This window comes from Saccostrea echinata, unplaced genomic scaffold, assembly GCF_033153115.1.
Source record: "Saccostrea echinata isolate AGI-Se365-2 ecotype Australia unplaced genomic scaffold, CSIRO_AGI_Sech_v1 ptg000018l, whole genome shotgun sequence".
Lineage (NCBI taxonomy): Eukaryota > Metazoa > Mollusca > Bivalvia > Ostreida > Ostreidae > Saccostrea > Saccostrea echinata.
In genome coordinates, this window is record NW_026889767.1 from 5,788,728 (window position 1) to 5,860,816 (window position 72,089).

The 72,089-nt window shown below is 32.6% G+C and overlaps 2 protein-coding genes and 1 long non-coding RNA gene across 3 annotated transcripts in view; 2 read left to right on the forward strand and 1 right to left on the reverse strand.

Annotated features, from left to right (window-relative positions):
- The first annotated feature begins 2,174 nt into the window (after positions 1-2,174).
- On the forward strand, positions 2,175-39,674 carry LOC133189469 (chitin synthase chs-2-like). The gene is made up of 31 exons (XM_061324838.1): positions 2,175-2,237; positions 2,550-2,783; positions 2,872-2,983; positions 3,204-3,357; positions 4,388-4,490; positions 6,585-6,705; positions 6,922-6,990; positions 9,160-9,244; positions 9,474-9,705; positions 9,871-10,038; positions 12,520-12,575; positions 13,020-13,169; positions 13,782-13,899; positions 15,427-15,588; positions 16,653-16,736; positions 25,364-26,100; positions 26,221-26,450; positions 27,289-27,421; positions 27,779-27,837; positions 28,686-28,773; positions 30,708-30,861; positions 31,371-31,478; positions 31,667-31,802; positions 32,190-32,390; positions 33,228-33,455; positions 33,767-34,464; positions 34,640-34,776; positions 36,268-36,439; positions 36,592-36,692; positions 37,098-37,249; positions 38,941-39,674. Exons 1-31 carry the CDS (start codon positions 2,175-2,177, stop codon positions 39,048-39,050), a joined length of 5,355 nt encoding a protein of 1,784 aa, XP_061180822.1. The 3' UTR covers positions 39,051-39,674.
- LOC133189412 (IgGFc-binding protein-like) lies at positions 38,764-51,250 on the reverse strand. Its single transcript, XM_061324789.1, has 3 exons — positions 51,006-51,250; positions 42,145-42,300; positions 38,764-41,643 (listed from the first exon to the last, which is right to left on the reverse strand). Exons 1-3 carry the CDS (start codon positions 51,226-51,228, stop codon positions 40,397-40,399), a joined length of 1,626 nt encoding a protein of 541 aa, XP_061180773.1. The 5' UTR covers positions 51,229-51,250; the 3' UTR covers positions 38,764-40,396.
- A 19,704-nt stretch (positions 51,251-70,954) lies between these two features.
- Positions 70,955-72,089, forward strand: part of LOC133189514 (uncharacterized) — a 3,756-nt gene continuing 2,621 nt past the window's right edge. The window contains exon 1 of the long non-coding RNA XR_009721494.1: positions 70,955-71,033. This is a non-coding gene — a long non-coding RNA (uncharacterized LOC133189514). The remainder of the gene's footprint in view (positions 71,034-72,089) is intronic.

Genomic DNA, 72,089 nt, shown 5'->3' on the forward strand with positions numbered 1-72,089 from the left:
AAGCTCGCGGATTTTTACTGAACGTCATATTATATCCAAATTTGTAGAAATGTTTTAACAATACATTCGAATGATGTTTTTGAACATTTTAAAATATTGTGATTTATTTCAAATTTATCCAGAATTAAAAGCTGCAAAAATCGGACAGCAGAACATGTCAAAATTAAGTAATTAACAAACAATACACTGAATGATGTCTGTAGTCAATAATCCCCTGTCAACCGGAAAAAAACACACCGTAAGCCTTATGTATTCATCAGGTAGACGGAATATTCCTTAGTAAAATTTAGTTTAAAATCAAAGGCCGTACAATTGGTATGAAACACGAAACGACCCAGTGATAGGTTATATTTTCTAACAAGGTCTGTGTGAATATTTTTTTTTGTCTCTCCCTATTTCTTTTGATATTGGCTTAATTCCTGCCAAGTATCTCAAATATAATTGAAGTGGCAAAGAGTGATGCCCAAAAATAATGCTAAAAATTTCAGGAGTGCTAAACTTTTTTTAAAGCATTTTGACAATTTCTATTTCTTTAATATCCATTCAATCAATTTTAATAGTTCATGTTGGAAAGGAAATGAGGACTCTTTTGATAAAATTCAATATATTGAGCTTTGAATGTAGACTATAGTAGCTTTGTTTAAACAAAGATTTGGCCAAAATTAGTGCTGAAAAAATGCAATACCATGTCAGGAGACTCAGAGTAACAGAAAAATGCAAAAATTATAGTGCCAAGAAAACATTTATTTTTAAGAGCGATGAAGTCAATGAACAAAAGAATTACAAACAAACAAACAAACAAAAACAAACAAACAAAACACACACACATACACAAATTCAAAATGTTGAAAATAATGTCTGATATACCATTTAAAGTTTTAAATATTTTATGAATTATAAGCAGCATTTCAGAGAATCAAATATCTATGTATACCTGTCTATATCTATCAGGAGTGCAACAACTGATGGTTTATTCCAAGCTTGAAAAAAACTTTCTTCAATATATAATTTTTTGCTTTCTTTCTCTTTTTTTTGTGAATACAAAGACGGACAAAGTACAGTTTGACTTGCTAAATCAATCAATTATAAGATCTGTCTGCGATTCAGATCCAAATTTCCACTGTTAGGAGTAAAATGCTTAAAATAAAAAAAAAATTCAGGGGACGAAATTACTTTTTTTTCGTTGTAATTATTATAATCTTGATCAAAAAGCAGCTACTTGAATGATTTAGAACTAATTTGACGCCGTTGCTATTATTTGAAACATTTCCTTCAACACAATCTAGATGTGTTTATATCCTTTTGTTTATTTTTTAATGAATTTTCGAAACAAACCACCTAAAAAAATTAAGATAAATCGACAGCAACCTTACTGTAACAATTAAAACATGTTCTTTAGTACATGTAATTTGTGCTTCTTTTTTCTGAAGTTTTATACAGTCGTTGTCAGGAGTGCAACAACAGCCATGTTGTACATCTATATGTATAATATCTTAAGATGCAAGCGTAGGAAAATTTTCTATTTCAAGGCTTATCATAATGAAGCAAATGAAAAGAATTGTCATTTTATATACATCAATAAAGAAGAAAAAATGAGAAGTTGATTATTGACAGAGAGAGAAATAAAAGTATCATTAAAATCTTCAAAAAAGCTCAAGTAATTCAAGGAACGTCAGCATTTTAATTCGATGACGTGAAATATGTGTGTAAAATCTTTTTTATGTGGTGCTGAGACCGAAGAACTTAATTTTCCATCAAAAAACGTTCTCTTTGATTAGCCAGTATTTTGATGCACTTCAGTGTATTGGAATTGCTCATTTGTTTCTCATTGAATTCTAAAGACCAACGTTGGAGAAATATTGCTTGTGGTTAATCCTGGCAAGGAACTGGCTATTTATAAAAATGAGGTAAGACAAACGTGTAATTTGGTATTTTTAAGTATCTATCTTTAGATTAGTAAACTCATAACACTAAAACTGTATGTAGTTTTCATGAGAAATCGTATCAGGGATTTTTCAAAAATATAATACAGTGAAATTTGTCTGATCTGACATGCACTTGGAGATAAAAAAAATTGTGTCGGAATAGACAGGGTGTCGTTATAAGAACATAGTGAAAAACTGTGAAATGGAAATTTAAATAAGGGTTGGGATTTATCCTGAAATGGATTGCACATGGGTCAGGTTACTGTGGAATCATTAGATATCGTGGTGGCCAATTATCCGTGGAATTCGTGGGTACCGTTCATCCACGAATTTACATCCTCCACAAATCAATATACTAAGGTTTCAAAGTCATATTTTCCTTTCTATGATCGAGTGAATACACGTAATTGCATCGCCACGAACCTGTATAATTTAAGCATTTAATCAACGAAAATTGGCCCCCACGAATTCTAATGATTCCATAGTAGACAGTTTCCACGGTATATTTTTTTTTCTGTATTTATTGGAAAAGGTGCTTTGCAACATTTATATGAAGTAATACATTTGTATACCAAATAGAATGTTTTAAATAAGCATATTTATTTAAGAACACTATAATTTCAGGACCATGGAAAATACCATTGGAAACATTTTGATACTAGACTCCCTCCACATATTTTCAATGTGGCAAATAGAGCGTATCGACGAATGTGTCAGACCGACGGAAACCAGACAATAATTTTCTGTGGTGAATCAGGTGCGGGAAAGACAGAAAACACAAAATACTTGGTACAACACCTGATGCATACATGCATTTGTGACCAAGGAATCGAAGAATTGAAAAGCAAAATTCTCAAGGTAACACACAGTATTGGTTGATTTAAAAAAAATAAATACAGTTAAAAATAAATTTCCTCGAAAAAAATTCATGTAATGATTTTTACAGCTTGATGTTGTGCTCGAAAGCTTCGGAAACGCAAGAACGAAAATAAATTCCAATGCTAGCAGATTTGCAAGGCTTCTACAGATAAGCTTTAGAGATGAAAAACTCATTGGAGGTATCTGTTCAGATTATTAATACGGTATTTACATTTTTGTATGGTGAACCTTTTGTAGAAAAGGTTTATAGACCAGCTAAGCCCATGAGTTTTTCGATCATAGTCCATATCTTTTGTGAATCTTGTTATGTGTGTCTGTCATACATCATGTTATTTTTTTTTTTTTTTTTTTTTTTTTTTTTTGCATTCTTAACTGACAATTCCCGTTCTATTACTAAAGCCAATGTGCGACACGTCATGCTTGACAAAAATCGGGTTGTGGCCAGGACGGAAAATTGTAAAGAGGGAAATTTCCACATTTTCTATGCTTTATGTGAGGGTCTGTCTGCTGAAGAAAAGCAAAAATTTCACCTGCAGAGGAAAGAAGTTTACACGTAAGAGACACCGAAAATTTCGCGTGATTTTTTACGATTCTAAAGAAGATTGTCGAACAAGGCGAGCAAAAAACCTATGGTGGGACAAATAAGAAAGTGATAAAAAAAATTAAATCGCAATTATAACAAAATTTTGTTTGATATTTCATTTAACATCAATACACTGTATATACTTTAAATTATTCGTCTATGAAATAGCATACACACGCTAAAGAGGGCAAAAATAATCATTTTTTCATACTAACAGACAATTTTTCAAATGACTGGGACTTCTCACTATTTTTTGAACGTATATCCTCAAAGTATGAATAAAGATATACATTTTTTGGTCACCAAAACATGGAGAAAACATGGAGAAAAGACCCATTATACCTTTTAAATACAGTTTTATGACAACATTCGTATCTTTTGGAGAAATATTTGAAGTCTGTTTAGTCAAGTGTCATATTGAAAACTTGATTTTCATGACGCTAGTTGTCATGAATTGTGTAGCGTAATGATTAACGTGTTAGTTTTAAGGAAAAAATGATATTGGTGTTTATATTGCTTGGGTTCGAACTCTAAGAATGCCGTATTTTTTTTAAATCATAGAATAATTTTTGCTGAAAGAATTTTCTGCAGAAAAGTTTTGACATAAATTCATACCATTGAATAATAAGAATCCTACAAAAATACTAAATTCACAAAAACTTTATTTCTATACTTAGAAAGCTATAGGCATTTTGAACGCCATGTTCTCCCATCTTCTTGGTAATGCTAAGAATAAACATAATGTTAAGTACAATTTGCTCTGATAATTTACATGTGAAGTTTTAATATGAATTAATGAGAAATTACCTGTGTGATTAATCAAGTGTCTGGTACATGTGATCAACTTTGCTAATTGGAGCTCAAGATGAAGATCGTGCCCCTTTTTAGGATAGAGAATTAAGAAACGCATAATTTGTAGACACTTCTTAATTTCTAGATTAGCATTTAGAGATTCATACTATGAATAAGATGTATGCTCTTTATTTTTATTGATTTTTAGAATACTTCTTGGAAGTAATGAAGATTTACATGAAAAAGAAAAATATCTTAAACAGTACCATGATATCAAAAAGGGCCTTGACAACTTTGCGGTGTCACCCTATGTAAGATAAACTGTCCTACGTGTCTTATCAAGAATAGTATGCATTGTAAAACCCCTGTCACACCGGGACTGCGTCCTCACAGCGATCACATGGCGTCCATAAAAAATGCAAAACGCCGAGGTGAGCGCAGTAGAGTCTCCCACAGCGCTGTGACAACGCAGTGAGATCTCCACTGAACGAAGTAGGGTCGTGTAGGGTCTCCTGGAACGCCAGGGGACGGCGCGCACTTTAGGCATGCACAAAGTACGCGCCATGTGACCGCGGTCTGATAAGAACGCAGTAGAAACGTAGTTTGATCGCCCTAGCAGCGCGGTGAGATCTCCAACGACGCAGTGGGAGCTCCGTACGCACGCCGTGAAGACGCACATGATCGCAGCATGAACGCAGTGATAGTAGACTGCGCTTCTACGGAGATCTCGCGGAGTCCTTGGAGATGTCACTGCGTTTCTATCGCGCTTTTACGACGCTTCTAATGAGATTAATCGTCTTGTGATTTTTTTTTGACTGCGATTACACCGCGACAACAAGGAGTAATCACTGCGATCATTGCGCTTCCTTGGTGTTTCTACCGCGTACGTTAGCGATCACAATGCGCTTCCACGGCGTTGTTAGAACGTTGTCAGCCAGCTCACAAAACAAGAGCGATAGCCTCATATTTGATCAGCAATAATTCTAACGTATTTGTTGCACTCCTGACCAGGAGCATAGGAGTAGAATTGGGAAGTAAAAATTACACCAGATCTTGTTCTCTTGTTTTAGTGGAGTTGCGGTGGAATTACTTAAATTTTAACAACTTCTCAGTGTATTTATTTTTTTGACATTCATAATAAAATCAAAGAAAAGACAAAAACACATCTCATCTGAATTGATATAATTGGAAAAAAGGGTTTTAATAATAAAACAATCAGTAATTTAGTACTACATTATTCAAATAGATCGTTTTTAATAAAAGAATATTTCTTGGCATAAGTAGAGGTCTTTTCATCATGTAACTTGAATCTTAAAAATGTGTTACACTCCTTCTGAATATACATCAGTGATGAAGAACGCATTGTGAACGTATTGTGAACGCAGCCAACGCAGTGAGAACGCCGAGAAATCGCGGTGGCAACTCCTAACACGCCGTGAAAGCTCCGCGGAAGCGCAGTCAATCGGGAAGAGATCTCCGTGGGAACGCTGAAGCACGCCGCGAGAACGCCGTAGAAACGCGTAAGTCGCCGTAGGGACGCCGTGACATCTTCACATCATGAAAATTTTACAGAAATTTGTGCAATTTCCCTGCGATTTCACTGCGATTTTAAAAATTTAACAACGCCGTAATACCTCCGTGTGGACGCAGCTTGGTGTGACAGGGCCCTTAACAACGCAAATTGTAATAAACTGGGATTACAGCATATTATATTTTTGCATTATTACATACTGTGTTGAGTATAACGCAGAGATTAATAAAGCAAGTTGTATTAACACATTTTCTGGATTATATCTTTTTGCTTTCTCACATTTTGCGTCGAGTTTAACGCAAAATATATTAACACTTTTTTTAATGAAATGTTTTGCATTATTATATTATTACATATTGTGGTGTACTTGATGCAAAATGAATAATGCACAAAAAAGTACTTAATAGCTTTTTATCTTGAAATAATAGATGCTTTTTAAAGAAAGTTTATATTTTTTGGTATTAATACAGTTACAAGTAATTACTAGATACCATTTTGACAAATTTAAGAAAGTCGGGGTTTTTTTTCAATTAGTCAACAATTACATCTAAATTAAAATGTTAATTTTATAAAGTTTTTTATTACATTTTGCGTTAATCTCGACGTCATAACATAGCGTAAAATTTAATAATCCCAATTTGTTACATTTTGTGTCGTTATAAATTTTGCCTTGACAATTCACAGATATCAAGCAGAAATAATATTTTGTTTCCTTCCAACCCAGTTTAATTTAGATGAGTTGCTTTTCTATTTTAATTTTTCGTTTATTCTTTTTTTTTATTTATTAATTTTTGCTAAGTATGTGTTTGTTGTTCGTTTTTTTCACCTTTCTTTTCATTTGTTTAAAAAAACATCTCTCATTTACCTCAACTAGGAATTTATATTTCTGACAAAAATGCTAGCTGCCATTTTACTGCTTAGTGAGATAACATTTGTTAAACCAGTAAGAGAGGTTGATAAGATAAAAGTAAAGAACGAAGAAAAACTGGAGCAGGGTAGGATATCATGATTTATTGAATTTTTCATACATCATAACTTGATATGAAATGTGTTTATATCTAGCATCACATGGATTAGAATTTGAAAGTCAGGATATTGAAAAAATAAAATGTGACAAATTTCTATAATATCGATTTCTTTTTCACGCTAAGCGTTTATAAATTCTATTAGTGGAATTAAATGAAAATGTTTTTTTTTCTATGATTTCAAAGTTGCAGAATTGATGAGTGTTAAATCTGATGATTTGAAGAAAGGCCTGCTGTTGAAGACATTCAGTGCTGGTGAGATGTACTTTTTGCAAGCAATAAAATTCCTGTTTTACATTAGAGTTAGGAGATTAAACAAATGGAAGAAAATTAATGCACATTCTGTAACATTTTCTCTTCCGTATCCGCAAGCCCTTAAAGTTAAAAACCTTTCTTGGTAGCTCAGTCGGTAGAGCGCTCACTCCTTGATCGAAAGGCCGTGAGTTCGAATCTCGGCTGCGACTGACCTAAGTCGATAAAAAAAAATAGGTAGCAACTGTTCTTTCGCCATGCGCTCGGCACTTTGAAGTGAAAGTTGCGGGTCCTTCGGATGAGACCTTAAAAACCGAGGTCCCGGGTCACGGCAGGCCTTGGCACGATAAAGATCCCACACTGCTTAATGGCCCTGAGTGCCGAGTAAAGGTCAAAATTTGAAGCCCTTCACCGATATATGGCGACATCTCTATATAAGTGAAAAATTCTCCAATGGGACGTAAAACAACATACAATCAATCAATCATTAAAGTTAAAACGCTCTAAAAAGCATCCTATCTGCCCATCATTCGATTCTGTTCCCTTTAAAACCCAACCGATGAAAAAAAATCCGTCTCGAAAATTGATTTAATTTATTGAAGACATCTGAAATTTAAGAAATTAATATCACAAGGTCAAAGTTATTTTAGCACTTGTGTAGAAAATTCCTCCGCCTCATATGCTACTAGGAAAATGACTTGAAACTGAACAATTCCCAGCACTTATTCTAAAATATACTGCAGATATGATTTATAGTCAATTGTCAAACGCCAGAGTCATTGTAGCCATGGAGTAAAATAATAACCAAACAGTATTTTAAAAGTCACAAGATAGTTTACAAGTTAACTAATTTGAAGAATAAAAACACTTATTGATTTAACGATGAATATTTTTGATCAACTAAACAATTTAGCTATTCGAAAACAAAACATAAGTTCATTTTAATTAAAGCTGGATTCCTAATTGATCAGTGTATTAAAACAGAAAGTTCAAAGATAGATATGACACCCTTAACGCACATGTCTGGATGTTTGGATAGGAGATGGGATTGGATGGTTTACGAATTTACTGATTGATGAGGATAACTATTTTATTATCCACGGTTGTATTGATCCACCAATGAATTAAGATCTTCTTAAATAAAAAAAAAATGATAATAATGGATTCCAGCAAACAATGTTATGGGGGTTCCAGAAAAATAGCCACTCGACAACATGAGTTACTGTGAGATTAGTGACCTCTTGACATTTATATCAGTGATATATTCTTCCCTGGCTCAGTAAATAACACATGCGTATACAAAGAAAGAGGGAGATCTGTAAATAAAATCAAGGATGAGTTCAGGAATATTTCCATTTCTCCTGGGAAAGAGGGTGGGTGGTGGTGGATGGAGGAGTATTACGCGCTAAAGAGAATCCCACTCGGAAAAGTTTTGAATTAAATCAGAAAACACCCAAACGCATTTCTAGGGGGAGGGGTACAGTCCGCTTTAGAAAGAGTTTTGCTCCAGTACACCGGGCATAATGAGGCGAAAAAACATTTAGTAGCAAAGATTGTCAGTGCTACCAAAAAGGGAATTAATTCTTAATGGCAATGAAAGCAAAATATATACATATACCTTACATGTAATAATGTATTTTTCAGGCGCATTTCGAACTAATGTGACATGCATCTGTATGAAACACCTTTTTACTCAAAATAAGAAAAAGTCACAGCAAAACCCCACTTAATCAATTTTATTTTTTAAATATTCAACACAATTGACCGATTTCATTTCGCCAAATGGTTTACATCTTTCTCAACTTATGCTTATAATTACCTGTCACTTTCAAAGGGACAGGGTACTCAAATCTTTTAACATAAAATTTCTTCTAGTTTATATTTTTGAAGTTGCAATTGAGAGAAAGTTCATTATTCAAGAAAAGTTTGCAATTCTTTACTTGGTACTTCATGGATATACATGTACCTCAGTGTTAAAATATCTTTGATTCACATGCCAGACTGATAATTTAGAACAATTGTGTTACTATTTAGAGAGGTGATATATTATGATAACGGTATTCACGCTTTGTCAAACCTTATGGTTAATTGTTTGGTTTTAAAAATTCTGGGTATCCGTAAAAATAGTTCATCATTTTCTTTTTCCATCATCAATAAACATTTCTTTCCTAGGTGACAAAATCCCACACAATACTGTACAGGACGCTGAAATTAGGAGAGATACTTTGGCAAAGCACACATATGAACGATTGTTTGGGTGGGTTGTCTGGAAAATCAACAAGAATTTGCATCGATTAAAATCAGGGTATATTTTTTAAGATATAAAAGTTATTTAAAAAAGCTTTTTGATTAAATTTCCAAATCTGCAAAGATGTACATGTATCAATTGAAGTAAAAAATCAATATGGATTTTTAAAAAATGTCTTCTATGAAGGAAGATGCAAACAGATGTTTAGTTTTTATTGCATTTGACATTATTTTGAAAGAAACCAAGAAGAAGCCAACATAGGAATTCTTGACATGCCGGGGTTTGAGAATCTACAAGTAAACAGATTTGAACAAATGTGTATTAACTTGCTTTATGACAAACTGCAGATTTTCATGTTTGATAAGATCATTGAGAGTGAAAAGGAAATTTACGAAGACGAAAATATTGATCCCGACCTTTTGGCCATCAAAATAGAAAATGAAAATATTGTTGACATTTTTGAAAATAAGGTAATTGATTCTCTTCATCATCATGGATAATTCAATGTATCAACTTGTTTTAAAGCAAACACTATAAATCTTGAAATGTTATTGCTTAATTATGAACAAATTAAAAAGGAAGTTGTGTTAATTTTGAAAATGTATACACATGTGCATAAAATTTTTATCATACAGATGATAGGAATATGGTCAACACTATGCACGGAATCTTCACCGCCTTATGGTAGAGACCAGCATTTAGTGGTAAGATTGCAATGGAACCTCAGAGATCATACTCCACAACTCATAGAATTCAGACAAAGATGTCCAACAGAGTTTTGCATTAAACACCATGCAGGGGAGGTAAAAACTCGCAGAAAGCATTTGTATACAATATTCAATATAAACAGGCCTCAAGACTATAAACTGAGAACAGACTCAGGTCAAAATTTCAAATGAATTTAACTTCTGAAGTTATTTTGATAATCGAACAAAATTTTCATCACGTATTTGTATATGATTACTATACAAGCATGCATTTTTTTAAAAACATTTGTAAAATAAAACTCAAGATATTTAGAATAAAACTTTTGACAAGTCTAATCTCAGTTTATGGTACTGGAGCCAGATGTCTGTAATGTTCACTAACCTATTTTAGCTCACTTGCTGACAAAGTCTTTTTACACCGTAAGAATATTAATATATACCATTACCCTTTAATGAGCTTTTTAAACATGGCTCTTGTAGGTTTGGTATAATTGTGAAAGTATTCTTGAGAAGAATCGAGACACGCTTACTGAAGACTTGGGAAACGTCATGAAGAAAAGCAATGACAGGCAAATACAGTTCTTGTTTTCGGCAGATCTTTCGGGTACTTTCTCAAGGTAGATGCACTATCTACATCATAGTCTCAATATATTTTAGTCATTTGTCATGTTGTTCATATTCATTTATGACAAGAGATAATTAATAACATTTTCAATGTTCTTTACTTGTAAATATAAACTTGAAACTGTATTTTGTTTCAATGCCTTGAATGATTATTTTATGCTAATGATTGTGAGTAAGCAGGGTATATTCTGTTTTCAACTAAGTATCTATCCTGTTAAGGGTTAGTATATAGGGTGAATTCACCATGCATCGGACACCCTCGCACTTCAACAAGATCTAGCGATATCGCTACCGACCGAATATTATCAGAATGGAGCTTAACATGTAGTATGCGGTTATAATATAATTTTTTGACACAATCGTGTGTTATTTATTGAGAAAATATCACTAAAAAACGATTTTTTCGAAATAAGTCAGAATACACCATGGTTCGGACAATATTCACCATGCATCGGACATACAGTATTTTGAACGAAAAAATATCATACCTTGATCTCGGTGCTTTAAAATTAGTAATGTCGAAACATTTTTATCTTTTATTTCAAAATTAACCTTATAGTTAAATTTGAATGACTATTTCGATCCACAAATGTGAAGAGCTTTTAGGTGCATCACATCGCTTTAGAAAGGCTTCACAATGCTAGTAATATGCCATCTCGCGCCTTTGTCTCTTGGGTTATCATCATCCAGTTTTAAAAAAATAAATTGAGCCCACTTCTAGTTGTCATATATCGATAACTTATATTTTCACTAAAAATTTAGAGTTTTTATTTTCTTTTTTCGGCAAAAAACAGCTGTCATTTGGGTTTTATATGAAAATGGAAGAAATAAGCCATGCATTGGAAAGTGGCCGATGCATGGTTAATATGTGTCTGATGTATGGTGAAATAAACATACTAGTAAAAAACAACTCTAAAAAATATTCTACAAACATTGAAGTAAAATTAAAAAAAATAAATCTTTACAATTATCAATCATTAACAAATTTTACCTAGGTCCGACTCGTTCCGTTGAAGTCTATTTAAAAGAACGACAACGCTAAAAATTGCAAAATCGTAAAATTCTGGTTACTCCCCTTTGATAATGCAAAATATGACGTAATTTCAAGGCCATTCTTGTGGTATTTTTATCACAGCATGAAGCTAAAAATCGGCATCAATAAAAAGGGTGAATCTTCACCTTTAAGTTAGAAACAAGTAAAAACACGGAGACACTGAGGTTCAATGAAAGTTTATAGTTTTAAGTTGTCCGAAGCAAGGTATGTGTCCGATGCATGGTTAACTCACCCTACTTGTCAATCATACATACAAATATGAAAGATTGGATGTGAAGACTAAGGATATTGCATGCATACGCACTAATATGTCTGATAAAAATATCTAAAGAAAAACTATTTGAAATATGTTTTATTCTAGAAACAATAATGGTCAAAGAAGAAAGTCAAAGACTGCTCTTAACTCCTACAGGGTAATGTAATTCTCTAAAGCACATTCTAGATGATATGTTTTGCACTATACAAGGCGTGTTTTGCTTCGTTTACACTCTACATATTTTCATCATTAGCATTTTACCATTTTATGTCGTCGTGACTGTTCATTTTTGTATGTTTCATGGGTAACCGTACTCAATCAAAAAAATAATTATCAATCATTTTGTCAGTAACATATGAATTTTCATACAAAAAAAAGATAAGACTTACAAAATTGTTTCAAAAATTTAGAATATCCACAAAAAAATAGAATAAAAAAATAAAAACAAAACCAAAAAAAAGATATTCTGAAAAAGGAAAGTTGGAAAAATTGATCTCACAGTATGCTTATTATATATTTTTCTATAAAATAATCATTACAAATAAGTGTGCATCATTGGATTAAATTTCATTTGCCAAAAAGTATAGTAATCAGAAATTTATAATATTTTTAATGAAATTTTTAATACACAATTGTTTTTAAGGAGTCAGTGAATGAGCTGATCAGAGAACTGGAACGTTCAACGACCCATTTTGTGAGGTAGAGGCCCATACTCTAAGGTTAAGAAATATACTTCAAGGGCCACACTAATTTAATTTATTGTTCGTCGGACGTTTGATGAAAAAAAGTACGAGCGGACAAGCGGTTAAATAATATTATTACTTTTTTGTAGGCAAATTTTTAGGAGCGTGAAAAAATTTGAGCGGACATTTATATTTTTTCTGCTTTGCATAGTAAACAGATTTAAGATATGAAAAATAGAGCGGAAATGGAATAGAAAATAGCACAGAATTTCCATGGTGCGGGAAATTGAAATTAATATTATTTGTATAGTTTTGTTTAAATACGAGTACGCAGGTCAGACGAACGAAAAATTTTATTGGCGTGGCCAAGATTAAAACTACATGCAGTTTTCAAAGCCTAACTCATTTTCTGCTATAGCTATTTAATAAGTTAACTAACGTAAATATTTTATACTTCTAGGTGCATAAAACCAAACGAGGATCCAAAGAGCAGTTCGTTTGACAAAGTGGTTGTTAGAAAGCAGTTGAGATACAGTGGAATCTTGCAGATGGCTAAACTTCGAAATCACGGACTTTCTGTTGAGATAACAATAAAGAATTTCATGGAAAGGTTTGTAACTTATTTACCAAAGTCGTAAAATGTTTAGAATAGCATAAATCATGGCGATCTCTGATAAAGATATGAAAAATATAGTCATATAAATTTTAAAAATAATTAGGCTTTTGCTACCTCCACAAAAACGCAGTCATTTTTCATCATTTTTCAACTTAATCTATCTACTCGCCTATTTGCAAGATATCTTAAAAATGCAAGTGTACAATCATATTTTTCCTTGAGAAGTTGACATATAGAGTAGATTCCAATGCAGATTCCGTAAAACAGAGGTAAATAAATGCAGTTTTCCCTGTTTATCACCACTGTTGTATAAACATATCAAAGAGGCTCGAGGGTATCAACAAATATTTGGCTGGCATAAGTAGAGTTATGAGTAGAGTTGCGGAACAATAAATAAATGTCTTTCATTGTTACATAAAGATTGATAATAATTATCTTATTTGAGAAAAACAAATGCTCTATGAGTTCCTTGTAATTTTCTTTTAATACAAAAAAACACCTCTTATGCGTTTTCTTTTTTTTTTTTCACCGCCTCTGCTTTATTTTATGTTTGCAACTTTGAACAGGAGTTATAACATTTAATTCAGATATTCATATTTTGCTTAGGTACATCAACCTCATTCCAGATCTGCATGCAGAACCAACTAGGGAAGATGTAGAATCCTTACTTCAAAATGCACTTCCATCTGAAATGCAAGATTGCTTCCAAGTTCGAGACCACAAGGTATATATATATATAATGACTTATGTACCATAAAATCCCACATATGATCTTGGCCTTTGACATTAGCAATGACTCTAAAATGATTGAGTAGAACTTTTGTACAAGTACATGTATTTGCTTGCCTAGTCCTTTAAACTAGATATTTGACATAAATATTCATTGCAAAACTTACGGGAAGCAAAATAGTACTCTCTCTCTCTCTCTCTCTCTCTCTCTCTCTCTCTCGATATATATATATATATATATATATATATATATATATATATATATATATATATATATATATATATATATATATATATATATATATATATATAATTCAAATATATCGAATTTGTCTTCAGTTCGGTTTGTACAATCATTTTTTTGTGACAAAGTATTTATCATTTTATGAAAAAAATGCTTATCTAGGATTGTGTTTGTATTGTTTCAATAGACTTTTGAGCTTGATTATTGTTTGTTATCTCCATATTTCAAAAATAGAATGTTCTTATATATCATTTTACTTTGCACGTAGTCATAACTTTTGTACATTTGATTTTGTCTGATATTGTAAATCAGATTAAAGGTTTTTTAGTGTTTGAAGAAACCATTTATATGTAAGAGCTCATTTTTTAAACAAAAAAATGTTATTTATATGAACTTAAATTATAAGCCAAGTTAACACAAGCACCTGCTTTATTTCATGATGTACATTGATGAATGTTCTTCTATGCATTGCTAAAATTCTTGATTTGCTATGGAGTATTATGTTAATTTATTAATTGATTCTTTGTAGATTTACGTCGCATGCGTTTTAGCTAAATAGTAAAGCAACATATATACCCATTTCTTTTTAAAAGATCTTGAATTAGAAAATTACATTGAAATATGTACAGATAAAATGCTATAAAAAGGCACTGAAAGTGAAAATATTGAAAATAATATTTTGTCGACTTTTATATCTAATAGATAGTTTTGGTTTACTAGGGTAAAACATTATCCTAGTATGTGATATATTACGATATTATTCTGGCGATTATATTGTAAAATAATTTTATTAACCTCTGAAAAAGTTACTGACAAAAATGATTCCAACAGTGTTGATAAAAACTTTTTAGCAAATGGTTACCCCTTTATCCCGTGGATATCACTGATAAGATATTTTTTCATACACCACTGCTTTGACGTCACGATGGTTTTGCATGAAAGTGATGAAGTAAAATAATGTGAATTCATGTATCAAAACATAGTACATTGATAGTAATGTATAAAACATGTGATAAAAATAATCTCCCATAATTTGTGGTTGGATATGCTTTTTATCTAACTCCTTGTGTGTTTTTATCAAATACAAACAACTCATTGGGTAAAAATCATATCCAAACACAAATCATGGGAGATCCTACATATATCTGGACACTGTATGATCCTACAAAAAAGTTTAAATTTTTTTTTAAAAAAATCATTAAGGAATTTGTTTCACAGCTGTACAGATGAATGGTATGTCAAAAATTATCTTGCAATGTTTTTTTTTATGTATGCTAGGTCTTCTTGAAAGAGGAGGTAGATATGTACATGGAGAAAGAATTGATTAAGATCAGAAGAAAATGCGAGGATAAAACAGTACGTCAAAATAGAAGAAGTGGAAGACAGTTGAAATTCAAAAAAAGAGAAATTCAAGAGAATGAAGTTATTGCTGCGGGAAGTGTATGTTTATTTATGTATATTATTTTGCTTGCCTAAAGTACAAAAATATAATGCTTTGAGGATTAAGAAAACCTTATGGTTTATATGCTGCACTAATGATGTACATTGAGTTTATTTCCCTGGCAGGGCAGGTCTGAAAAAAAATCTCTTCCTGCTTCTTTATCTGGTTGGCTATAGTACTTTGCAGTATCTGCATATATCATCTGTAATCATTAGATATATGATATGCAACTTTTCTATACCTTTCAAAGCGATATTATAATTCTATCCCCGCAAGTTTTGCACAGATTGTTCATTTATTTAAAAATAATTAATATTCACTTAACATTAAGGAAAACAACGATGAATTATGAATTTCAATTTGTTAGCATCAACGTATAATCTAGATTTTTATTTGGAAAAAAAGAAAGGAAAACTTATCTTTTAAAAAAATAAATAAGGACACTATCATTACTTGAAAACGTCCACTTGCTTTATGTTTCAAATATTTTACACATTGTGGTACTCGAAATGAAACGATGTACCTGTAGAATATTGCAACAATTTTATTTATTTCAAAAGTGTTACTTATTACAGAATCTTTGGTATATGTTAACGGTAGATGCAAAGTAGTTTTTTAGCTGAAGGTTTATGTGACTTTAATGTTGCACTAATTGAATTCCAAGTTTACTACTGGGAACGGAATAATGAGAATTTATTTTCCATTCAGATGTTTTTGATTACATGTATATTTAACATGCTTTTTGGGAATGCTTTTCATTTTGCTTTCCATGCCCCATTTATTGTTAAGATGTATTTGCAAATTTAAAAAAAATAATAAAATATAGCAGGAAGATATGTGTAATTGATTACTCATTACTTTTGAGAAATACAGCACACGAGATAATAATTAAACATAATCAGAAACGAACATAAGTATAAAAATAAGTACACCCATACTCACCCATATATCAGCATTGAAATAAATAATTTATTATTTACGTCACTCAAACAATAAGTAAAATAAATAAATAAATATTTGTGTTGAGTATGTATTGATATTTCATATTCTTTTTCTGTATAAGGATTTAGAAAATGAAGACAATGAACAGACGAATGTAAAATATTACCACTCAAACGATAATGCAACAGACACGGAAAACAACGAGGTAAATGATATATATTTTCAGTTCTTGTATTCATATTATTTTCAGTGCTATGCTGCTTATAATATGTAAGGAAATGCTACTGAAATGAGGAGTGCTTTGATAGACTTTGGACTTATTTGATATATTATAATGATTTATTTTAATCAAAACTCCATTTTTGTGCTTTTGCTATTTCAAATAAAATTTTGCAATGTACATTCAATTATTATTATTTTTTTTTTTTTTTTTTTTTTTTTTTTTGCAAGATAGACATACATAGAATTGTTTTTATGCCCCTGGATCGAATGATCCCGGGGATATATTGTTTTTATGCCCCTGGATCGAAAGACCCCGGGGTATATTGTTTTTGTCCTGTCTGTCTGTTTGTCTGGCTGTTTGTCTGTCTGTCTGTTGTCAACTTTAACCTAGCCAATAACTATTGCGCTGTCAAGGGTAAGGCTTTAATATTTGACATGAGTGTTCATTATTTCTATTGGTACAGAAATGTTTGATCATGTGACCTCAACTGTGACCTTTGACCTGCATTGAAAAACATTAACATTGGCCATAACTATTGCACTGTAGTCTACCTCCCACTCAAGAATTTTGTTACCATCGGGGGCAAAGTGTTACACAAACACATATTGTTTTAATTTATAATGAAATGAAAGACCAAAAGTTTTTTTCCTTCCTTTAGGCATATGAATCACCTATTCCAAGGAATAATGAGATGCATTCCAAGTTAAAAGCAAAGTAAGATGAATTTATACTAATTGTTTAACATATATGACATGTATTTCATTATTATATTTACCTTTTTTTTTTTCTTTTTTTTTCTTTTTTTTTGGGGGGGGGGGGGTCATTTCCGTGAAGTAATATTTTTTGTTATTTTGAAAAAAAAAAAGGTTTTAATGTCATATGGGATCCGCGTTTAAAGGCTGTTAAAAATTGGCGGACGGAGCTCCTCATACTTTCCTTTTTAAAAATTATTTCATGTTTTGTTTGTTTCCAGATTATACTGCAATGTGACAAAATTTAAATTGATAAGTTTTCAATGACCTACTGGGTTACTATTGTGTAAAAATTATTAATTTTGTCATCATAAATGACAATGTTTTGAAGTTATATGCTGTCTAAAAGGCGACGTCGGGCGATCATGAGGGGGTAATTATCATTCAATAGTGTGTTGAGCGGGGGATAATTTCTGTCAATACAGTAAAAAGATGGACATTATGGAATTACGACCACGTGTTTCGGACACTGTTTATATACATGACCAAAGTAGAAGAATGACTGGGCTGGTTATCCAATGGAAAAGGCGCTTGGTAGACCAAAAAAGATGGCAACAACTTTAAACCCAGGAGCTAGATATCAAACATAGAGACATGTATACGGCAATCTGGGATCCTGGACTTAAGAATTGCCTCTTTTAAATAATTCCTTTTTTTTCCAACATTCATCATGTACTCTTTTATGTATAGAAGTCATTGGATTAGCAAGCGATTCAATTGAATTCGAAACTGATTCATGACAATATCATTGCTAGCATTTACACCATCTGGTGCTTGATACTAATTTTATGTTTTATCGAAAAAAGTGTTAGATAGCTTGAGAAATATACTTCCAACCTATGCATGTTAAAAACCAAAAATAAAAAAACAAAATAAAAACAAAAACAAAAACTTATCAAATTCAAAATTCGATCAGAGGAACTTCTAAAAATGGATTTTTTAATATTTAACCAGACCCTATAAAAATAATATGTATTAAAACGCGTATAAATATGGCGTATTCAGTGTTCCGACTTAAAGTGTTTGGGGGATGAAGAAATAAGATAAAATGTGTCCTTTTTTGCCTAGAAATTATTTTTTTGTCATTAAGCTATCTGATATCTAAAGAGTTGCTTTTTTCTACTGTGCAATTAATTTCTCAGAAATGATATGCAAATTGCTTCTATTTTTATTAATCATAACCTTTCTCTGGATATTAAAAGAGTTATCTACTTACGCACAGTAGCGGGGTCCCCTTTTTACACCTCTGTTTTATCTGTTATTTATAAGCATACGGCATTTTTTTTCATTATGTATAACGGAGTTTTTCTAATTACAGCATTATATATTTATAATGAATGATATAAGATATCAAAAATACGAGCCGATTTTCAACACCTATCACACTTTATAAAATCCAGAAAGTTTTCCCCTGAAGAGAGTGTGGTTTCTCTATCATATGAACATGGGAGGGGACAATTAAATAAGATACTTTAAAAAGAAGATCGAGAGAATTATATAGATTAACAAATTCGGTAATTTTATAATCAAAATAAGAAAGCAATTCTTATAATTCTGTGTCAAATATTTTCTTTTCTATCATGTATGATTTATTAACGTTCTTTTTTCTCAGGGAGTTGTGCTATTTATCGTGAATGTATTTTTTATAACAGTGTTTTGGCATGGTGAAATTACCAGTTTATGAAATTTACATAATTCACTGTAAAGAAAAATATTTAATGTAGTACGACAGAAATTAAAAAAAAAAAAACAAGAGGCCCAAGGGCCTTAACGGTCACCTGAGTATAATACAACAATTTAGAAGTTAAATACACTGATAGATGAAGCATTGTTGCCCTAGAGCAAGAAAAGTAGGAAGATCAGGATCAACAAAATAATTAGTCTAGTATTCAGTATCAACTCATAAATTAAGTTCTAATCTGTCCCCCACTTAACACTATCACCATGCAGACTATTAAAAAACTATTAGTGCTTCTGTACTGTTTTTAAACCCATATTAAGACCTCTAGCATTGACCTCTCTTATGGTCTTTGAAGAACTTTTAACAAGATAAGTTATTTTTGTCTCATTTTTATTTATCTATTACTTACAGGTCTATCTGATTACTAAAACTAAGAAAGTACTTTTTTAATTATACGATAAACATTCTTGCATAATTATTTTATTCTATTAACCTTTCAAATACATTATTTACAGTGATTAATTATCAAAGATGAATGGAAAAGGGGAATAACTTCTCTCAGTAGAATACAAATTAATAGAGCCCTGCTCAGGACCGGAATGCTTAGACGAATGGGCCAGATGTTTAAAAATCTGGTAGAAATACGCTTACTCATATCATTTAAACTTTTACTCAGTTTGCTTCCGATATGCCCAGAAGCAGAGAAGAATTTCACAGGTACAATGCATTTCACTACAGATTCATCAAAGCCTTACATGTACATGTACCCTAACACCAGAACCCAAGACCAAGGGTCAAGAAATTTACAAATTTGGAAGAGTTACCCTCATCATCATAACTATGGACTTCAAAGAATTAACACTTTTCTACTATATTATCAAAAGCCCCCCCCCCCCTCGTTATGCTAGAACCCCTGACCCTAGGACCACAAGATTTAAAAATTCTGTTCGAAGCACCCATTTTCATCATAGCTAAGCAATTTATTTATCAGCTCAACACTATTCTAAGAAGCAGACAGGATTAATTAATGATTAATTAATAGAATTAATGCTTTTTCACTATATAACACCAGAGCCCCCCCCCCTCCTCAAGAACCCCAAAAACTGAGACCATATATTTAAAAATTTTGGAAGAGGCATCCTTGTCTATCATAATCATGCACTTAGTTTGTTTAAATAATCTCCAGTAGCAGAGAAAAAGATTTTCAAAGAATCAATGAATTTTCACTATATAATCAATAGAGCCCCGCCCTAACACCAGAACCCCTGACACTGGGGCCATGAAATTCACAATTTTTGAAAAGGCATCCTTATGTATCATAACCATGCACTTAGTTTGTTTAAATAGTCTCCAGTAGTAGAGAGGAAGATTTTCAAAGAATCAATGCATTTTCACTATATAATCAATAGAGCCCCACCCTAACACCAGAACCCCTGACCCTGGGGCCATAAAATTCACAATTTTTGAAAAGGCATCCTTATGCATCATAACCATGCACTTAGTTTGTTTAAATAATACCCAGGAGCAGAGAAGAAGATTTTCAAAGAATTAAAGCATTTTCACTATATAATCAATAGAGCCCCGCCCTAACACCAGAACCCCTGACCCAGGGGCCATGGCTTTCACAATTCTGGAAGAGGCCTACCTCCTCATCATAAATATGTACTTAGTTTATCACCTTAATGCCCAGGAGTAGAGGAGAAGATTTTCAAAGAATTAATGCATTTTCACTATATAGTTGATAGAGCCCCGCCCTAACACCAAAACCCCTGACCCTGGAGCCATGAAATTCACAATTTTGGAAGAGGTACTCTTGCTCATTATAACTATGTACTTTGTTACTTTATTAAATATCCAGAAGCAGAGAAGAATATTTTCAAAGAATTAATGCATTTTCAGTATATAATCAATAGAGCCCCGCCCTAACACCTGAACCCCTAACCCTGGGGCCATGAAATTCACAATTTTTGAAAAGGCACTTTTGCTCATCATAACTATGTACTTAGTTCCTTTATTTAATACCCAGGAGCAGAGAAGAAGATTTTCAAAGAATTAATGCATTTTCACTATATAATCAATAGAGCCCCGCCCTAACACCAGAACCCCTGACCCTGGGGCCATGAATTTCACAATTTTGGAAGAGGCACTCTTGCTCATCATAACTATGTACTTAGTAACTTTATTTGATACCAGGAGCAGAGAAGAAGATTTTCAAAGAAATAATGCACTTTCACTATATGATCTATATAGCCCCACCCTGGGGCCAGAACCCCTAACCCTGGGGCCATGAATTTCACAATTTTGGTAGAGGGCTCAGTGCTTATTACAATGATGCCAACAGTTTGACTGCTTGATGTCCAGGAGTAAAGAAGAAGATTTTTAAAGATTGCATTATTTTTGGTGGTTTTAGCCCCACCCCTCAGGCCCCGGGGGGGCATGGACCATGAAATTCACAATTTTTGTTCCCCTTCACCCATAGATGCTATATTCTAAATTTGGTTGAAATTGGTTAAGCGGTTATAGAGAAGAAGTTAAAAATGTTCAAAAGTTAACGCACGACGGACGACGCACGACGACGGACGAAAACAGATAGCAATAGGTCACTTGAGTGACTCAGGTTACCTAAAAATAGAACTATATAATAATCACAATGAACTAAAAATAAAGTTCTTTATTTACAAAACTTTGACAATATAATGTTATAATAAGATGAGCCAAACAAGTCCGTACTGACTGATATATAACTGAGTACGCTTTTACTGCGAGGTAGCACGTTAACTGGGGACATTTAACCATGACGATACAAATCCACTTGTTATGATTTTATACCGGCCATAAAAAGGTTAATTGGATGTAAACAAAGCCAACCAAGAGATTCAAAACCAGATACTTTTAATTAGAAAATATACATGTAGAACACAAGGCTTTTCAAGAAAGATATTTTTACTTAATATTTATACATATAATATAAATAAAATATTTTGAAACTCGACTCTGAAAAAAAACCTGTGTTCAGTGCTTCTAAAAGCTGTAGAGTGTGCACCTGTCACTGACTTCTTTTAATATTCATGAAAATCAATGTAAATCATATACGGTACCAATTTTGATGCACCAGATGCGCATTTCGACAAATTATTCTCTTCAGTGATGCTCAAGCCGAAAGGTTGGGAATCCAAAATTTAAATAAAAAGAATTGGAAGAGCTGAAAAAAGTGCCAAAGACTGGAGCCAAATACGTCGAAGGATCAGAGTTATGCATGAGGGAGATAATCCTTAATTTTGAAATAAATTTCTAAATATTACCACGGCGATGAAATATATATCCGTATTTTCAAGCTAGTACCGAAGTACTTGGTTACTGGGCTGTAGAGACCCTTGGGGACTAACAGTCCACCAGCAGAGGCCTCGACCCAGGAGTCATAATATACTGAAACGCAAAAGAAACGCAACATCATATTTTAGGGGGAAATATTACATATAAGATATAATTTTGTATCTAAAAAGTAAGGATATTTTCAACATTGTAAATATCGGTAATTTAACTGTTGAATAATTTTCATACCATAACTGGAAGTTAAGTTTGAGTCCACTTAACAGAAATCAAAAATTGCATGTTTAACAAAACATTTTGGCAATAATATGGGGGTTGAAGGGTTTGTATCTGTTCATCATAAGTAATGCAGCAATGTTCCGGAAAAAAAAATTCCCCTTTCTTTTCCGCAAGCGATGCCAAGGCTTCCTGAAAATGACTTTAAGTTCGCATTTCCATTGCTCTAGCTGGAAAATCTCAAAAATAAAGGTGATGGAGAGTTGCAGATGCAAATATGACCCACATCACGCCTAAAGAGGTTCATGCGTATCATTAGCATAAATAACAGTCCTTGGACCGGAAGTCCAAGGGTTACTACACTGAAATTGGCTAGAGAAAATTCGACCTCATCATATGAAAAACCGGCATTTAAAAATGGCAAAAAATATTTCTGTCGCTCAGATCTCGAGATTGATGAACCTATTGCATCGTAGAAATCAAGCTGCAACTGTTGTGCATGGCAGTCTTGCACGCTGTAACTGAATGGGCGGGGTGGGGGGTGTTTTAACAATCATGTGTTACTTTCTAAAGTTATAAGATAATCATTTAACAAATTTATCAAATTCATGATGTTTTTAAATCGAGTTTTAGCTTAGTGTATTCATTTTTGAAAATCATTAGATAAAAAATTCAAATATTTGTAGATTACTGCTTGTTGCGTTTCTTTTGCGTTCAGTATATAAATCATATACGGTACCAATTTTGATGCACCAGATGCGCATTTCGACAAATTATGTCTCTTCAGTGATGCTCAAGCCGAAAGGTTGGGAATCCAAAATTTAAATAAAAAGAATTGGAAGAGCTGAAAAAAGTGCCAAAGACTGGAGCCAGATACGTCGAAGGATCAGAGCTATGCATGAGGGAGATAATCCTTAAATTTGAAATAAATTTCTAAATATTACCACGGCGATGAAATATATATCCGTATTTTCAAGCTAGTACCGTTACTGGGCTGTAGAGACCCTTGGGGACTAACAGTCCACCAGCAGAGGCCTCGACCCAGGAGTTATAATGTAAATCATATACGGTAACAATTTTGATGCATCAGATGCGCATTTCGACAAATTATGTCTCTTCAGGGACTCCACATCCAAACGCAGCTTTGTATGTTGTGTATACCCATTCTTTGACATTTTCAGATGTTGAATCAAACAATGAAGATATCTGTTAGTCAATTTAATTCGCAAGGTTTTAATTTAAGTTCAAAATTTGACAAGTAACAGGGTACCACAGATAAGCCTTATTGAGACTTGTTCTTTATTCTTAGATGCAGCGATGAAATATTTTGCATTGTTAAGAAACCAAACGAAGAATGAATTTATTATATTTCTAAAAAAAAAAATCAAGAACCCCTTTCTATATTTAATAGCAATTAAATGTTTCTTTTATTTTCTTATCAAAACACATAGAGGTATACAAGGGAAAAAACTATAACTCTTCATGCTCATGTTTCTTAGCGGACATTTTAATAGTTGATGGAATTTGAAGAATAATGACCAAATTAATCAATTTGATACACAGAGGAGTGTTAAAACACACGAGAGATAAACAAAAACTTTGATTGCGAGTTTCACAAATCAATTGTCTTAAGTTTGTAAACTTTGCAGAAAATAAAGAAAATTTTGTGTTTAAAAAGGAATTTGGGAAGTCTTTCATAATATTTTAAGAACTTGATCTATCAAGCAAAAATAATAACATTGAGCCTCTTATCTTACAGGTTTTGGGATAGGTTTAAAGTAATGGACAGGGAAAGAAAACAGAATGATGTCCATTCGCATACAAGTTTTCGAATTATTAAGGTTCTGGTGTATTTTTGTTTGTTCACAATTTTCCTGTCATCCATGGTCATTCAAAAAATCAGTCTTGTGATGGCAACTTCAAAACTGAGAAATAACACAGAGCCGACTCAAAATTCTACTGGAAACGAGACGTATAACGAAATGGTACTTATAGCTAAAAATATTCATGCGATTCTTTAAGCTAGTTCAAAATTATAATACTCACTCAGTACATAGTTAAGCCTTTGTAATGTATATATATATTTTTTAGTCTTCAGCTTCTGGGGCACACAATCTTCTTTTAGTGATTCCTATATGCACACCGTACATTCTTAACTTCCTTGCAAGCTGTTGGAAAGTCTTCTTTGGAAATATGAATCGGCCTAGTTTTGGAAGTGTATTAATGGTAAGTATGGCAAACAATTGTAATATATTTTGATTTTTCAGTATTTATTTGAAATATGTCCTTGGAAAATAGCGCTAGAGCATTTTGTCTTCTTTTCAGTCTATAAACAACTTTTTGTCAGAAAGAAGTTGTGCATTTTGCAGTAATATTTATCAAAAACAATTATTTCATTGCAGTGTGTTATAATTGAAGCCTTTCATTCCATCGGACTATGCATACTTGTATTTCAACTTATGCCTGACCTTGGAGTTGTTCAAAGAATATGCATACTTAGTGCTATTGCAATTGTCCCAAGTCTTTTGAAACCGTTTACGGTTAGGGAACAAAGACTGGTTAGAAAACAAATAACAACGTGTAGAAAAGTAACAATTATTATTTTTGATGTCCTTGCAATTATCATTCAGGTTTCTGTCATTCCTATTTTGCTTCTTCCAAAAACAGATCTTTTACCTGAAACACTTCAAACTGCAATAGCTAAGTATGAGAGAGGTATGCCAGGAGTATTTGAAGACATTTCTTACAATTCTTTTATGTATATCAAAGTTTTTGCAGCTTTCCTTTTCACTTCTTTGTCATGGTGGGAAAATTTTGCTGCTGACAAAGGATGTTTTTCCAAAATTTTTCAGAGAGGCATTAATAAAGTCAAATACGAGTTGCAAGAAAGCAGACCGTATTTTGGCATTATCGTTTCATTAACGAAGATAGCAATGACGGTTTTATCGGCAAGCCTTCTTGTTGGAGATCAAACAGAACTTCTGAATTCTGAATTTTGGTCAACAATAACAAACTACGATAATGTTGGATTTTTCTCTGATATAATTGCCCTCGTTATATCCGGATTCGTCGGATACTATGTCGCATACACGGCTTGTAAACTACGGATGCAAATATTTTCGTTTTCCATACCTTGTCTGATTTCTACTCCGATCTTCATTACACTAATGGCATATTATTGTGATGACAGCGAAAGCATTCTTTCAGTGATATCCTCGATTAATATAGATATTGCCTGTGAACATAATCATGAAATAGCAAACAACTGGCTTCACCTTACAGTCACTGCAGCTTGGCTTTTATCAATGTACTGGATTGGCCAGCACATTTGGTTTCCCTCGCAAGAGAGAATTGCTAAGATAGAACGGTAAGAGAAGGACGATAAGAATTAGTCATATTCTAATACTACAAAATTAATTGAATAATAAGCAAATGAACCATTATTATTGAAAAAGAAAATCACTGATTTGCATCTGTGTTCTGTCAGCCTGTTTGTCAATCCCTTATATTGCGGAATTCTAATGGAGCAACATTTGGTGATGAATAGAAGGCGGCTAGTAAGAGAAATACCAAATATGGAAAAGACAAACATCAAGAAAGAAGAGGACAGCGATACGAGAAAAAACATCATTGGCCAGGAAGAACATCATTCGGAGGAAGAAAGGTATAGGCAATTCTTTATTAAGGTAAGGGTCACAGAAGGGGATCATTTTACATGTAAAGATATAGGAGGAAAATCTTTATTATTATTATAATTATCATCATCATCATCATAATTATTATCCCCCCAAGGTCAGTATTACTGACTTGAATTAAATCTATAGATAAGCATCCTCAAATCGTGAAAATTAAAGTTGATTTGAATCAATGCTTCCGTGGAAATACGGAAAAAGAATTTTAAGATTTCTTTCATCAACAACAACAGGGTCCTGATCAGTTTTATTATTATAAAAAAAAAAAGCTTCAGGTAGTGCAGATTTGAGCAATTTAATAGGAGATCGAGATTTCAAATTGTAATTAATAAAAACAATATTGGGAACAACGTTCTGTCAGAGACCTCTGGGCCAATATGCAAGCATCTTATGTAGCGCACATTCAACTTTCCTCAGTTCATGGTCCCTAGGCCTAGGGAAAAGATGTAATAGAGATGAGTTATCTACATAAGAATATGTAGAAAAAAAGAATTAAACGCTAAAATCGGGGATTATATTTTACAGAATGCATGTATAGAAGGGGAAAAACCACAATAGAAAAAAGAAAAAGAAAAATATGTTAGTCATGACAATTTTTAGGCATCCACATTTTTGTGTTTAAGTCATGAACCATCTGAGCTATGATTGGATCACATTATGGTGTAAGAAGTTTTCATAGGAAGGAAGATGGAAAATCCTTGTTAAATTTGTATAATTTTTTTTTAAAGGAAAAAAAAAACAGGACCGAAGTCCTCAGATTAGTCTTGTGGTCCATGGAAACTTATAAAAGTAGCTAAATTCTTAAACAAATACTTAAGTAAAGTGAATATGTTTTATTTAAACAGTCATAAGACATCATTAAGTTTTGTTTCTTGTTATATTGTATAAAAACCTAAGTGAAAGGACAGAAAATATTTATCCACGAGTCTTCGCATGCGCTACTTTGTGGCACGAAACTCTTAATGAAATGAAGCAATTGCTAAAATCCTTATATAGGTAAGTCAAACAAGTGTTTTCACAATTTTATTATTTTGAGAAGGAAATTGATTTCAGTTTATTTCAAAAGAGTATTCCTTTTTTGACATTTTTTTCCCCTCTTTATGAAAGTAATTTTTAATTTTTAATTCGGTACCAGTTACTGTAGCTGTAAAATAGACACGCACAATGGCAGTTTCTCAATTTGACTGACAAATTGTCATTACATTCCTTAAAATATTTCCAACAAGCGTAAGAAGTTAAATATAATTTAAGTCTACCGTTTTTAACATTCAGACCTGTGTAAAAAAAATTAGTCTCTTTGATTAAGATCCCCATATAAAATATTAAAGGCAGTTATTTTTTCATGAATTGTAGAGTCGACAAGGACCAGTCTGGAAGGAAAGAAGGAGATCAAGACTACTACGAGTTTGAAGGTTATGCTTCTGGGGGAAAAAATTGATTTTTCAGCATTTTTGTGTTCAAAAAATGACATAAAGTATTTTTTCTTTTGCGCAAATACGTCTTTATTTTCTAAAATTCAAAGGTAAAAAACGATTACTTAAGAAATTACTGTCTAGCAATTTTTTTTAAGATGTAATCAATTACTTTGCTCGCGTGATAATTTGCATGAACTCCGAAGGCAGGTTTTCCTCGTGTTTAAATGTTAACCTGAACCTTGATTCGGTGAAAAAAAAATTCAATAATGAGAAATTTCGACAGGCCCCACCCATTAATTACTAAGCAAAAACAGCGAGAAAGCATGGAGTTGTGAGGCTTGCTTTATGAGGATATAAAGCTATTACCTTATTTGTTGTTTAATCTCGGTTTAAGATACTTAAAATGTAAATATTAGCCTTTACAAATTTCTGCTCATGAAATGTAAAGATAACGAACAGTGATTATTCTAAAAGTCCATTTAAACAATGCAATTTTTGAGCTCGGACAATGAAAAAGATGTTGGATTAGATACCGTAGAAGAGTAAGCATCTCCTGCTGACACAACCACCGTGTGTGCCTTGTCATGTTCAGGTACAAAATTTAGTGTGCAAATGATCGCCTTACAATGTGTATGAAAGATGTCAATCAACATTCGCAAACAATGTCACTGATCGACCATGGAATTTGCGACATTTTGACTTTAAAACGAGAATGTTGATATCCTAATACCATCAACTTATTTGTCAGCAGCCTCCATAGCATAAGAAGTAGTTTGTAAGTAGAACATGCACTGGATTTTAATATTTTATTTTGCGAGGATGTTTTAATATTTTTCTTTTTCTAGCACATATTCTTTTTGACGACGCATTCCAGAAAAATGATGTGAATGATTTTGTAAAGAATTTTGCTTCTGTTATGAATGAAACCGTTAGGTAAGTATTTAGATTTATACAAAACAAATAAGATGATAATTAAGAGTACATGTAATATCTGATGGTTTTGGACCCGTTATAATTTTTATTAAACAATTCTTCCTGGGAACATATATACTTTTTCTTTAAATACAAAACCCTAAATTCAACAAGGCGTGTTTCTTACATGACAAGGCAAGAAAAACATCCAAGGACTTTGATATCTTTTTTTTTTTCAAACCCCCTTGAGTTTTTTTATCCTATGAATGCATGTCAAAAATTACAATGTACTATTAATTATCTATTTTTATAAAAAAAACATTTGTATGCATAGAGTTGAACTTCACTTGTTAGAAACTCAATTTTAAAGCCAATGTATATTGTATGCAAACTTAAGATATTTTAATGATTTTTGTATATGGGTCTACACTTAAGACTTACGAATCAAGTGTTTTGCTCTTAAAACTTTCACAGATTTGTGGCTTTTGAGTCCATATATGATTACTTGCCTTAATTATAAGAGGATCCAAACTAAACATGTTTACTTACCTAGGAGAGTTAGTAATGCCTATTCAATACCCTCAATATTTTTGTTATAACAGTCTGTCATGGGTAAAAAAAAATACTTGCATTATTTGATAAAAAAAAATGTTTAATAAAGTTTGTCATTTACATGTATAATTTCCTTTCCACCATAATTTAAGAAAATGAAAGAAAAAAGGATTATCACTAAAAATAAAGAATTTAAATAAAATCCGTAAGCAGGTATGTTAAAAAAACATTCAGATATTCTGACTTGACATTATCTGTGATACTATATGAACTCAAAGTAAGTTACATGACATCAACTTTAGAACTAATGTATTTTTAATATTTGTATTTAGAGATTTAATTAATTTTCTGAAAATCATTAAAATCAAAGAAACATTAACAAGAATTTTTTATTCTCTTATGCTATCTGCACCTTTAGTTAAATGCTCAAATCGATGACGTCATAACTGTTTATCGAGATTTGAGAGGTAAATATGAGGTGTTAAGAGAATCTGGTTAAGAAGGTATGTAAAAGGTATGTAAAAAGATACGTAAAATGGGAGTTTAGAATCAAATGTCGTGATTATTATTTTGGATTGTATACGATTAACATTTGTTTACCTGGTAGCCTGATTTAATTTCACCAGTTTAATATCTTATGAGAGCTAATCAGTTGTTTACTAGTACCGGTCGGTTTTTTCTTTGTAATTTATGACGACAAAAATGCAAAAAATACATACTTAGCAGAATACTTTAAAAATATGGTTATCAAGATCGAAAGCGTGACTGTGCTCTATAAAACCTGGAAAGCGCTCCTAGTATCGTGGGGTAAACACATGAGGAAGAAAATCCTCGGAATATATGAATAAAAAACTAAACATCGGGTAAGTTTTCATGCAAATATGTGAAATATTTTTTTTTCACTGACAGGACAGTAGGATGTTTTTCCGTTATTTTTCTTTACTTACAGAAGTCATAAAACCCAAAGGTAATGTCTTTGCTAGGGATATTTTCTATTTATAACAGTCAGGTGATGCCATCAAGGGGCTGCACTTCTTGTCATTAGTCTCTTTGAGGTCTATACAATCGTTTACAATAGTTTATGTTTTGTTGGTGTTCTTAATAATTTATCAAAGCTACGATTTTCAAAAAATGTCTAAATTTCCCAAGAAATGAATTGAGTGTGTCCTTAACATACCTGCGTATTGCTCACACTTTATTTTAAACTGAGGATTAAGTTTGCATCTGTGCCATTGAAATTATTTATACAGTTCAGTAGTTGTTACATGTATAAGAAAAATACATTTTGAATGCAGATATTGTTAAAGAGATATATGCGTTCATTTTTAAAATTGAAAATTTTTGTATGCTCGATTTTATCCCCTTTAATTTCATATCAAAATACACATGATTTTTTTATGCAGTGCCGTCCATGCAAAGGCCACCAAACTGGAAAAACCTGTAATAATCTGCACAGTATATGGAGCCCAAATCGTATATAAAATGCCTGGGGGAAATCTTATGTTCATTCATCTGAAAGATAAAACAAAAATACGAAACAAAAAAAGATGGTCGCAGGTAAAATTAGTACCACTGTATTGGATGATGTGTATGAACGTACATGTAATGATTGCAAATAATATAGAATTCATTTAAGGACATCTGTAACAAACCGGAAAAAAATCAAATGCACGGAATGGAATATATTTTTAAGACTTTTTTTGGTTTTAAATGACACAAATATAAACACAAAATTCCCAAAGTAATAAAAAATTGAAATTTTTCCAGGATGTTCAAAATTCTCTTTTTTCGATTAAAACAAATTTTATCTCTTTCTCTAACATTGTTGTGAAATCGTCGTTAAAATCAGACTTTTTATTTATTATTTATATTTATTTCACTTGTATAAAAAATCTCTAGACAATCTTTTTTTATTTGTTTGTTTGTTGTAAGTGGATTAAAGACATAGGTTTAACACATCCTATTACATGCGCATATATATATATATATATATATATATATATATATATATATATATATATATATATATATATATATATATATATATATATATATCTTTACAACAGGTGATGTACATGTATTATTTGCTTGCTTATCGCTTGAGCATCGAAACCATCGAAATGCAAACTCACAGAGAAAGCAAGAAAACATTCGAGGAACTCCTTAAACCAAGAGTATTGTTTTCTTCATTAAAAAAATAATTAATTATGTCTCTTTGTTTTAATGTGATCAACACTTTATCTATAAGTAATAAAATTGCCTCATGTCTATCATTAAAGGACTGCCATTTACATTGCTTAATGCCTGGTTATATTGAAAGCAAGCGCACAAAAGTAAACTTCCATTATCAATCTTGATGCAGGCAAACAACACATTTCTCCTTGCCTTAGATGGAGACGTAGATTTTTCACCAGGTTCCTTGAGGATTCTTGTAGACAGAATGAGAAAGGAAGACAGAGTTGGAGCTTCATGTGGCCGTATTCACCCAATTGGCAGTGGTATTCTTCTTTTTTGAAATAGCAATGAAAGTTATAATGTTGAACACAAACATTTTAGGTTTTCACTTTATTCCTCTTTTTTCTTATATCCAGATACGAAGCTCTTGAATAGGTAAAGTTAAGAAATCTCTACCATTTTTATACTTGGTTGTGATAATCAGATACTATAATTATTTGGGGGTTTTCAGTAAAGATGATGGAGGTATATTCTGTTCGGACGGATTTTTAGCACTTCATTTGCACTTAAATGTCTATAATTTATTCTTTTTTCATCTTAATTCAGCTAATTTTACGTAGTTCGAAATGCATCGTAGAAAATCAAAGGTTACAATATGGACATGATCATAACATGCATTACATCGGGTTCACAGTTGGTATCAATTTTAGGTCCCATTGTTTGGTATCAAAAGTTTGAGTATGCAGTTGCCCATTGGCTTCAGAAAGCGACAGAACACGTTCTGGGATGTGTGCTGTGTTCTCCTGGGTGCTTCAGTCTTTTCAGAGGTTTCGCCTTAATGGATGATAACGTAATGAATAAATACACACAATTACCAACAGAAGCATCACACCACCTCATGTATGATCAAGGTATGTTTTCACCTTTATACCTCGCAGTTCAAAGATCTTCAGGTAATTAATGCGATTTTACAATTGCATGACAAGACTTAAAAGCTTGAAATATGATTCTGCATTTCATGTACGACACAAAATTAAGACTATTAAAACAGATATATTGCTTAACAGGTAGGTTGAGCTTTCCCAAAAATAATAAACTGCAACCTATGTAATCACTTCGCTGAACTAGGGAGATATGACGTCATAATGGAATATGACGTCAAATAATTGCAATGTGTGCTGTCATGACGATTTAATAAACTGCAAGTAAAATGTTGGCACATTTTTGTTAAATCCATATATGTTTATTGCAGTTTTAGACTCAAGAGTGAAGATGTGATCTATTTCTAACAATACTTTGAGTTATATTCAATATAACATCAAAGAGCAAACTCTGAATTGTTTCCATCTTTCGTGTCAGTGGTTAGAGGTGAAATTAACTATGTATCTGATAAGAGGCTTGCGCAAATGATTGAAATGAATGTACATATTTAATTGAAATCCATGAAAGGTGCATAATCAGCTATGAAAAACAGAATCAGTAAATTTAAGCAATATAACTACAATGTAACATCATTCACCTGACTGGCTTACTTGTACTTTTTTTTAAATTTTGTTTCTTTTCTTTTTTTTTTTTTTTTTTTTAAGTTTAATCTCGAACAAAATATAAAGCCTGAGTCTTTTGCGGGTATATGGGATACGGTTGATTGGTTCTATTCGATTTACCTCCGCTTTACTGTTCTCTTCCTCTGAATTTAATATATGATATAACTTTTGGTTATGTTACAATATTTTTTTTGGGATTATCAGGGGAAGACAGGTGGCTATGTACGTTACTTCTACAACAAGGCTACAGAGTTGATTATGCAGCAGGAGCAGATGCCTTTACATATGCTCCAGAGGGATTTAATGAATATTTCAAGCAAAGAAAAAGATGGGGTCCTTCAACTCTTGCCAACATTATGTCTCTTCTACAAGATTGTAGAAATACAGTCCAAGCTAATGCAAATATAAGTTGGCTGTACATTTTTTATCAAGGTGTGTTTCTCCACATGGATTGCAATACAAGAGAGAGAGAGAGAGATTGTGGAATTTTGGATGGATATTAATTTTAAAAAAACGAAAGACTCAAAAATCCGACTATTATCAATAAATATTGTTTATTCCTTAATATTCCTATACTTTTTTCCTTTTTACCTTGTCAAAGTTCACATAAGACTCCAAAATCAGACTTTTCAATTAATATAATCTGTTCCTTTTTGTTCCATGTAAAATCATTCCTTTTATCTTGTAAATGAATATGCTATATGTGCAATTTGTGTTTATAACTTTTTTGACCCAAATTGCAGGATCATTACTGGTTGCCACAATAGTAGGACCGGCTACAATTTTGATGATGATTGCTGGTGCTTTTGTGGCAGTATTCAAAATTGATCTGCTAACGTCGTACATTGCTTCTCTTGCTCCTGTAATCCTCTTTTTCGTTATATGTCTAACTTGTAACTCAAACATTCAGCTACTTGTAGCACAGCTTCTAAGTGGAATATACGTTATAATCATGATCGTTGTCTTAGTGGGTGTGATCATAACCGCTGTCACTGAATCGCCTTTCCATCCAAGTGTCGTATTTCTTTGTGGAATCATAGCCATTTTTGTGATAGCTGCACTATTTCATCCAAGAGAATGGGACAATCTTTTGTTCGGATTATTATACTTTGTGCTGGTACCATGTGGTTTTCTCGTCTTGATAATATACTCATTATGCAATTTAAATGATGTTTCCTGGGGAACACGAGAAAGTGGGAAGATGAAGGGGAAAGACACGGAAAAGAAAGATATAGTTTCCAAAATACTTTCACCCTTTCGGAAGTTTAAAGGAAATGTTTCAAAACCATATGTGTCTGAAGATGATGTAGAACGATTAGTTGCAAAATTGATTGAAGGAAATAGTCATACCAAAGACTCTAAAACAACCAAAGATGATCCAGATGAAGTCGTTGTTGGTAGAGAAAAAATAAAGAGCGATAAAGACACAATTAGAAAACAAGTATGCATATTTTATTCGTATTTTTTAGTTATAATACCTGTTGCAGCTTACCGCCTTTAAGGAAAATGTTGTTTTTTCTCTCGTTTTTACGACACAGGATCAATATCAATTAATGAAATCAAAATATGGGAACATTAAATAATAGTTATTTTACATGTATCTTTATTTCACTTAGCAGAGCGTTGAACATGAAAGAACTACAGACAGTGTTAATGATTCAGAGCCTCAATGGATAAGTAAAGGTATATTTAAAGGCAACCGTATAGAGATGACCGAGAAAGAAGATGATTTCTGGAAAAGACTCATTGATAGGTTTGTGTTCGAATTCATGCACTTATTTAGTATATGAAAAACTTTCCACTATCTATATTTTGTCGATAAAAATGCATAGACTGTTTATATTTTCTAATAGCAATTTAAGAAGATATATTGAAATCATTTGCATTTTCTGTCTAATTGAGTATAAAATATTACGAAGTTCTCCGTCATTTTTTTTTAAACAATCATATAATTTCCATAGTTTTTGACATATATCCCAAAACATAATACACATGTTTATGTAGAATGTATTTCTCAAGATGAGAGCTGTCCTCAGGATATTAGACAACAACTTACAAATAAAAATAAATGTGGTCTAATGTGTATGTAATGGATATATACCGAATACTGTTCTATGTGTAAAATTATCAGACTGTTTGAGGCCCGTTAGGGCCGAAAACAGTCTGTTAATTTTACATATAGAATTGTATGAGGCATATATCTTACTTAAAACATTGCTATTTAAATGTCCAAAAGTTACCTGGAGGAGTCCGATAATTACACAATAGGAGTTCAGGCATCAATAGTTTTCTACCTGAAACCATATAATAAGTAGACAAAAGAAAAGAGAAATTTTTTTTTTCTTTAGACAGTAAAATCAGTGAGTGAACTCTTTTATTTCATTCATTCATTCATTCAATGGCAGTCGTTTGGCTTAGCAGGAGCAATGGACAGTGGTCAGGTGATGAAGAATTTTTTTATGATTCGGAATATTTTTTTTTTTATTAAGTGCGTTTGACATTGATACAGATACAGTGTTGGATGATATCTTCAAAATGCATTTAAAGTAAAAATGCGGATTTTTATCTAAAATTTTGATTGGATGATGTAATGAAAATCTTGGGTTTTAAAAGTGAGGTCATTGGCGAACAAACCTTGTTAAATGAAGAGATTTGCAGACTGTTTCTTTATCAGAAATGGATTTAAATTGGCTTATCCACAGTGCTGTATCGAAAAAGCTTCGCAAAAAAACGAATGGAAAGTGTTACTTTTGAGGAAGGTTAAAACTCCTGTTTCTTCTTGGTTTTGCTATTTATAACAACTTAATTTCCTCGCGTTCGCTTTCCCTGAATTTTTTCTCCCTAACTTTTTTTTTGGCTTCTGGACAAATTAAACCTTGATTTCACTCTAGTTGTTGTTTTTTAACTACTGTCCGATTTTGTTATCACTGCCGTCCAATAATATGTTATTGGACTGTTAATTATTATTATCGGACGGTTACAGGTAAATTTTTAGACTGCAAGAACAAAGGCATGACGTCACAGCAATGTTTTAATTCTCTATAAATCCAATTGTATAAAAGTTTTTTGTGTTTCAACATGACTGCATACAGCGAGTTTTTTTTAAAGAACTAATTAAGAGTATTTTCTTTTCTTTTTTTCTTTTTTTAAAATCATGATTCATTCTCTCAATATCAACATATGTATGACTAGATCTGCATTATTGTTTTTGATTATAACAATGCATTTGAATAATTTTATAAAGATATCTTAAACCCCCTCAAAGAGATGAAGCAAAAGAAAATGAAGACAGGGAGAAGTTAAAGGAATTAAGAAACAATGTCTGCGCTGGAATGGCTGTTCTAAATTTAATCTGGGTTTCCATAAATTTTATGTTTCAATTGAGGAGACCAACAGTTGTCACTTTAACAAAGTTTGTGAGTTGAATTTTTGTTTGATTAAGCTTTGATAATTTCATTTATATGCAAGATTAGAACGTTTCATCTCCCACTTAGAATATCCATGTTTTAAACGGAAGTGTATTAAACTTAAACTTACGATAAATCGTATTTAAACATCAAAATTGTAGGAAAATGGTAACGAAATAGAAATTGATGTCCTTGGATTACTGTTTATCATTTTCTTCACTCTGATTCTCGTCCTTCAGTTTTGTGGCATGCTTATGCACAGGTAAATACAGTTTCACGGTTTGATTATTACATGTACATGTAAGAACAATCTGCAATATATTCAAGTAAAGGCATGTAATTTCGGGGGAGGGGGACAGGATGGGGTGCTGCCCCACACAATTAGAAAATTATATTACTGTCGAGACAATCTTCAATGGTTTTAAAACCTTGAAGAGAGTATAAACATGGTGTAAAATGTCGATAGGGGACTCTTACTGCTCCAAGGCACCTGATTCGACATGAGGCGTTTCAAGCTGGGGCTTTTTTATCTTGTTGTTCACGATTCATATTTTACTTTAAAAATGAAATTGATCAGTGATCATCATCTTCATGTTTTTTTACATCAAACACCATTAGCAAATTATGATTTCATTTAAAACAAAAAAAAGATAAATATTAATTTTAGATGGGGAACATTTCTTCACCTATTGGCAATAACAGAGATCCCAAACCCTTTTCTGAAAAAGGATGACAATCCAAAACAACAGGACCAATCTTCTCCTGAAGAAGAAAATGAAGATGATCTTACGAATCAAATAAAAAATCTTTCGCTAATAGGTAAGCGGATGAACTTTACATATAGTTATTTTGGATTAATTTACATTATCTGTCAACCGTATCGGTCGATGCATCTAACTTCTTCGAAATAGGATATACTGTTTAGCTTTCCAAGAGCAGTCCCACAGCGCTCCCAGAGCAGTCTCATGGCGGTCCCAGAAAGTAGTCCAAGCAGCCCTAATAGGTGGGGTAAATAAATCAAATCGGTGGAACTTAGTCCTATCTTAGATTTCACAATGTCTCAACAATGGCAGTGAGCAAAGGTAGTTGAAATGAACGATGTACTTTTTGAGGAGAAAAAAATTGTATGGTATACATGCACATTTAACACTGAACTTTCAGAATTCTTATGCGACAGTTACAACCTCTGTTAACAAAATTGCAATTAATATAGAAATTAAATAATATAAGTAAAAGATTTTTGAATTAAACAATATCAAGTACATGTAGTAAATTAATATTAATTTCACACAAAATATAACCGGTTTCCTTATTAACTGTGATTAACTGCTATGGGTTTCCGTATATTTTTACGGAAAGTTTTTCATATACTAAATAAACTGAATAGCTTATTTTTAGGTCAGAATTTAATTACCTAAATTAAAGATCTTACGATTATAAAGCAAGACTGATATCATATTACTCTATATGTGGATTTCATTGATGTTGGAGCTTGCAAAAAAGATATCAAGAATCGGATTACAGTTGATTCTGTATCAATTAATTATTTATTATTTCATGAGCTTTTACATGCACAGGTAAATCACGAGAGTTACTTCTTCGGTCCTCAGATATTTTCAACATTAGAAAAAAAATCATGAACTAAATAATACCATACTTATAAAACAAGGGTATCTGCAGTAACTGAAATGACATATTATCTCTACCAACAAATATATTTACAAGTGTATATATATGTTTTAGGTGCTTGGTCACAGATTTGAAGTTAATATTTTCTCAAATTTTCGGTATAATATCATGACTTATATGTTGCTATAGCATTTCAAACGGAAATAAAATTTTAAAAAATTATTTTATCTGGAAATTATTGAAACTACAAATTTCAGGATTGACACATGTATGCACTTTCACAAAGTAAACTTTATCCTTAATACTTAAGAAAAGTAAAAATGCATTAATGAGAAATATTAAACTATAATCCAGAAAATAAAGAGGAGAAATGTGAGAAAGCAAAACCAACTCACCAGTATTGTCAGTCCGTGCTCAGTGATGTGTTCAGAGTTTAACAAATTGAACACACCCGTGAAACGTAAACTGTTTTTGTAAACATGGCACGAGCTCTGTTATTGTTATTGTTTATGTTTCACCGGGTGTGTTCAATTTGTAAAACTCTGCACACATCAATGAGCACGGACTGACAATACTGGTGAGTTGGTTTTGCCTTCTTACATTTCTATTCTGAATTTTCTGGATTATAGTTTGAAATATTTCATTAATACACAACAAAATTTTTTACTTTTCTTAAGTAATAAGGATAAAATTTGCTTTATGAAAGTTCTAGGATGTATCATATCAAACGCGTCCCGAAATTTGTAGTTTCAATAATTTTTTCCGTTTTTTTATTTTATTTCCGTTTGAAATGCTATAGCAACTTGAGAAAATATTAACTTCAAATCTGTGTCCAAGCACCTTTAAAGAATACATAAAAATATATTTGACTTCATCAACAGGAAGACGTCATAAAGGAGATGCAGAAGAATATATAATTCCGATGAAAAGGCGCATTAAGGAAAAAGTTAGAAATAGGAAACAATCCCAGGTATCTTCCTATACAGACTGAAGTATTCTGATTATGTACCAAAGAAATAAATAATCATGGAGTTCTATACACTGTCGGTGTTGTAAAAATTATGAAGAATATTAAAAGAAAACACTTTGATGTGACCAAATATGAGAATTTTTATTATATTAACAGATTATATACTGATGTCGTTTATGTAATCCCACTTAATAGAACCCTTGTTCATAATTATGTATGTTTCTGCATCAATAAAATTATGATAGTATAAAGCTTAAAATAATAACATTGTGTTCTTACAATTAAAAATAAAATGGAGATTTCAAAACAGTTTTTTAATGCTGTATAAGCAATTAGTAGAGAAAAGCACATCTGATTTCCAAATGTTTGAGCAAATCATCATTATTGATCAGAACAGTATAATGTGTATTGATTCATTATTTATACACATATGTGATAGTTTTCAAATGTTTATGCTCGTGTTACCTCAGTTTGATTCATTGTTGAATTATCAATTAGAACTGATTTACAAGCAATTGTGATGTGTGTTGTATTTACAAAATAACTTAAAACCGCATAAATAAATAAAATGTTCTCAGTTTAATTAATTTAAACCAAAATATACACAATTATTTGCATATTGAAAATGAAGTGCACGAGCTCTGATATCACATGTAAAAATGTCTTTGGAATAAAGTAACAAATGACATAGTGAAAACTCTTGGAATTTATTTACGACACAATAAAAGTCTCTGTGAGAATATATCGGAATGGAAAAAAAACACTATATAAAATTGCTGATACTCTTAAACCCTGGAAAAAAAAAATAAAATTAACAATTTTTGAAAAGAAAGAGATTGTGCATAACCTCTTCAGATCAAAATTACAGTATATAGCAAGGATTTCCTAAACACTCTTGAAGAATATGTCAAAGAGAACAACATAATAATTTATAATTTTGTATAGAATGCTAAAGATAGGATAAAAAGGAATACCCTTTCAGGAAAGATGGAGGAGGGCAGTTAAATCAATATTTATAAACGTTTTAATATTTCTGAGAAAAAAGTGAGAAAATATTGTTATTGAATTGCATGCAACTAAGCTGTGAGGGGATTCAGAGACACGCATGTACCATATATTTGCGATCGTCTAGGATTATAATGATAGGTGAGTATTACATGCAAAGGCAATAGGTTTACAGTTAAACACAAATTTTACTCTTTTTATCACATGTCGATAAGGCTAAAACATAATGATTTTGATTACATGTAGCAATACAGATGCTTCCATCAGTTATAATACTTTATTAAAATGATATTTTAAAATGATGAAATTCAATGTAATTTAAACTATTTAAATGTAGCATCCTCTAACCATCCTTGAAAATATTAGGAAAGTACATAATTGCCAGCGAATCCATATCCGTCATAACCCCTATGCCCGTAAACAATTAACCCGAATTTTGCGTTATTAGTTGTGGATACAACCACGGGTCCGTTGTTAACTTCAAGTACACGAATGCTGAAGGTAGTATCTAAGACTGCAGAGCTCAGATGGACAGTTTTGTAATAATCAAAAGAGGAACCATTTATCTGAAGATATTTGGTAAATTTGTTCGGAATTATTACACAGATGTAGTTATTTATATATCCATCTGGTACAACAATCTTATAGTAGTCAACATATTGATGGACACCAGGAATGACGGTCATATACGGGTCGTTACTTCTTGAACCCATTCCGAAACCAGTTACCAAGATGGCATTATCTGACTCTAAAATAGTTATTTCATCTGATGCCACTTCAATGTTTCTGTATTCTTTTTCCTTCATATGCCACGTTGATTCCTGGTTTCCGATTGTGACGTCAACGGAACTTTGACTTTCACTGATCACTTGAATCAATGTCCTCGAGTTACCATAGAACGGGGGAACAATGTATTTGTTATCGAATTCGGTAGTTGGAGGTAACTGAGTTACCAAGTGACTACATGCACCAAGTTTTAGATGCTGACATCTATTTCCAGAGAAAACGGCTATTGGTTCTGATGATGTAATAAATGTTCCTGTTAGGTCAGTAGTATGCCTAATTTGCAAAGTTTCATACTTAACTAAAGATACTGTGAATACGTCCTGGTCTTTGTATGTTCCACCAAGTAGAGAAATTGAAGTATTGCTCTTCATTCTAAATCTGATCTTAACTTTCGTTTTTTCATGTGCGATTGCAATAGCAAACTGGCTGTAGTAGTCGTTGCTACCAGAATAGTATGGCTTCGTTGACGAAACAAGATATGTCGTTGACAATTTCTCTGTTGGTATAATTAGAGTTCCATCGTTAGATATTTTATAAAAGCTATCGAAGATAGATACGGTCGATAATTCAGATGTCTGTAGCAGTATGGCTTTGGCTTCAATTGTTAAGTATTCACATGTCAGATTGAAAGGGAGTGTGATACTGGAGTAAGAAAAAACATTCATAATTCTGTCCGTTGCTGATTTAATCTTGGCTCTCAAATTAGGGGAAGTTGAGATATTAACGGATGTATTATTGTCTGTTGTAATGTAGATTGTTACGGACCCTGATACGTAGGGATAGTTTCGCATGAATAGGATAAGGAATTCTTTCCCTCTGCTGCCTGAAATAAATATTAGTATCGAATTCAGAAAAAAAACAATCCTGTAAACTTATGGAATTTTGGATTTTAATTCTAAAGCATACTTACTTCTCCATGACAAATGGCTTTGGGGCCATAACACTTAAACGAAGTCACTTTTTATCTCAGATTCACTTTTCTCTGTTAATTTCTTTGTAAAAATTAGACTGAGAATGAAGAAATGACACAGAATAACCCTACACCATTCATTCAAATGAAAGGTTTCTGAAAGGCCTGGAACTAAGAATTCAGTCAACTTTCAGTAGACTTTCAGTCACCTTTTAAACTGAATGGAAGAATTTCATCCTATTTAATCCTGTGTGAGCTTGTCTAAGTTTTATGGCCCCGGCGCCTGATCCTACCTATGTTTTCAGAGATCCTTCTTGGTTCTGCTCAAACTTTGTATCATTCCTATGGACTGTTGACAATGATCACTGTTCGTTATATTTACGTTTCATGAATAAAGGGAAATAAAATAATTACCTGTTGATGAAACTGATGATGATGGTGTCATTGAAGTTGTCACCATTGTGGCAGGGGTTGGTTTTGTTGTTTCTGCTGCTGTAGTGGCATATTTTCTTGTCCTTATTGTGCTGTTTTTCGATTTTAGTGAAGCGTGTAGTGAAGTTTTAGCCCCGCCTACAAAATTGAAATTCTAAACCATGAATTTTATCAATGCAAAGCAAATTGTTTTGTTTATAAATTTGTAAAATATGGTTAAAAAGAAAACCACTATTTACAATAAAGAAAAAGTTAGTAAAGGAAACTCTACATACGGCTTTCTAATAACAATCATGATCATACCAGAAAGTTTTTTTATACATCATATTCAAACGTTGTACGAAGTTTACAATGCGTTCTTCAATAATGCAGAAATGTATTACTGTAAAAATTCGACCCCTTCCTTGGCGTTTTGAATTGAATATTTGACACTCTTCACTGAAAGAGGAGTCTTGCATAAGGATTAACTACTGTGAATGTACTTATTTCCACGGGTTCATAATTCCGATGAATGACTATTTTTGTTCAATCTGCACTTATAAATTACGCGGATTCCTAAGTTTGGTTTTCATATTATTTAATAAAAGCCCTTTGAATACACTTCAAGAAATTTCCTCCAAAAATTTTTGACAACGTTCTAAATGTAAATTAATCCCACGCGGAGGAAAAAGTACGTCTAAAGTAATTGATGAAAATATTATGTGCGGTTATTTACATTTGTATGTCAATGTAAACGTTTACGGCCTTTTTTGTGATTCCAGTTAGACCGCTTTAATTCAACAAAGCTGAGTCATCATTTCATGGACTTATTACATATTATTACAAAGATTGATTGACTGATTGATTGTATGTTGTTAAACGTCCCATTCGAGAATTTTAACTCATATTGAGACGTCACTGTATGCCGATGAAGGGCTTCAAATTTAGACCTATACTCGACACTCAGGGCCATTGAGCAGTGAAGGTTCTTTATCGTGCCGACGCTTACCATGACACAGGACCTCGGTTTTAAGGTCTCATGCAAAAGACCCGTGACTTTTACTAGTAGTACCGGGCTCTTGGCTAAGGAACAGTCACTACCTATGTTTACGTCTTAGGTTTGACGCGGCGAACAAGAATCGAACCCTGGCCTCCCCACATATTATTATAAGGAGAGAATTTGTATGCTTGTCTTTAGAATAAGGTTTTAACTTTTAAATATTTTCCTTTGATATTCCTATACTAAACATGGACTCGCACTGTGTTTGTTCCTAGCCTTTATGATAGGTATGATTCGAACGTAAAGGATTCTACAATGCATGGAGTATGTGGATATTTAAAAATAAAATGCTTATTCCATTTATGTAGTTTTTCTGCAATGGTTGCAATAGTTAATCCCTACATCAACAAACAGAAAATAGACATTATACTATTTACATTCATATTTGTATAAATAATAGTATAAAGAAGATGCCAGTTCGTAATATCTTGTTTTATTGATCCTTACATCATTGTACGTTTTACTGATAGAAGAGCCCATGGCTAGTTTTCTTAACATTTCATTCAAGCAATAAGGGCTACTCGAGGCTTTCGAATCACCACAACGATTGATTGATTGATTGTATGTTGTTTAACGTCCCTCTCGAGAATTTTTCACTCATATGGAGACGCCACCATTGCCGGTGGAGAGCTGCAAATTTTGTCCTATACTCGGCACTTACGGCCATTGAGCAGTGAGGGATCTTTTTCGTGCCAGCACCTACTGCGGCACGGGACCTCGGTTTATACGGTCTCATCCGAAGGACCGGCCTCCACGTCCCACAGTGGGATTCGAACCCGCGACGTAAGGATCAACTCCTTACTTCGCGACTCTAGAGCAGACGCTCTAACCACTGCGCCACGCGGGCGACTCACCACAACAAATGGTAAACCATATAAACTTAAAATACAATTAAAAACATAGTTGCATAACAAGATCAACATCATACTATAGCTATCATTTAACTGTCATAGTAGCTTAGTCATGCAGTAGAGTGTTCTCTTCGTGATTGGAAGGTCATGTGGGTTTCATTTTTGATTATTACATTTTGAGTCGAGATTAAGCAAAAGGCAAGACGGCATAATGTAATAACACACCTTTTGGTCAGTCATGTTGAGAATAACTTTCAATTGAATAATGGATGAAGAAAAGAAAAGGACAGAAAATAAAATAAAAAAAAACAAACAAAACATATGCATATTCTTAGATAAGATCGGATTTTATATTATACTTGATTTCATTAGCTATATAAAGCAATTTAATATTCAAATCATATGTGTTGCAAATAAGAAAGGTGCTACATGTATTGGGGGCTAGGTGTAGGATGGGGTGGACAGTGGCAGATCCAGAAGCTCATATGGGGGGCTTTGAGGCCCGTAGGGCCGAAGGGGGAGAGCATGGGGGTCTTAAACATAGGTAATCAGAGATTACAGAGCTCACCTCAACGAATGTTGTCTTTAAGTAAGGCAAAGTCCCACACTAAACTAATAACCTAGGAGTGTGCATCCCTAGATGCAACATTTATGCAATTTTGGTCTGATAGGGCTTGCAGTCATTCAGAAAATGTGAGTCAAATCCAGCATCCGAAGCAAGTTTTGAGATTGTTCATCCCTTGATGCATCATCCATGCAAGTTTGGTTCAGATAGGCCTTATAGTTACTTGGAAATGAGATCTGCTCCAAAAACTTTAATCTGGTCACTCATCCGGAAAATGTAGGTCAGATCCAGCATCTGAAGCAAGTCCAGTAGTGTACATCCTTATATGTATCATCCATGCAAGTTTGGTCAATATAAGGTTAAGAGATACTTGGAAATGACATCTGCTCCAAAAACTTTAACCTGGTCACTCATCCGGAAAATATAGGTCAGATTCAGCATCTGAAGCAAGTCCAGTAGTGTGCATCCTTACATGTATCATCCATGCAAGTTTGGTCAATATAGGGCTTTTAGTTACTTGGAAATGAGATCTGCTCCAAAAACCTTAACCTGGTCACTCATCCGGAAAATATAGGTCAGATCCAGCATCCGAAGCAAGTTCAGTAGTGTGCATCCTTAGATGTATCATCCATGCAAGTTTGGTCGATATAGGACTTATAGTTACTTGGAAATGAGACCTGCTCCAAAAACTTTAACCTGCTCCAAAAACTTGAACCTGCTCCAAAAACATTAACCTGGTCATTCTTTAGCTGAAATTGCAGCATCTGAAACCTTTACTGGTACAATGAAACACACTAGAAGCATTCTCCATGCATCTCTGACTACATGTAATATAGGCCATAGAAGTACTTGAAAAGAAAACTGCTCCAAAAACCTTAACCTGGGACGCCGACGCCGAGGGTATTACATAAGCTCCCCCAACTTCGTTGAGGTGAGCTAAAAATTCGCTCAAAATGGTGCGTTTTTCAGCATTTTAGATAGAATTAGTAAGTTTTTTGGCCACATTTTTTCTAGTTGTTTTTCAAGATCGGCTTACCTAAATTTTCAAAAATTAACATTTAGGGATTAATTGTAACTTCCATGTAAACAAGAAAAATGATACTTTTCTGAAAAAAAAAATTGTAAAATCTGATAAAATTAGAAATATCGCCATTTGATACATAATACCTAATTCTTCATTTGAAAATTCACGTCCAATGTGTCGCATGTGAAGCTCTGACTACCAAAATACAACTGATATGCACATTTTTCAATACTCAGAAAATTTGGATTCTGTGTAGAAACCCTAATTACATGTACTGTTTTCAACTACTTTACTACACTGTTCATAAAATTTGAAATACATGTATAAACAAATAATGATATTTCATATTGAAGAATAAATATTAGTGTTGTCAACGAGTACCCGGTTAACCGGTTAATCGTCGGACAATGCGAGTATCGGTTAGTAAAAGTGCTACTCGGTTACTCGGATATATTGAATTTTATAAAGTAAATCAGTAGGAATTATAATGTATTTTTGTCTATGATGTCCCCCATTTTATTTATCGTTATTTAACGTAAGTCTCGACCTAGCGTTTTACAAATGCGATCGATTTGTATTAATTAGTATTTCACAGTTTATCTAATTGATGGCTTTGATTGCCAAGGGGTATACTAGTTTTAATGGCTTAATTTAATTATAGTTACATCAAATAAACCACTGCTAGTCCTCAGTACAAGATTAAAGAAGATGCATATGCCGTCACATGCATCGAAATATTTTTTAAAAGAATAGCTGAATTTAAATCTGTGAGGTGTGAATTATGTGAAATGGAATTACCATACACGGGTGGGACAAGTAATATTCTGAACCACCTCAGACTGAATTTTAACTGTGAATCCAGCGATATATAAAGCGCAAAACAGCCAACGATTACGGGGTGCTCGAGAACAAATTTATTTAGAATATATTGTGTGTTTGTAATTTTAAATAAAGTTCATATGCAGTATATTTTTGTTTTGTGTATACTGATATACAAATGAAAAGATAAATATAGAAATTGTAACGACATTACATACAATATATATTACAGCTGAGTATATACCGCGAACAAGAATGTTTGATGTCTAAAGAAAAACCATCCGAGTAACCGGTTACTCGATCGGAAAACTAAGTGAGTAACCGGTTACTAAAAATCGTCCGATTTCACAACACTAATAAATATAAATTATTTTGGGAAATTGTTGGAATTTTTGTTTATTCATTTTTTGGGAGGAGGGGGAGGGGTTAATTATAATTTGAAACATAAATGCACTCTTTAATTAAGGTCTTCCGTTTCAGACGGAAGACCTTATAGTGATTCTACTGTTTCTTTTTATTATTATTTTTTTTTTCCCCTTTTCTTGTCGGAGCGTTTTCTCAGAGATGGCTGGACGGATTTTCTTGAAATTTTCAGGGATGATAGAGAATGAAAATACCCCTAGGCGTTTTTTTCATTTTTTCAAAATTCACTTCCGGTCGTCAGATATGTCCGATTTCCGTTTTTTTCAAAAATATTTTGTCCCAGTCATATCTCAGAAAAGGTAAGAGATTAAGACACCAAACCTATACGGTTAATAGATCTTGAGGAGTAGGCAAAACCATTTGGGTTAAGAGCGTCAGCCGTCACTTCCGGTCGTCACAGGAAGTGATCAAAGAAATCGAAATTTTCAACTTTTCTTTTTTGATTTTTTTCTTTCATTACATTGTTGCATCTTATTTGTAGATTCGAAATATGTTAGTCTTACCGGAACCAAAAACGTCAACTTCCGGCTATAAGTGAAAAACTGCATAATTTGAGTATTTTACTTTCCCATAAATATTTTTTATACATAATGTATTTGAACTGATTTTTGAATATGTTATCAAGACTGCAAATGTCTAGAGTAACGTCAAATATCTTTGTAAAATTCACTTCCGGTCGCGCGTTTAAATGTCCGCAAAATGAGAACTTGTCCGAGTGAGATCTCAGAAACGGTAAGAGATTTAGACACCAAACTGATAAGAGTATTAAACCTTGAGAAGTAGACAAAACAATTTGGCTTAAGAGCGTCAGTCGTCACTTCCGGTCGTCACAGGAAGTGACCAAAGAAATAGAAAATTTCAAATTTTCTCTTTTGAAATAAGACTTGCATCATATAATTGTATCTTTTTCACAGTTACGAGATGTCTTGGTTCCACCGGAAACAAAAAACGACAACTTCCGGTTTTAAGAGAAAAACTACATAATAGGGGTTTTGAATTTTCCCCAACATATCGCTTATAGATAGAGTTCTTTAAATGATTTTTATATATGTTATTGAGACTGCAGTTGTCTAGATTGACATGAAATATCTTAATAAAATTCACTTCCGGTCGCGTGTTTTCTTGTCCACAAAATGAAAAGTTATTTCAGCGAGATCTCGGAAACGGCATGAAAGTAAAACACCAAACTTGTAGGAGTAATAAAACTTGGTGAGAAGGCAAAACACATAGGGTTAAAAGCGTCAGCCGTCATTTCCGGTCATCACAGGAAGTGATCAAAGAAATCGAAAATTTCAACTTTTCTTTTTAAAATTAAAATTTTCATCACTTTATTGCTTCCCTTTCGCTGTTTTAAAATATGTTAAATTCCACCGGAAAAAAACTTTAAACTTCCGGTTTTAAAAGATAAACTACGTTATTTCGTGGTTTAGCTTTCTCATAAATATCACTTATAGATAAGTAATTGAAATGTTTTTTTGTTTTTTTTTTTTACATATGCTGTAGATACTGCAAAAGTCAAGAGAAAATTCAGAGATTTTTATTCAGTTCACTTCCGGTCGTGTGTTTTCTTGTCCTCAAAATTAGAATTTGTTCTCACAATTGTTCGGCAACAGTAAAAGACTGAACTCTAAAACTTTCAGGACTTATAGTCAGTCATCAGTTCATTTGCTTGGTGTAAAAATCGTGTGTCGTCATTACTTCCGGTCGTGAGAGGAAACGAAGCAAAAAAGTATTTTTTAAGTTATTTTGTTTCTACATAAGTTTTAGGCTAATACCGACGTTGGAAAAGACATGTTCATGCAAACAGGAAGTCGTATAACGGAAGACCTTCTCATTACTAGTAATGAGTTTCTAGTTTTATATATATTTTTTTTACCCACTTACCAGCCCAATGTTTGAAAAAAAAAAGTTTTGAAAAACAATCAATAAAAAAGCGATCAATTCTTGTTTTGACAGGACCTCTACTTTATATCAGTTTTACCACAATTCATTATACAAAGCTGTAACCGTTAGTTTGGTTTTATTAAACATTAAAATGAAAATTTTAATACAGATCTTTTGGGGGGGGGGGTTTAAATTGCATTTTAACTTCCATCTACGAAAGGAACACTTTCAATGTGCTTTTTGGTACAGGTCACAACTTAAACAACCAGTATACATCCTTGATGTATTAATTAATTTTTTTTCTAAATAATAATAATAATAATCACAGTTTATTCACGTAGTTCAATAAAGTAACATTCAATTATCAAAGAAAGAAGAAAATTCTCGAAAGAATATTACTTAAGCAATACCAAAACAATACCGTAATAACTAAGTTTTGGGTGTTTGAGTAGGACCTTGTGTCATCACTAGCTGCACGTACTATCATGATCTCTGTACTGTTCACAGAGTTGATTACTGTGTATTGTGTGCGCTCAAGCGGAAAGGGATTTCTGATGGTGGTTGTATATTTCACCTCTTTGTGTAAAACAATGGGCTTGGATTCTAGAGTCTCTCTTATTTATGAAATATATTGTTAAAATCACAATTGTAAAAAAAAATTACTTGGCGGTGAGGGGGGTGTCCCGACCCCCCCCCCCCCCCCGAATCCGCCACTGGTGGGTTGGGGTAATTTCATAGAACAGTGTTCTTTTGCTTTTTGATAGACACATGCATTGAATCCAGAAAAAAAACTATTAATTTGTTTTGGCAGGTGTAAATATAGCTGGGAGGGGGTTTATTGACAAAGTTTCATACTATTTCACAAGTCAGTACACTGCAGACCAGCAAAAAAATCTATCTCTCTCTTTCTCTCTCTCCTACAATAAAATGGATGATTTCTGCATGTGCATAGAAAATCAATGATCAACATACGAAGTAAACATCTCAACCAATCCCTGCCTTTCCTCGACACACACACACACACACACACACACACATACACACACACTAATTTCCTAACCAATGTACAAATTCACGTCGTATATTCATATCAAGAGATTTTAATGGACCCATGGTCAATCTTTGGTGATTAAAAATGTCATTGATTGGATGTATAATACAGATTAATTTATAAATAGACATGGCAATCAAATTAAATAAATGTTTTATAAGTATTCAATTAAAAAAATGTAAGAAACAGAGTAAGAAAAAAGATGTTTTTGAATTAGGTAATGTCCGTAAAACCGTAACGTTTACGTTGTTGTCATAGTTCTGTCTGTCTATTTTTTAAAAAAAGGTTCCCCCATAGTTATATGTTTAAATCAATTTTGTGATGTTTCACGTTGAACCCTATCCAAACAAATAGTTATATTTTATTTTATTATATTTTGTTTAATTTTGTTTTGCGTTGTCCTTGATGCAAAAATTAAATAACGCAAAAATGTAACAAGGAAAAAACACGTTATTACATTTTGCGTTAGTCCCAACGCAAAATGTAATAATCTAAAAATTTCGTTATTACATTTTGCGTTATTGCATTCTGCATTGATCTCGACGCAATAACGGAAAATGTGATAATAATTACATTTTGCATTGTTATTACATTTCACTTTTTAACAAGGCCTTCATGATTCTCGAACAGGACGTAAAAGAACATACGATCTATCAATCATGCATTCATTTACAAGGTCTACCCAGCTGAAGTACTTTGGTAACTAGAATGAAAAAAACAATTCATATTTCTGAATACATGGGAGAAAAAAAAAACTAATCAAATGTTTTACAATTCCAAACTCTACAAGTTTAGCTGGCCTAAAATTTTACGAATAATAGTTCCTCTTTGGTTGTTTCTATAATAATGAAAATTACAGCAACTTTTTAATCAAGTGTGAAAAGGAAACATTCCTTTCTTGTACTTTCTAAAAAAAAAATAATAAAGCCATTATTAGAGTATGTGTATGAAGAGGAGGGGAAAATGCATTACTATATCTTTTTTTACTGAAAGGAATCACACAATCATTTCTTTAAAAAAAGAGAAATTTAGATAAGTTTGAGTTAATGTTATATCTTATATTTCCGATGCAATTTGAGTCTTTTCGGTAGAGATCATCTTTTTAATGAAAAACAAGAGAGTAATCAAAGTAGCGTTATATTGAACTTAAATTCCAACAGAAAAGAACGAAAAGTAAGATAACTTACAATGCAAGAGTTTCTCGTACATGGTATCAAGTTTGTCTTCAATTATTTCCATTTTGATGGCGTGGTCTTTCACGAATTGTTCCAAAACAGTTATCACATTTTTCAGAAGATCCGATTCTTCTGGACTGGAATTATTATTTATGATGGAGGAATTCCCTGCATAGGAATCTGTTATGTATATCACAAGAAGAATCAAATGCCAAAATAATTTGCTCCTTTCCATTTCGGCGTTATATATTAATCAATCCAGGCAAAGCTAAAAGAAACGGAAAACTGATAAATATAAAATAAGAATTATTCAATTGTCTCATATTTCTCTATGGTCAAAGATAAAGGGTTCCATGTTTAAAAAAAAAACTGGTTATTAGATTTACTGTAGTAAAGTTTATAAACTAAAATTACTGATTTGATGTTGGTTATGAAGACAAGCCATTTAGTTAAGAATATGCACTAAATATTGAGTAGAGGAGAAGAAACAAAGCCCAGAAAAACGGAGATTAAAAAAAATCTATCATCAATTCGGAATAATTTCTTCCTAATATGGTTCTCGTTTAGGTTGTGTCCTGGATCGGAATGCACTCTTTTGTTTACAAAATGACGAAAAGTTGATGGTTCCTTTTGAGTTTGAAAATCTGAAGCGAAGCTCCATTACTTTAATATAGAAAAATAATAATTTGTACTCTTTGATATTGACTTCTATTATCAACATTTTTAACTCACACATTCGGTTTTAGAAATTAAACTGTTTGAAAAAAGTATAAGCACCTATTGTGATGATGGTAAAATTGGTATCGCTGAAAAAAAAAGACCTTGAATTCTATTGTAACATTCTATCGTAATATTTTGGTAAAATGAGGGATATATATTAAATGGAAAATCGAAGGAATAACAAGATATAATGCCCACTTTCGAGTCCCTTTTCGATAAAAAAAGATAATAATTTCCTTTCCATTGTAAATTGCAACAAAATGCATTTCTCCCAACCCCCAACCCCCATGAACAAATGGAGACCAAACGATTACATATTCCATGATGTATGAATAAGATCGCAATTTAATGACATTTCTCTACCTATCAACAGAGTGATAGCAGTACAGTTTTGTAGTTGTCATAATAATAGTTCACAAAAGACGTTGTTTAAAAGGCGAGTTACAAATAATTAATGTAAATCTGTGAAGAAAGTGGATCATTCTTACCAGTTGAGTTTACCAACAATCACACTCCAAATCACCACTTAACTCCTGTTACCTAATGTTAATATTATATACTTTCATGTATTGCGAAATGGTCTTCATCACAAGTTTCTTTCAAGGACATGCCTTTCATTATACTCCCCGCTTGAAAAGTGGGAGGGTATATAGTGATCGGAGTGTCCGTCCTTTCTTCCTTCCGTCCGTCCGTCTGTCTGTACGTCCGTTCGTCCGTCCGTCCGTTACGCTTTGGGGTGCCTATCTTTTATCCGCAACTCCTCTTATACCACTGAATGAAATTTAATGAGACTTTCACAGAATCTTTGTTACATAGTGCCATTGTGCACCTCCTATTTTACTTTTTGATCTGACACTTATTTCGGGTCTCCCTGGGCAAAACATGGACTTTGCCATTATAATCATATGGGAGGCGGGGGTATCATTTAGTGAGCTCAGTGCTCACAGTACCTCTAGTTTCTCCTGATTTTTTTTTTTACTAATTAAGAGCCTCTTCAGTTAGAACTACATTACATGTTAAAGGGACGCCCTCCCCTCTTATTATTATTATTATTTTTAATTTATAAATATTATATATAATAAAAGCTGCTACTAAATTTATAAAACATTTCTTATGCAAAGAATAAAAATGTGATTTTTTTTTATTGGGGGGGGGGGGGCAGAGAGTCTTGATGACACACAAATCAGAGGAAAAATATAATAAACATTGTTCCAAGCAATTCTTTTATCAAAGATTTGGGATTTAATAAAAAAAAATATTAACACTGAAACATATTAATTATTTTAATATGGATATAATTTTTGCTTTTTCAGATCATTAATCTTTAAACCCCACTTTTGATATTTCTACTATGCAGCTCAAATTCACGTATTTTTATAGTCTTAATACCATTTTTACTTAGACAATTGATTATGTATTTTATCTTTCATTACCTTTGGTGAAACCTGATATGTAAATTCTGATCGTAACTTTTATAATTTGCATTTCTTCAAGCATATATTATAAGAATTTGAACTGTTCAGAAGAGTTTAAGCACATTGTGTGATGATGGTACATGTAATATCACTACAGTTAGAGCTCAAAAATAGGATGACCTTGAATCCCATCTTAACACGATATTTTTGGTAATATGTTGGATTCCAGTTCTACAACACATAATGCGTGCGTCTGGGTCTCGTGTCGATAGAAAAAAATATCTTTAATTTAAAATCCCAATGAATATAAGTTCTTTTCCTTTGTACAAATGGAGATCAAACTTTTTTTTATATTCCATGATGCGTCCATAGCATTTCACTACCAACATGTATCATTGGAATAAATCTTGTGAGCAGTGGGACAGTTTTCAAAATTGTTCACTGCACAGAGTGCAGTTCTAAAATGGTTTCAGGGGATTGCAACCCCACTCCCCTTTTGATTTTTGGACCAAACAAAGAGAGAGAGAGAGAGAGAATAGAGAAGCTTATAAAGAGAATGTTGTGTAAATATGTAAATGGAATATTTTGAGATTCATTTGACTCTTTTTCATCGTTATAAAGTCTTTAAAAAAAATTCGATTTCTTCCGAGAACACATGGCATAGAAATATAAGTGATTTTTTTTTTTTAATTACGTACATTCTTCACATCAGCTCGGTTTAAATAACACATAAACAACAATTATTTACAATAAATGAGATCTTGCGAAAAAGTACTTTATTATAAAAGATAATTTTAGTAAAGTATATTATTGGTCCTCTTCAGCAAGGAAAATTTGCAATAAAGAAGAAGAAGAAGAAGGCGATTTTAAAAGTACAGGTATAAATTGAAGAGCTGATTTAAAAAAAAATTCTCTTATACTCAAAAGATAAGAATTTTCATAGATTATTTTTAGAAAAAAATAATTTATAAAATATTTTTCAGAATAATATATGTAAGGTATTTTTTTAAATGGGTTTAACAATTAGTTTTAAAAATTTAGCTAAGATAGTGGGGGAAAAACTGCTACGAACAATAAACACTCGACAAAACATCCACTGAACTTCTACCATAATTGAAAGCTAATATTTAAGTTATATACGGTCACATATTGCGAAATAGTCTTGATCATGAGTTTCTTTGAAGTGCACGTCTTTTATTTCTTCCGAAGTTACTTTTTACTTATTAAGAGCTTCTTCAATCTGAAAGTACATGAAAGGAACACACTCCGCCACAACGGAAGTTTGTTATACTTTATAAAGATATAGTTTAAGTGCTACTCAACTTCAAGGTCATGTCTCATGCAAAGGATAAAAAATTGTCATTTCTTTTCGTCGAAATTACGTAATGTTTTCTTTACATGCTGCTTTCGACAAATTCAAATTCTAATATGTCCTTAACTTCAGTGACATTTGTGATATAACAAGAATTTCTCACGTGGATAAGTTTTGGCAGTATAATTGATATCAAACATCTAGCAAAGAACAAACTAATTTCTTCATTTATAAATCAGTTAGAATATTGTAAAAAAAAAATGAGGATAACTAACAGTGATAAATCTTATAAATTCTGTTAACATCACGAATCATTTAAAGATAGAAAAGATGATGTTCAATAAATGTGTTAAAATTCACTGATATAATTTTTATGGAACTAATCCCCGGATTTTTTTATAACCCCTCGTGCATTGGGAATGGAAAAGAATATCAAACTAAGTATCATTAGTTAGCATGGCAACAAGAAATCCTTGCAACAAATCAAAAGATTTATATTTTACCTAGGAAAATCCTAGTACAATTTACCTACCATGTATGCTATGTGGGATGCTTTAATATATAAGATGTAAAATTTACAGATTCTCCTATACATGAATTGAAAAGTAATACATCCCAGATAGCATGACTACGTTGGCCCAACGTTGGCTAATGGTTGGACCGTTGGCCGATGGTTGGCGTTGGGTGTACAACGTTGGCCCGACGTTGGGCCAATGTCAACATAACACTATTTTACTCAGAAGCCGAGGTTGGTTGAGGACACAACGTTGGCCTAACGTTGGACCACTGTTGTTAGCTTGTCACCACTAAGTTGACGGAGTTTGTTGGGAGTACAACGGTGACCCAACGTTGGGCCAACATTGTGAATTACGTCCCTATTTTGATACATTTTGTTGGGTAGACAACGTTGAGCCAACGTTGGGGTGAAGTCGAAATTCAGGGAACAGGGTGAAGTGTTCTTTATATAATCGGACAAAGAGAGAGAGAGAGAGAGAGAGAGAGAGAGAGAGAAAGTGGAAGTAAAAGATAAAAATATAGTTAATTATATGTATTTAATGTTACACATACCGTGTGTTCTTAATAAACATGCGTGGTGATGTATCAAGTTATGTTTAAATCTTTAAACGTAGTAATAAATTAAATGTTTTTGAGAATCACATAAAAATTTATAATAAATTATGCATAAATCTAAATTAACTTGCATGTCAAAAAAATAAAATGAAAATATAAGAAGAACACACTATATAAAGACTCCCATTACATAATTTTTCTAAAGTGTTGGATTTAGGGAGCATATTCCAAGATAAGAGCACATTTTCTGACCAAGCAATTAGGACAGGGGTTTTCACAGCGTGAGACTAGCCAGTTTCTATGGTAATCATGATATCTGAAAGGACGGGATGGTCAAATCTGCATCTTTTTAGCACGTCCAACATTTTAATCACGGAGGTTTACTACAGAAGAATGTTGAAGGTGTTATGTAAAAAAGAAAGCTTATATTTGAAATGTGTGTTCTTTGTGTGGATTTTTAGAGCTGTGTCAAGTCATTTCACATTTACAGAAATGTAAGTATCATTTACCTCAAATTATTTCAGATTTTAATGCACAAAATGCAAAGTTTGTTTATCTAAACATGCTAAATGCAATCTTTATCTTTTTTCTAAGCTTGCATATAAGTGTTATGTAACTAGTTCAGTTGCTAATCACTGTGCCTTTTCTGCATGAAAATAAAACTTATCATTGTTACCATTAAAATCTATTTTGTACATGGTTAACAGCTCTTGAGCTTAAGTTTTGAAAAATGATAAATTAAGTGCATCGACCGGGACTGTAACAAAGGAAAATATATAATCACGTCCACATTCCAACTACATTTGGATTCATAAATTTTATTTTTTTGAATATATATCTTTGAAACTTTGGCTGGGTCAGTTTCATAATCATTTAGACATCTATAAAATTCTGTCATATTTTCTACCAAATGGTAAGAAAAGAAATCAAGAAGTTATTACTTGGTGCTTTAATGGAAAGCAAATCTCTTCTTTATAGATTAAAATTCTCACTCTATTTAATTGGTGGAAATAACTTGGCGAATAAAGAGGAGAGTATTTGCTGCCAATGTTCTCTAACAAAATTGCAAGGAATTCCATTGGATGGGCAAATGAGGAAAACCAGCTTTTTCAAAGATGATGGGGATTTAATAAAGTAAGTAATAAAAATACGTGCTCAGTTTTTCCCCAGAAAAATGCTATAGTCGTACATCGCTACTAAATGTAGAAAAATATAATATTATTACTAATTTAAAAAAAGAATACAAAATAATTAAAATATCCATTGTATTGATAGTTTCTAATGCAAGGAATAAATTACTATGAACTTGTATAAAGTATGACTTTACTTTTAGTTTTCAGCATTTCTCTTTATTTTGAGATTTGCTAAATGGATTTAACATTTATTTATTTAAAAGGAGCTGTTCGAACTAACTGCTTGTGTGCCAAATAAATTCCTATAGAAATTAGCAATTCCACTGCATGTGATCATGAAGGAAGAATGAGAACAGACAGGGAAAGAAAGAAGGAAATGCGTTCAAAAATCAACAGAGGACAGTGATTGGTTATTAACCTGTTAACGAGTGAATTTGCGAAAAAAGTGTATATAGTAACAATAAGTGGAAAAGTTTAGAAATTAATTCTAGATAAATATTTTAATCTTAAAAAAGGGCAAAATTGTTTATTGTTTTAATTATATTCAAAATACATTTGTTATTTTATACTTTCATTTGCTTAATTCCCTTGTGTAGAAACAATTAATTACATCACTAATAATTTATTTTGTTCTGACTAAATATAAGAAGTTAAACAAGCCTGATATTATTTTTTATTTATTTTAGCTAAGTTGTATTTTCAAGCATAGGATTGGAGGTAGATTTTTTTTTTTTGATTGTAGAGACGATCGGATTAGTTCATTTGCAGATTTGTAACAATTAAATGTGTGTATGACTACATATTAGGCCAATGTTGGTCCAATATATCGGGCCAACATTGGACCGATGAGCAAACTGACATTGGGCCAATGTCATTTGTCAACATTGGCCCAATGTAATTAATGACGTTGGCCCAACATTGACCCAATGTCGCATTCGTTGGGCCAATGTTGGCTCAATGCTGGACCAATATCTGTAGAATCACACTTTACATTGGGCCGATGAGCAAACTTACATTGGGCCAATGTCATTTGCCAACATTGGTCCAATGTAACCGATGATGTTGGCCCAACATTGGCCCAATGTTAGCTTGCTATCTGGGATGTAGCAACGAGGTGTAATCAAAGCATATCTATGCTTCATACATCCTAAGGAACAACAAGGAAATTAAAGATTGAAAAGTCTCCATATTAATCATAATATTCAAGGACCGATTCTGGAATTTTCGGGGGAGGGGATGTCAATATCTACTCATAAATCCAGCTCAGAAAATCCTTGATAAGGATGATATGTGAAAAGTTAATTTCGTGTGTTTGTGAGTGTTTTTAGGCGTAGGAGGGGAGGGGTGATCTTCTCATTACAACTTATTATGTTTTACGTACGACTTGGTATATGTCGTTATTACGACTTATCTCATTCTTACGACTTATTATCTCTTACATCGACTCATTATCTCGTTATTACGAATTAGTATCTCATTATTACGACTATGTCGTTATAACTCCTGGATATTTGTTTGCATGACTTATGATGTACGTACGACTAATTATGTCGTTCGTACGACTTATTATCTCAGTATTACGCTTTATTTTCTCGTTATTACGACTAATTACATTTAAGTCGTTATCTCGTTATAAAGACACATTTTCTTATTATTTTTATTCATAACGTCGTACAAACGACTAAGTGTATGTCATTTGTACAACTTATTACCTCGCAGGTCGTTCGTGCGACTTAATAACTCATACGTACCTCTCGTGTTATCTCGTAATAATTTAATTTCCTTTGTATTCTAGCCTCTGATTGGTTAATATCCAAAAAGGAACACAAATTATTTCTGTATAACCTGGTTTGGTATGGGGACACGACCCCCTGACAACCAGCTGAATCATCTGTAACCATACAATCCTCTCATTTCCAGTCCTCGGGATTCTTGGAAAATTCCAGATTTAATACATGTACCAAACAATAATTCGATCTTACCACATGTAAACAAACAACAAGGCTGCTAGGCCTATGTATCAGTTTTTACCTCCCCTCGCTTCCCATCACTTCCGTTACTACGGTTGTATTATTGAGCGGCAAATTTGAACTAATAAAAAGCAATGAAATTTTACACCCATAGTTATTTAATCAATTTAAAATTAAATTATAAGGAATGACTCTAATTCCTGGCCAAATTATTCGAGTATAACCTGGTTTGGGTCAGTTTACGCTGTTTTATAATCCGCTTCGCGGATTATAAAGCGTAAACTGACCCAAACCAGGTTATACTCGAATAATTTGGCCAGGAATTAGAGTCATTCCTTAAATAAATACTTATTATCTTGTACGTACAACTTAGTATCTCGTTCGTACGACTCAGTATCTCGTACGTACGACATAGCATAATTATATTTTCAACAGGAAGCAATACGCTTCCATACAAACGTAGTAAATGCGATGAATGTACCAAAAAAATTATTAAAATCTTGAATGTATATAAAAATTACATAAGTGTATATTTGAATTCAAGAAAAGTTGATGGGCGAAATTAGCAATTACATATGTACATGTGTATGTGTATTTTTCAGAGAACGAAGGAATTGGTTCTCGGAAAAGAGTGTCTTCTACGAACCAAAACCTGTAACAAGAAATATATTTAAGTTATGTCATTCGTTGAATGTTCAGACAAAAAAAAAAACTTACAATCATGCCTGAAAGATATACCCCTTGATTTACTTAGAAAATGCACAATGGTATTTAAAGTTCTAACAAAACAAACTTGGCTTTTAAACAGGTATACCTGATGCTAATTTGCATTTTCTTGCAAACATGTGGAGTGTTACATGTAAGCAATGAATTCAAATTATCATTGGAAGAATTAATAAGATAGCTAATCAGATATTTACTGTCCAATATGGACTCTCCAGATGACCTTTCACAGTTAGTTGACCTTTCTGAGGACAACATCATTAAAGTGGTCAGGACCAGATATGAAGAAGACAAGATTTATGTAAGTATTCGGTAATTATATTAATTAATGCATCTTCCGGTTTATGTTTCATAACCCTATATTTACGATGACATATTTTGTTGAGTGAGTATTCATGTAAATTTACAGTGCATTATAAATACACGAATCTCCCTACATAAGCAGCAATAATGCGCGGATCTAAAGGATGGAGGGGTTCAGGGGGTCCGGACCTCCCGCCTTAAGATTTTCAGAGCTATTAAATTTCTATGTAAAGTAACGAAAACATAAACTTGCCCACCACCTCCACCCCACCCCCCAACTAACAAACACGGACCCATCGCAATGTGGTATGTGTACAGCCATGTATCTGAAGAAAAGTAACCTGTTTTTTAACACTCCCACGAAAAAAAGTTTTTCATGTTAAGTAAAGTTAACTTTTTTATTTAATTGAATAATCATGTTTTTTAGCTTGTCAAAAATTTCCAAGTTCAAAATTTGTTTGAGTTTGTTTGGAAACCCCCCCCCCCCCCTTTGAAAAAAAAATCCTGGATCCGCGCATGATCAGACATTAAGGTTTCAATATATCTCCCGTCAATCAATCCACAATAACCATAAGAGTGTTCAGGATTTTACAGCCATGAAAGCATCACGACTACTTAACCTATAAAATCTTGCTTGGGAGGGGGGGTTTCATAGTTTATACCCATATTGTTTTGAACCCTCCAACCCAGCAGTGAAATTGATGACATCACATAATTTCATTAATAACATTATTGTTATTACGTTAAGGTGAAATTGCCTCCCATCAGGGTTTTGCAGTTGAAATACCCCCCAAAAACCTACTCTTCAAGCATTAACGACTACTGGAAAAACATTTCAAAACCATCATATTTTGACACGAAAATTCCACGAGTATCGAGTATAATTGCCTTGACCCTCCTTTGACATATTTCAATTTTTATCAATTACGGTATCTTGAGCCTTACCTTCTTTGCTATCAAACACCGGTCACGGTTACCTAGTGGTAGGGCGCTCGCTTCGTGATCGGTAGGCGGTTCGATCCTCGTTCGCCGCGCCAAGTCAAACCTAAGAGGTAGTGACTGTTCCTTCGCCAAGCGCCCGACACTAGAAGTGAAAGTCACGGGTCTTTCAGATGAGACCTTAAAAACAGAGGTCCAATGTCACGGTAGGCGTCGGCACGATAAAGAACCCTCACTGCTCAATATCCCTGAGTACCGAGTATAGGTCTAAATTTGAAGCCCTTTCATGGCATACGGTGACGTCTCTATATGAGTGAAAAATTTTCGAATGGGACGTCAATCAACAATCAATCAATCTTTGTTATCAAAATCTGGTACTAGTGGATTTCTGTTGGATTACTGTATATATATTATAGTCACCATACATGTATATAAAACCCTTTTAGCAAAATAATGTTAAACTACTTTAAATTTTTCATGCTTTTATTATTTCAATTATATCTTTCACCTGCAATCCCTCCATTCAACATTCCCAATACATTTTAGAGGCATCGCAATTTACAGCCATACATGAACGTTCAATATTTCATAGCAGATTCATTTTCGGAGAAAACATTAATTTTGAAAATATTCAATTTAAGTACTATGGAGTTAAAGTATCTTAAATGGTATTGAACATATATTACTGGTGCATTAGTTGTATAGAGGAGGAATTTACATTGTTATTTTGCAATAGAGAGAGAGAGAGAGAGACTCTTTTTGATGAGCTCACTGAAGTGGAATAAGAAATCTAGTATGATACAGTTTGTTTGTTTTTTCATTTAATTGAAAGTAATTTGACATCTTGTAATTTACGAGTTCTGTAGTTATGCGTTACAAGAGGTGACACTCTGTGTAAATATTTCATCCACAGAATATCTTAAATAGCATGTAACAATATCTATAAAACCGTCCTTTGCAGAGTAACAATGCATTTTTATGAAAAAAAGAACTCCTTCAAAAGAAAATTCTTTTATGTGGTGTATGACCAGAGCAAATAATGCAGTATGATCAAATACAACAAAAACACTCCAGGTTTATACTCTTAAGGTATCTTCTCGGTGAGATAATGATCAAACAAGTGCATCATATTGCAATCTTTTTCATGTTATTTTGAAAAATACCCAGTAAATCCTTAAACAACTTCTTCTAGTTCTTTATTTGTAATACGTATTATGTCCTTGAATAACAATTCCATGTTCAGACATATGTCCTCTTAAAATGATTGACAGCTCTGTCCCATATAAGGAGCCTTACGTTTAAAGGTTATCGTGTCTGTTTCAAAATATTTTTCTTTGTTGTTATTTTAGACAAACGTTGGAGAAATTCTTCTTGCAGTAAATCCTTGCAAAGAACTTTCTATATACACAGAAAATGTAAGCTATTTTTTTTCTTATTTTGTGCATAATAATAAAGTTTTTTTTTTTTTTGTTTTGTTTTGTTTTTTTTTTTTTTTTTTTTTTTTTTTTTTTTTTTTTTAAATAAATGACGATATAATATATTTTGATCCTAGTGAAAATGTGAAATGCGAAAAAAGTTCTACAATTTATTTTTAAAAAGCCCATTAACTGTTGAATGATACATACTTTAATTTTCAAATTGAAATATATATGAATATTTAGACCAAGAAACAATATGACTGGAGAAAGTTTGAATCCAAACTTCCTCCACACGTGTTCGATATTGCCACAAGAGCGTATCGTCGCATGCGTCAGGCAGATGGAAACCAGATTATACTGGTTTGCGGCGAATCGGGTGCGGGAAAGACAGAGAGTGCAAAATACATGGTTGAGCACCTTATGCACATGGTTGCTCATGGTACAGAAGATCTGAATGAAAGGATCGTTAAGGTAAAATATCTGAAAGAAAAACAGTGAACTCTATGTATTAATAATAAAATAGAAAATACTTTTGGTAGTTTCGTGATCTGGAGAGAGAGAAACCTTAAACTATATTAAGGTAGGTCGCGGGTTTACTGCATAAAAATTCTTACAAGAAAACATATCCTGAAAATTTGATATAACGTTCCTTAGAATTTGCAGTATATTATCTGTAATTTTTATCAAATTTGCCTACGTGGTTTTAATGCTATATCACTGTAAACGCGGTATAGTTTTTGGTACTATTTTTACGCTTTACTATTGAAATATATAGTAAAATAACGCTTTTAAACCAATTTTACGGAAAGAATTTCTTTAGAAAAGGTCGGATAACTTTTTAAAAGCGAAGACGAATTAGTCAGGAATTTTAAAATGTAAAGATGAGGTAAAATTGAAACTATTGAGATAACAAAAATCAATATGTCTTTTCGTTAGTTTTTTTGATAATTAATTTCAAAGTTTGCTTTTATATTGCCTAATTGTTGTGTTTATGGCGTTATTTATGACTACAACGTCATATGTTGAACGCAATCGCGTTTACATATAAATATCTTTATATCTGGAATATGCAAGATCTGAAAGGTGACAAAGATACATACTGTTTTTTTATTCATCATTTAATTTATTGTTTTTTTATATTTCGCATTTGCTTAATATTTTTCGAGGTTGTGTTTTTATATTTTGCATTTCCTTTATATATTTCGAGGTTTTGTTTTTATATTTTACATATCCATTATATACAGAGGTTTGCGTTTATATATTGCTTTTCCTTTATATATACAGGTTGATACTAATGGGCTTCCGTACCTTTCAGAAACGATTTGATAAAAGAAAATACTGTTTCTTTTTTGATTTCAATAAATTAATAAATTGAAATTCAAATTATTACAGATAAACACTTTACTTGAGAGTTTTGGAAACGCCCGAACAAAAATGAATCTCAACTCTAGTTTTTACAGCTGAGCTTTGTTGAAGACGGGCGAGTGATGGGAGGTAAAAAAAAAAAGACAATATCCTGTTAAGTACATGTACACGTATATTGCAGATTGTTACTTATAAATTTGTGGATTTATTTATTTATTTATTTATTTTTAAATCTATTTTGTTTGTTTGTTTTGTTTTGTTTGTCTTTTGCTTGCTTGATTTTTTTTATCTTTCTTTCTTTTTTTCTAGGTATATATGACTTTGACTTAAAAAATAGAGATAGGTTATTTTGAGAAAGTATATAAAGGAATTTTAAAGCATAGTAGACTTCACAGTTTTTCAATTATATTTCTGCAAAAATTCTTTAAAAAGCAGATTTTCAAAAAGCTTTTTTTATGTATATTCGCAACTTTATTACGTATTAAATTTAAGACAAAAAAAGTAATTATTATTGCTAAATTTTAGCAACTGTTCGGGACTACATGCTTGAAAAATGCCGAGTTGTGGCCAGAACTCTTAATTGCCATGAAGGAAACTTCCACATATTTTACGCCCTGTTTGCTGGATTGTCCGAAAAGGAGAAGCGAGACCTTTATCTACAGAAACAAGAAACCTACGAGTGAGTTAAACTTTTCTTTTCACTGTTTGCTGCATTTAAGAACCTTATAATGGTGTCTATAAATAGTGTTTCACGTTAGCAAAGAAACATAACAGTGTTTCATCTCTGATTCAAAATATTTCCTTAAATGCTCTCACATTTATTTTCTATGGGTTTCAATGGAGAATATTAAATCGATTTTTTTTAAATCAATATATATATATGCATTGATTGAAAGTTTAACTTCACTTATAATTTTGGATACTGATATGGACTATCGTATCTGAGGGTTACTAATACGTTGTTTGAATAATCTAGATTTTCTATAATTCTAATATATCGTATATATAGTATATATATACTTTAAGGGAGTGCTGAGAATTTACAAAGTGAAAAGAAAGAGGAATATCGCAGTAGATATAAATCCATTCAAGAAATTTTATAACAAATCGGAATGACAGAAGAAGTAAGAAATATATTTGTTTGAAATGCTCATTGCAATAGTGGTCAATGCTGGTAAAGTGCGAATCGAGAAAACCCTAACAAGAATTTACTATGGTTAACTATAATATACTATAGTTATCTACCGTTTACTATAGTTATCTATAGTAAAAATTTTAATACTTTGATTTATTATAAAACTTTACTCTGGAACTTTTTTTCAGTTTTCTAAGCTGAAAATCTCTGAAATTTGATAACAGTTATGTAAAATTTGGAAATGATATGTGAACATACAAGTAATAGTTCCATTTAATATAAAAAATGTGCAGCCATAAATTAGAGAACATAAAATATAACATTCTGAAATCCATAGTAAAAGTACTTTGATCTACTATAGTAGACACTTTGATTTACTATAGTAAAAACTTTGATACTATAGTAAACTATAGTTAAATATAGTACTTTTTTGTTATGGAATATTAGTTTCAATATGGATATGTTAGTTGATATATCTACCTTTCATTAAAAGCAATTCAGTAAAAAAGAAGCAAACAATGTGTTCTGAATAAATTTATATTGCAAGGAAAAATATTTCCATTATTCATTCGTTTATTTCATTAAAAAGCTTGATCGCCATTTGGATGAAAAATTACAGCCATCACAATTTTCGTAGATACACACTGGTGCATCTGGATTCTTATGTCTGGATTTTTATGTCTGTTTTTTTTATTTTATGTAAAACCCAAAATAAAGCCATTACAGATACCGCCATTCTGAATTGCTTATTCTTTCAGGATAATTGCACTTATCGCCACGTGCGATAAGTGTCATTTATCAAAGAAGAATAGTCGGGGCGCGATAACTCTGCTGCCCTTAACTAAATTTCCCAAGCAGCTGCAGGTCATAAAATGCGCATGCGTACCCATCCTATTTTGCTTCATTTATTTCGAACACCCACCCAACCCCAAGATTCTTGACATTTCCTAAACCGCACCAAGCATTACATAGATCCACATCATTCTTTTCACACAAGTCATGTAGATCCACTTCCCTCACATTTATTAGGTATTTTAAGTAGTTTTTCAGCTTAGGTCAATTAGACTCAAAATACTTGTAGTAAAAATAATAGTAGATGTTTCTGAGTTTCTGCTGTTATCATTTTATGATTCCAGTGCCAAATCAACCATCGTTGTGGTTTTAGCGATCCTTCCAGGTTGCACTCCATGCCGATGCACTCAAACACTTCGCAATTAGCCATCGCTGGCAATTTCTCATTACCCTCCAAGGTTGACAGCACCATATGGCTCCTCGTTTCCGCAAACTGTACGCACCAAATGACATACCGAGGATCGGCGCTTAATCATTGACACTTTCGAAAATATTTGATCATTTACCATTGTTTTATTCTGTAGTTACCTGATGCTTATAATGTAAAGCCCAAATAAAGCCAAGACAGATACCGCCATCTTGAATTGCTCATTGTTTCAAGATAATACTTTTGCAGATTCTGTTTTTTGTGATTCTTTAATATATATTTAAAACGTTCAATCCATTCTGGCAGAGTGTCAATGTCTTCCTGTTCACATTTAGCCCGATGTCTAGCATACTCCTCGACGGAATTCGTAATAGAAATGAAGTTTCTTTGAAAGATCTAGGCTCCCTGAATTATGCATTTTTTTTAAAAATAGCTTTTAGGTCGTCATTTTACACTATTCATACATCAACAGTAATGATGTGTCCAGTTGGACTATAATTGAAAAGAAGACTAAGGAGGGTTTTATTTTAGATGATCAATATATACGCACTTAGAGTTTGTTTATGATTGAAAATTTTGGATGCAACGATTGGAGAATATCTGTACAAAATACAAGGTGTACTCCTCAACTTCAAAAATGACTTAAATGAATTTATGATTGAACTTTTTTTATTATTAAGAGTTTTGCGAATGTTTACAGCTTCTGTACCTTTGTTAGCAAGTTTAAGCTTTAGAAATCTGTGGGTTGCTTCTAAATTAATATAATCCGTAAGACTTGACGGCTTAAGAAACTGTGTTGGACAACATCCATAATCAAACAGTAGTCTGTATTTTGGTATTTAAGAATCCAAGTATAGATAATTTATCAATTTAAAAGTTTCAAGGACACAGGGTGTGTAAAGTTTAGTGCTTATGTGATGTTGACCTAATTGTTTCCTGGCGAAAGGTAGAGTGAATCAAATGAGAAATCGTGTATATTTCACTTTTTTTGAATGAACGATGTCAGTGACTGCGTTTACGTCTTCGTGTACTATCAAAAATCTAATCACATTCCCATTGGCACAGTGTGGGCTTGAAAATTTTCCTACATTATAGATGTGGTTATTGCAACTATTTGGAAATGCAAAGCTTACATGTAGTTTCCTAATCCACTATTCTTCTCGTTGTCTACGGAACTGAGTACTTAAAGTAGGGCTATTTGTGGTAAGGCTATTTTTCTCCAAAATTCTGACTCTCATTGTTTCATCTAGTTAGAAAATGCTGCGATTAAATTAACAAATATAAAAATGTTTTCTATAGGTGGCTACGGAATGCAATACACACCAAACGATTACTGCAAGATTCTATCGCAAGTTTGAGGCAACTGGAAGTGTGATGGACCGAGTACAAATGCCGAAACACTGAATAACTACTAGAATATGATAAACATATGGCACTACATAATTTTAGGGAAATGGACACCAATCTTCACTGGCCACCAACGGTAACCTCTAGCTTTATATCAGTACAAAAACGTTACGCTGCGCAATCAGGATCGAGAAATTGGTTTGCGGACAAGATGGTCATTTGATGGGATTATTTTGACTCCTAGACGAGTCGACTCCATTGGACAAAATGGCATATTAAATTTAATTGTGCCGATAACACAAATGTTAAATATACAGAATATTGAGTGGCAATTTTATCTAGAGTATATTCTTATCAATGCATGATGTGAGCAGCCTAATATAACCTTGCGTTAATAAAGAACGTGACCTCTTTCAACGTATAAATGTATGCGTATTCCATGAGAGGTTTGTTTTTCAGTAATTGTTGGAGAACAAGAAGGTAACAGATTTGAATTCGCTATTAGATATAGACAGTGACATATACAGACAATTTAAGTCGATTTTTTTTTCCACGAGCCCTTCAATTCCCATTACCAATGCAAATGAAATACATCGGTATCATAGGACGAAGTTAAAACTGGGATTTTGAGTGGATTAGGGAAATGTGAAAACAATACAAAACATAACAAATGGCGATATTTTATGTTTCGTTTTATAAAATTTTGTGAGAAAAATATCATGAACTATTTTTTTTTAAAAAAATAATCATCGAATGATCTGTAACAGTTGAAAAAAAATTCAATAAATTTTAACCCATATGATGTTGCAATTGGCATCATGATAAAAATTTATCATTAAAAATGTTGTGAAAGTGCATTATTCTTTTGAAAATCTTCATCTCTGCTACTAGGTATTAAGCAGACCAACTAATTGCATGGTTATAATGAGCAAGAATGTGAAATTGTGAATTTCAAGGTCCCTTGGTCAGGGATTCTGGTGTAAGGGCAGGGCTCTGATGAATATATTAAAAATGCATTATTTCTTTGAAAATATTCCTTTCTGCCCCCGGTTATTTAGCAGACAAACTAATTGCATGCTTATGAAGGGCAAGCATGCCTTTCTCAAAACTTTCAATTTCATGGCCCATGGGTAAGGGGTTTGGTGTTTGCTCTGATGAATATATAGTGAAAATGCATCATTTCTTTGAAAATCTTCTGCTCTGTTTCTGGTTATTTAGCGGAAAAACTAATTGCATAGTTATGATGAGCAAGGATGGGTCTTTCAAAATTGTGAATCATATAGCCCCTGGGTCAGCGGTTCTGGTGTTAGGGCGGGGCTCTCTTAAATATATAGTGGCAATGCATTATTTCTTTAAATATATACTTCCCTGCCCCTAGATATTTAGCAAACATACTGGGTGCATATTTATGATTAGCTACTGTGCCTTTTCTATAATGTGAATTTCATGACCCCTGGGTAAGGCCTAGGAGTTCTGGTGTTAGGGCAGGGCTCCATTGATTATATAGTGAAAATGCATTCTTTGAGAATCCTCTTCTCTGCTCCTTGGTTTCTAGCAGATAAACTTAGTGCATAATAATGATAAGCAGAATTGCCTATTCTGATATTGTGAATTTCATGGCCTCTGGTTCAGTGGTTCTGGTGTTATGATGGGGTCCTATTGATTATACAGTGAAAAAAAATTCCTTCTCTGCTCCTGGGGCCAACAATGAAAATGTTTTGTTGATGCACTCCGACCGGCCCTTTAAAATCGCCCCAACGCAATCATTTTTTTCAAGTACTTTACATTTTTTATTTTTTTTTTCTTCATATCCAGGGAAATAAGATTGCTTCATTTTTAAAGTTAAGGTTTATTTTTCCGGAGATGATTTTACGACTGAAAGTTTTTACAGAAATAAATATTAAACCTGTCAAGCTGTCTAGTGTAATAAAAAAACATCAATAAATTTATAAGTTTGTGATTTTTATGACAATTATCAGGGTTTTTTTTTTAAGATACCCCCTCCCCCCCCCCCCCACCCACCCCCCGAAAAAAAATATCTTGAACAGTTTAAGTCAGAAAACATCAAACAGAAATATTTTTGATAATGGCCTGGGCATCTAGAGGACAGAGTACATTGAAATGATTTTACCAGATTTTGGAAATTCTGGACCACTTAGTCGACTGTTTTGGTGCTGGGAAGGGCTCTATTAATTTGTATTCTTCTGAGAGAATAAGTTTCCCTCTGCAAATTCACCTATGATAATTAATCACTGAAAATAATGTAATTTGAAAAGTCAATTGTATTTTTCTTATAGATAATACAAAAGTAATTTCAGATTTTAATGGTCGTGTAGGTTGTAAATGGTAGATAAATTAAAAAAAAAATAAGACAAAAATACCTTATCTTTGTACATTAAATGTTCTTCAAAGACAAAGACTGAAGAGAGAAAATGTAACAAAGAATGTTTTGGGTCTATTAATAGTGCTTAAGGAGTATTATTTTGTTTACTTTGCATGGTGATAGTGACAAATGGGGACAAGTACAAGTAAGTAACTACATCTACCTTAAAGTTTGTTAGTGAGTACTAGACTAATCATTTTGTTGATCCCTTATTATCCTACCTGTCTTCCTTTTGGGCAAAAATAGCTTCAACTATCAGTTTAATTTGTTTTATTTATTTCAAACATCTTTGGATCTTTTACATTATTCTATTATACTCAGGTGACCATTAAGGCCCCTGGTCCTCTTCTTTTCTTTTCTTTTTTATGTTGTGTTGTTCATTATGATACAATTTTTCTCAGGTTTATGACAAATCTTTGAGTTATTTTCTATCCTTATCGATATCAAAGGTGTTTTATACATGTTTCTACTCCTTTATTGCCATAAAAATCTTTAATCTTTGATTCTCGCTTTAGGAACAATGAAGATTTTAATTGTTGTTATTTTGCCTGCTGTTTTCGGAGCATCTGGTATGTAATGGGAACTAATAAAAATAACGCATTTTACAGTGCCTTTGTTACATTTTTGACAATTTATTTGATCGCCATTCTTTTCAGTTCACCAAAAACAACAGCTTGAGCTGAGGGGTAAGTATTTAAATTTGTAGAGTAACAAAGAGAAGATCTCCGAAACACTTCCTAATACTTTAGATGTACGATGTGACAACTTTTAATCAATATGATCGTTTTGTACCATTTTGTGAAATCTCATGAAAAAGTTATCAGAAAATTGAAATTTATTTTTCCTAAGAGGATTGATTGATTATATATTTTTTACGTCCCATTCGAGAATTTTTCACTCATATAGAGACGTCACCATATACCGGTGAAGGGCTTCAAATTTTGACCTTTACTCGGCACTCAGGGCCATTGAACAGTGAGGGATCTTTATCGTGCCAACGCCTGCCGTGACACGGGGCATCGGTTTTTAAGGTCTCGTCCGAAGGACCCGCAACTTTCACTTCAAAGTGCCGAGTGCATGGCGAAGGAACAGTTGCTACCTATTTTTTATCGACTTAGGTCAGTCGCGGCCGAGATTCGAACTCACGACCTTCCGATCACGGAGCGAGCGCTCTACCGACTGAGCTACCGTGAACGGTCGGTTTCCTAAGAGGACGAACAAACGATAAACTAAATTTCATAAAATTCCCGTTTCCGGTTTTGAGAATGCATACAATTTATTTTTTTCTTGCAAATATTACACTGTTTTTGACTAAGCAACAAATTTTCTTTATTATTTGAAACCTTTATTTCGACATAACTTTTATTGATGCAAATATATCTATGATTTTATCGATCAATAATCAATGACAATTCTAAATAAGTAATCATTTTCATATTTAGAACAGGAGGAGATCGAACGTATCGTTTATCAACTGATAAAACAACTTGCTACAGATTACAACGAAGTGAAATACGAAACACAGTGCAACGATCTTTTTGGACAGTCTGAATTCCATCAGAATATCTTTCCAATCTTTTGTCATATGTAAGTGCATATTAGAAACTAATCATATAGGAAAAGAAAGGGCAAAAAAGTGTGATGTACATCAACGGCAGAACGAACTAAATATCGCTAATTTATTACTGCGAAGTACAGTCATAAAAAGCTCTAATTAATGAAAGCTTCATATCCAAGAGTAAAGTAAGTTTTGTAAGATTCCACTAATCTTAATAATTTTTCGCTCAGTCGTTCAGGGGGATGGGGTTTAGGGAACAGAAGACATGAAATTAACAATCTCTGCTAACTGCATCAATACAACTGTAGATCAGGTTTCATTTGCAAGAACTTTATTTTAGCGTCAATCAAAGGTTTGTGTGCTCAAATGTACATGTAAAATAGGTTTTGAAATACATTTGTTATTTCAAAGTTCTTATATATTTTGTTTTAAATTGTGATTTTAAGAAAATATTGATGAAATTGTTATTAAATCTTACTTATAATGAAAATACTTACAATGTTATTTAAATGAAACAATTTTAATTTCAATTAAGACAAAATGCATATTTCAATCACAGATATCTGTACATAGAGACATGATCATTTCAACTTTGTGATCGAAGCACATTTAACATAATTACGAAGCCGCTAAAGTATTCATTTCAAATGTGAATTTCCTTACTATGGAAAGAAGAACTACAGGTAGTTCTAAGATCTAATCATAGACTATAGTAAATTACATAGTAAATTAAAAATCCGTATTTCCACAAACTTGAAATAAATCAATGTTCCCAGTAAAGATTATTGATATCTGACTGTGCAATCAAAGTTCAATCAAAATACACTTGTGATACTGATATATTGAATAGGCAGGAACTGACCTGAGTATATTTAAAAAAAATACGTGATATAATCAAAGCAGAAATATATATACACGGTTCCTTAGGTCCGATAGCTACTGAGTGTCCCATTATTGCAATTTTTTTTTAATTTAAAGAATTGATGGGTTAGACCCGTAGAAACGTTTTTCAACGTGGGTTTGGGAGTGGACCTTTCTCTAACTTTTCGGTACATTTTACTTTTCAAATGCTGGAATCTGCCAGT

What these genes read in the sequence shown, in the direction of transcription:
- LOC133189469 (XM_061324838.1), top strand. Translation starts at nt 2,175, where the DNA reads ATGGGTCAGGTTACTGTGGAATCATTAGATATCGTGGTGGCCAATTAT. An exon ending in ATTATCCGTGGAATTCGTGG is followed by an intron (nt 2,238 to 2,549) that starts GTACCGTTCATC and finishes CTATAATTTCAG; the next exon opens with GACCATGGAAAATACCATTG. An exon ending in AAGTTATTGCTGCGGGAAGT is followed by an intron (nt 15,589 to 16,652) that starts GTATGTTTATTT and finishes TTTCTGTATAAG; the next exon opens with GATTTAGAAAATGAAGACAA.
- LOC133189412 (XM_061324789.1), bottom strand. Translation starts at nt 51,228, where the DNA reads ATGGAAAGGAGCAAATTATTTTGGCATTTGATTCTTCTTGTGATATAC. An exon ending in GTACGAGAAACTCTTGCATT is followed by an intron (nt 42,301 to 51,005) that starts GTAAGTTATCTT and finishes TCAATTTTGTAG; the next exon opens with GCGGGGCTAAAACTTCACTA. An exon ending in ATCATCAGTTTCATCAACAG is followed by an intron (nt 41,644 to 42,144) that starts GTAATTATTTTA and finishes TATTTATTTCAG; the next exon opens with GCAGCAGAGGGAAAGAATTC.